The sequence below is a fragment of the Balaenoptera musculus genome, chromosome 15 (assembly GCF_009873245.2).
Source record: "Balaenoptera musculus isolate JJ_BM4_2016_0621 chromosome 15, mBalMus1.pri.v3, whole genome shotgun sequence".
NCBI lineage: Eukaryota > Metazoa > Chordata > Mammalia > Artiodactyla > Balaenopteridae > Balaenoptera > Balaenoptera musculus.
This window is the reverse complement of record NC_045799.1, coordinates 83,807,115-83,865,945: the sequence shown is the minus strand read 5'-3', so window position 1 is coordinate 83,865,945 and position 58,831 is coordinate 83,807,115. Positions and strand designations below refer to the sequence as shown.

Genomic DNA, 58,831 nt, shown 5'->3' with positions numbered 1-58,831 from the left:
ATCAGAGAATTGAAATCATGGGGCAAACCACTGCCCCCAAAATTGGAGAGACAGACAGCAGATACAGAGAATCACAGCTTACTAGAGCAGTAGCTCCTGCAGGAGCAGAAACTGCACTGGAGCCGGTGCTGGTGCAGCAAGACTTCAACTGTAACAGACAAACTGTTAGGACCTCGGTGCGGTAAGTCTGAGACTTAAAAATTCCAGAGGTTCCAGTCTTAGGAAGGCCTTGCACTTGTGTGAGTTTTACCTCCAGGAGGACCACATGGAGACGTGACATGAATGACTGGGGTGTTATAAGGGAGAAGAAGTAGGAATTGGGAATACCCTGTCATAAGATATATCTATCTCCCATGATATAGTATAGCGCACAGCCCCGCTGAGCTCACAGCTGAACGCCAGTATCAACGACAAGTCTCGCGATGAACCCTTTTGGGTGTCTCAGCCCCACTGAGTCCTCAGGTGATACAGCCCCAGCCAATATCCCATGAAGCAGAAGGACCACCCAGCTGAGCTGAAAGTAGTTGTAAATGTATACTGTAAACTCAGGACAATCACTAAAAAAAAAAAAAACAAAAAAAAAATTTAATTCTCTGACACCAGAGAATGCAGAAAAAGATTCAAAGAACAAAGGCAAAAAATAGAAAACAGTAACAAGTATGGTAGCTATTAATCCAACTATATCAATAATCGCCTTAAAATAAATTAACCTCAGCTGAAAAGTGACCGGATTTAAAGAACGTTGCCAAGTAAATGATAGTACAAGTGGTAGGTCCATATGGCAAAAATGAGTGAAGTCACAAACATTGGTCCAGGGAAAAGAGGGCCACAGAAGGAGTTTAGCCAGAGGAGGGAACATCGGCGGATTGGTGTTTTGGAATCACCATCGTGATAAATGCTGGGGAGGTTGGATTAAAAGGGGCCGGAAACTGAAGGCAGGTATTTCTGATTAAACATGGAGAGCTGACCTCATCCATTTACATTTCCCTCCCAAAACATCACTAAAAGTACAGTAAAGGAGGAAAAGGAGGTATAAGTGCACAAGGACAAAGAGAACAGGAAGGGATCATCAGTGGTTGAGAAATTCAACACATGTTTAAATTTAGGGCAGAGATGGGAAGGAGCGTGGCCTGACCTAAAGGAGTGACAGTGGGATGGGGGCCTGGGGTTATTGCTTTTAGCAGAACTACCAGAGTGATTTTTTTTTTTTTTACAATTTAATTTTACTTTAAATATTGTATTATTTTGGAAAATGTGGCCTGCACATTTTCAACCTTACGTATTTATTGAGATTTTCTTTAGTGCCTAATATCGATCAACGTCCCCAGAGTGATTCTTGAATATTGAAGAAATAACAGTACAGAAGGGAGTTGGGATGAAACTTTCGTGCTTAATTTCAAGGCAAAACTTGGTGCACGTGAATGGGGTATGTGGTAGATAAAAGATGCCTGAAAATTGTTTGCAACTCCTCCCATCAAGAAGTAGACTCTGTTTCCCTCCCCTTTTTCTGGGCTGGACCGGTGACTGACTTCGATAAGTAGTATGTGGCATCAGTGACACCGCACAGCTTCTAAGGCTGGATCCTAAGAAGTCTTGCAGATTCCAAGCCCAGGTCTCTTGAGACCCAGCCACCCTGCTGAGAGCTGGCCAGGCCACATGGAAAGGTTACGTGTAGGTGCCCCAGGGCACAGCCCCACTGGGCTTCCAGCTGAACGCCAGTATTAACTATGAGCCTCGTGATGAACCCTTTTGGATGTCTCAGCCCCACGGAGCCCTCAGATGATACAGCCCTGGCTAACATCACATGGAGCAGAAAGACCACCCAGCTGAGCCCAGGAAGCCTGCAGAACGGTGAGAAATAACACAGTATCTGTGGTTTTAAGCCACTGTTTTGGGGTGGATTATTGCACAGCAATTGTTAACTGAGACAGAGGGTGTTAGCAGAAGCAGGGGCCATCCCGAAGGACTCCTGGGTTTGTGTCTCAATGTCTCCATGTGGACGGTGCTGCCAGCCACTGAAGGGAGAAATCAGGAGGTACAGGCTTGGCCAGGGATTGAGAGCTCCGTGTGGCCTGATTGAGCTTTAGATCTTTGGAACATCCAAGTCTGGGAGACCAATGAGTCCTCAGGTCCAGGGCTTTGGGGAGATGCCTGGGTGGTGGCTGATGTCACAGGATGGATAAAGTTACCTGGGAGCCCTGCCAGGCCCTACCTGCAAGGGAGAATCCTAAGGGCATCACTCTGCCTTTCTACCATCTGGGGGCCTCACAAAGTCTTCATTTCTACAGTGTCTAAACTTTTCAATCTTGGAATAGTAGAAAGCCTTATCTCATAGAAAATCCAACCAGAGGAAAGAGTATGTGTTGGTCTCTTGCTTTCAATGTAACAAACGTATTCCAACTGTCTACTGTATGCCAGGTTCATTCGCACATATTATTTTACCTGTTTGACACACAATAACCCAGAACAATAGACCCTCTTGCTCACATTCTAAAGGCAAGGAAAGTTGTCACATAGTAACTGGTGACTAGAATTCCAATCCCCAAGTCCTCACTGGAGGACCGTTGCTAGTTTCTGAAAGACGGCAGGCTGACTCAAAGTCTGACTTTATCTTATTCCCTGGAGATTCTCTGTTCTACCAGAGACTTCTGGGCTCAGCCAGCCAGCCCCTTATATGGCACAAATACAGCCCAAGGGTCAGCCCAGAGAGATATTTACCTGATTGCTAAGAAGCAGAATGACACCCTGCCCTACTGCCATTATTGTGACTAACACATCCCAAAGAGACAGGAAGGACTTCGTACCTGGTCCCTCTGTCTCACACTAGTGCCTAAAATAAGTAAAACCTTGAGTCCTAGCCTGACCCCCTCATAGAAACAACCTTCTCCCTACCTTTTGCAAACCCTTGCAGATATGATCATTATATGAAAAATTGAGACTAATTATACTCAGTAATTTGGGGGGTTAAAAAATTTTTCCCACTGTATTTTTTTCACTTGATAAGCCAGCCTTGTAAGATCTGGACTCCTTTACAAAATTCCCCAAGGAAGACTCCTTTTCGTAATGTTCTTGTCTCTATGTTTTCCTTTGATTTCTCCCAACACATATGAATTAGTCAGGTCTAGCTGGCTGCCAGCACAGAACGGCCAAGATGTGATATAAACCCAGAAAAGCAGAGTTCCTCCGCGACTTAGGGTTAGGGTTAGGGTTAGGACTCAGGAAGGAAACTGGCAAGAGCAAGGTAGGGGAGGGTTAGGAGAGGGGAAGGCGGGGATCAGTATTGGGCAGGAACCCCAGTGGCAGGGCCTGGCTCATGGGCCTTCCAGGGTCCACACTTGGCTGGCTTCAGGACTCAGGAGTCATCCCGGGGACAGCAGGCACAGAGGGCAGGCCTAGGTAGTCTAAGATGCTATTGGAATGGAGAAGTCAAGTAGGGGTGGGAGAGATGCTGAGAAATTCTGGGGAGAAGTCAGAGCCGTATTGGGAGTCTGGGGCAAAGGGATGGTAATTAAGGCAGGGGGCTAGGCGAGGCCGCCTGGTATAAGGTTGTGGACAGGGAAGGAGCAGACTCCGACAGACCCTGGAACCTGCCCACATTTAGCCGTGGAGCAGAGAACCCAGCATGGGAGTCAGAAGGAGAGTGTCCCCCGAGATTGTTCATGGCTGGGCTTCCTGGTGGAGTTTTGTCCATACAAGTAAGGAGGCCTTCAATCTCAACCCTGCAGTCACCTTCAAGGATGCTGCTGGAAACCCATGGGTTCTGGGATAGAAGATGGGGAGAGGACAGCTGTGCAAACTCCCAGGACTCCAGGAAGAGCCTCTGCCAGTGGAGACTCAGGGGTCTCTGCAGGTGGCCTTCCAAGGGAGCCGGGATGCACGGCAGAACTTTTGTGAATTTCCCATCTCAGCATCACACATCTCCTCCCAGTGATAAATGGAAATGCCACGTCCTGAAGATGATTGCTTAGATGTGAGATATAGATATATACATATATATATGTATATATATGTATGTGTGTATATATATATATATGTTTTCTACTGTTGGGAATTATATTGTTGGGAATTAAAATCAGACGTGTGCTCTCTATTTTTAAGTGTGACTGGTTGTTTTTTTTCCTGTGAAGCCCATCAGAGATCCGTGGTTCAACAGGGAATTCTTACAGCGTAAGGGAGAGGATGTGATGAAAATGGATCACAGCGCCATCACTAACATGGCCTCAGATGTGTGTGAAACCACAACCACAAACCTTACCTAACCAGCAGACACACCAGTCCACCTACAATGGTGCAACCACTCCCGTGCAACCAAAGCACACCAACTCCTTCCCCCAGAGGACACAAAGTCCCTTTATCCATCTTTGGGTGCCGTCATTTCCCTTCTACCTTTAATTCTCTGTAACTTAAATACTGAGCTATAAAATTAACTACTATGACTGTATTTTATGTGAGACGGTAGAGAAATGGGAGAAGGAAAGGGAGACAATGGTTAATATGTAAATGAACAGATTCACATCAAAATAAGGGCGGAACGCTGAGAACTATTACAGCCCTGGTTTGTGCAGCGGGTCACGTGGTTGTAACTGTATTTAGAACTGCTTTCTTGCACACCCAGTGTGTGTTCTCTTTGCCCCCAGCAGGCCCCCGAGTGTGGCCTCCTTAACCAGAGACAGAAAAGGGGATTCTGGGAAACGTGGTTGGCTCAGCCCAGCTGACACACAGAGCTGCCCCACTGGCCTTCCATCTGTACTGGTGAAACCCAGTTCCCATTTTACATACATCTGTTTAAGAACAAAATCAGTCATTTAAGACAAATATTAAGACAATGGCAGTACAGGTGAATATACTAGATACAATATGCCAGTGTCCAAGGTATGGGAAACCTGATCCATAGGGTTAAATATAAGCTTCTTGGCTTGAAAATCATGTGATTCCACAAACTGTAGCCCTGCCCAGCCCACCCCCTCAGCCCAACAACTGTCTCCCATAGCACCTCCGTCTGGCCCTCGGGAAACCCTTGCAGTTCCTCATTCCTAACCACATCCAGAGCTTCTCCGGCTCTGATCCTACACACACAGCGTGACTTCCGTCTGGATGCTTCCCACCCCACAGCCAGCCCCGCTGTCCCTCCAGCCCTCACCTTGCAAACACCTTCTGGGACTTCCCTGGCGGTCCAGCAGTTAAGACTCCAAGCTTCCACTGCAGGGGGCGTGGAATTGGTTGGGGAACTAAGATCCCACATGCTGCGTGGCCAGAAAACAACAACAACAAAAACCAAAAAGACACCTTCTGACCCAGGAAGACTTCTCCCGTGAAGCCACTTGGGTCCCCGTGGCAGAGCTCGTGGCTCTGTCCCCGCGGCCCATCCCATTGTGTCTCCCTCTCCCCCTGGGTTCTGAGCTCTTCAGCGATGCCTGTTCACCCTGCCGCCAGAACAACCTTCGCCCGCCCACCAGCTTCGCCTCCCCTCCTGTCTTGGCACCTGTCTGAGGTTTCCCAGGACCAGACCACGGAAGACCATTTGCGCACCAGTGGTTACTCAAGGAAATGCAGCCAGGGGAAGCTGGTGAGAGAGGGGGACGCGGCACAGGGAAGGGGAGTGAGGGGGAGGGAGGGCTCAGGCACAGCCACACAGAGGGAAGGAAGCTTCCATGGCATCCCAGGGCTCCTCAGGGGGAGAAGTGGTGCTGCAGCCTTGTCCTGACCTGAGGAGGGAGCTGGGCTTTCACGCTCCCACACTCCTCAGAGTTAGGAGCTCCGTCCCCTTCCCCAACAGGTGCTGCTGTGGGAAGCTAGGTGGGGCGGGATGGGGGGACCGTATGTCTGTAAGGACCCGTCCAAGGAGAGGTGGGCAGAGAATCAACATCTGTCCCGGGCCCTCCTGAACCCACACAGATCCACTCGCGTCCCATGCGATTTCCACTCTGGGTGGAGAACGCTGACTGGAGAAGGGCTGGTGGGGTCACGTACAGCCCCTGAGGCCCCAGCTGATGCTTCTCATCTTCCCCATCCTTGCCTTTAGCATCTCTGCTGGCCTAGGTGGCTTGTCTGATGGGGTTACTCAGAACTTTACCCCCAAGGGGCCAGAGCCCTTGCTTGAAAGATCTGGATACCCTTGTCCTCTCAGTGAATGGTTGCTCAGGGAAATGGACCCAGGTCTATTTGGGGGAAGGACCAAGGAAACACTACTCTATACGAATACTGGGAACTGTTGCATCGTAAAGTCCTTCCCCAGGGGACCGGCTTCTCCGGTGATCAGTGGGCTCTGGCTCAGAACTGGCTCAGATCTAGGAACTGGGAAAGAGATTGTGACTTTCCACTGGGGAAGCTGACATTGGCCTTCAAGGTCACCACTTTTTTTTTTTTTTTAATATAAATCAAGCAATAGCCTAGTTGGCTGTTCACCCGTCTTGCCCCTGGGAACACCGTTGTCTGCTACCCATCACCATGGATCCCTTCAGGCCTGGGCCTTCTGGTCACCGTCCCAAGCTTACTGCCCGTTCCAGTAACTACGTCCGCCTTGTCCTGGTAGTTAAGCATTACAGCTGGTCGCTGCCACTCCAAGGATGCTGCCACCCTGTTGACACGAGAGAGAGTCCAGTTCCGTGAAGGCACTTCTTTTTTTTTTTTTTTTTTTAAATAAAGGGCTTTTAGAAACCCTCTCGCAGGGTTTCTTTTTTTTTAAAGAAATTCACGTTCTTTTATTTATTTATTTATGGCTGCATTGGGTCTTCGTCTCTGCGCGAGGGCCTTCTCCAGTTGTGGCAGGCGGGGGCCACTCTTCATCGCGGTGCGCGGGCCTCTCACCATCGCGGCCTCTCTTGTTGCGGAGCACAGGCTCCAGACGCGCAGGCTCAGTAGTTGTGGCTCACGGGCCCAGTTGCTCCGCGGCATGTGGGATCCCCCCAGACCAGGGCTCGAACCCGTGTCCCCTGCACCGGCAGGCAGACCCCCAACCACTGCGCCACCAGGGAAGCCCCGTGAAGGCACTTCTAATGCCAGCCCAGGTCTACAGACAGCAGCCTCTGCCCAGCTCCTGAATGAAGCCAGTGCCTTCTCACCTGCACATTGCTCATCTCCTCGGGGAGGGAAGGTCCTCTGGGCTCTCCCAGAGCATAGTCAACAATGGGTTCTTTGGAATAAAACATCTATTTTCTCCAGACTTCCGATACTTTAACTCAACACTCTGCCCAGGCAGTCCTGGCAACCCCAGCTCACTTATTGTGGACCATCGTCATGTCCAAGCTTCCAGTGGTCATTTGAGCAGAGCAGTAGGACCAGCTCCAGGTGCCCTTGCCAGGGCACTACCCAGGGGGACACAGAGGTGTGTCTCAATCTCCAGGCTAATATGCCACCCACTCCCAGCCCCTCAACCTCCAGATCCACTCCTAGGTGTGCTTCCATTGTTCCCGCCGGTAGGTATTAGCCAGGACTTGCAGGTCCTTTGGTGAATAATCCCTTCCCTTCCTTGGCGGAGCCAGCGCTGCCCCAGCCAGGCCGCGCCGGGCCTAGAACCTCATTATAGGAGGGCAAGTATTGTCTTGAAAGACATCTGCCTCAACCAGACCTCTGCATGGTCTCTGGACAAGGTAAGAGGCACAGCTGGTGTTTCTAGCAAGGGAAATCGGGTCACATCTGCTGCCCAGAGTTGAGGGGAATGTTGGGGCTTGGTGTTCTCAAGGTCGTTGCCCAGATACCCCAATGCAAGCCAGAAGCTTCACTACTCTTGCATTACGCCTTGTGCTTAGTCCTTGGTAGTCGACGCTTGGCAGAAAGAACTGAGTCCCTTTAAATACTGCATGGAGGCCTTCTGATGGTCTCTCTGTGCCTTCAGTTGATAACTGTGGTCCCGAGCCTCTCTTGTACCCTCATCATGGCTTTAATGGTGCTCAGCAAAACCAACCAATTCCACAGTACCTATAATAACCATTTCTCACATCTCTGAAGTGCTCGAGATACCGCATGAGCTGGGGCATCCCCTCTCACCTGGTATCCTGTCCTGTCCATCAGTATAGTGGCCAGGGGTCACCATCCACAAGGGGGCCCCTGTTGCTACAATGGGCGAGTGGTCCAAGCCCAGGGTCCCCACTTTAGACTCCACTTGCTAAGACCGCTGTCAACACCGTCAGTCTTAAGGTGGGCTCCCCAGGAGCAGACCTTGAAACAGGGTCTACGTGTGAGTGATTTATTAAGGCCATGGAGACGCCAAAACCGCCTTCCTCCAGCGTCCGCTCTCTGGTCCTCATTGCTCCCAGGAGGGTTTTACTGAATGAGCCCATCCCCCACCAAGGGTCTCAGGCTAGAAGGAAGGCTGTAGGGTGAGGAGCACTGGACACGGGCCTGAATACTGAGTCCCTTGCTTCTAGAGCGACCAGGAAAATGTGCCAGAGAAACGAAGCCCCATACAACCCAGAGGTGAAAACACAGGCAGGACAAGGTATTTCCTCATTTTTATTTATTTTTCATTGTTTGTTTCTCACTTACCAACACATCTGTAAAACGTAGCAGGCTCTGTTAGTAAAGGAGAAGCAGGAAGGACAGCAGGGCAGCATCTAAGGAGCTGCACGGGGGAGTCGAGAGCAGGAAGGGCTTGGGGGCCTGAGGTGGCAGGTGCCCCCCGCCCCTGGCATCATCCTGCCTTCCCACAAGGCATCATGATTGCTGCTGCTTTGACTGAGCCCCAGATGTTTACAAAATTGTCATAAAGAGCATTTCTGTTGCCTCCAATCCTTGTCCCTGACATTCTCCCTCTGACTCCCGGCGATGAGGCAGGGTCTACTCAGGCCAGCCCTCTGCCCTGGCCCGGGAGAACCTGCCCCTGCGTCTCAAGGCCCCGACCCCAGAGCCTCAGTCCCTGGACGGGCATCTGAGAAGGGAGGCTAGCGTGGGGCTACCCGGAGCTCTTTGGGAAGGATGGAGGGACCACCCCTTAGGACCTTGGACAGCACTCCCAGAATGCCCTCTGCTTCAGCCCCAGGCTTCTATTCGAGAGGCATTAGGGAGTGGCTGCGGGCATGGGAACACGGCAGCAAAGAGGCCTAGAGCCAGCCTGAGGCTTGCCTGGGTGGCCCTGGAGGGAAGGTTTCACCTTCGGCCAGAGTGGACTTCCTGGCGTTTGCACATTGACCCAGCGGACACTCGGACCCTGTGTTTATGAACACAAACATTTTAATCAGGATTTTATCCACCCTGATGAATTTTCATTCTAGGAAGTATTTTCAAGGCAAATGCCATTGAGGACAATTTAATGCCTTGATCAGTTTTCTACGTAGTGCAGATACATTTCCTTTTTTTCCCATGAAATAATTTTCACCAGGACCAAATCCTTTTCACGTGCGTTGTACCACGTATATCGGACTTCCTGGTCAGTGTTCGAGCTCTGTCGAACGTCACCCACTGTCTCGTCTTGTCATTGGAATTTTTCCCCTGCGGCTCTCATCTCCAGTAAGTCCAATTTTCCCAGGGAGGCTTCCCTGACCGACTTCTCACCCATCGGTACCCGATGCCGAATTTGAACCGTGTGCTGTTTGTACTGATGTGCAACATCCGTGCTGTTTTAGCCTCGTCGACTTTCTCCTGCGGAGTGTTTCTGAGGGTGAACCCGTCCGACCACTCAGTTGACCCGGGAGAAGGATGGCAGCCTTTTCCCGGCGATATTCCAGGACGTCCCGAGACCCCGGAACTGGGTCAAGACGTCCTAGCGGGCGCGGCGCTTCCCGGGTGGGGAGCAAGGGGAAGCGGCGCCCTCCCCGACCTCGGCCCCCGCCCGGGGTCACGGCGCCTTGTCCGCAGCCTGCTCGGCGCGCGGGGCCCCGCCGGCGGCCGCGCGCGCGCCGCGGAGCAGGCCCAGGCCCCGGGAGCGCCCGGCGCCGTGCAGCTGGCGCTCGTGGCGGCGGATCTGCACCTTGTGGCGGAAGCGCTCGCCGCAGTCCTCGCACACGTAAGGCCGCTCGCCCGAGTGCGTGCGGCGGTGGCGCAGCAGGTTGGACGAGACGCTGAAGCGCTTGCCGCAGTCGCCGCAGGCGTAGGGCCGCTCGCCCGTGTGCGTGCGTTGGTGCTGCACGAGCGCCGAGCTCTCGCTGAAGCGCTTGGCGCAGTACGGGCACGCGTAGGGCTTCTCGCCCGTGTGGATGCGCTGGTGCGTTACCAGATTCGAGTGCTGCGAGAAGCTCTTGCCGCACTCGCCGCAGCGGTGCGGCCGCTCGCCCGTGTGCGTGGCCTGGTGCCGCACCAGGTCCGTGCTGCGGCTGAAGCCCTTGCCGCACTCCCCGCAGATGGTCGGCCGGTCCCGGGCGCGCCGCCGCCGCCGCTGCCGGGCCGGCGTCAGGGCCGCGCTGCCCGCCGGGCCCGGGATGGCCACCACCGAGGGCGCCGACACGGCCGGCAGCACCATGAGCTCCTGCAGCACCACGTAGCCCGGGGGCGCCACCACGACCGCGGCGGGCGTCCCCGGGACGGCGGCAGCGCCGCCCCCCGCGGCGGGCACCAGCTCCAGCTGCAGCTCCGGCGGCACGGGGGTCAGCTCCAGCTGCAGCTCCGGCGGCGGGGCCCCCAGCTCCACCGGGCTCAGCTCCAGCTGCACCTCCTGCTGCTCCAGCTGCTTCTCCAGCTGCTGCAGTTGCTCCTGCAGTTTGAGCTGCAGCTGCCGCTGTTCCTGCTGCCGCTCCAGCTCCTGCTGCCGCGCCAGCTCCTGCTCCGACCCCAGGTCCACCGGCAGGAGCTCCAGCTCCACCTCTTCCTCCTCCTCCTCCGGCTCCAGTGGCCGGGGCTGCAGCTGCTGCTGCTGCAACTGTTCTTGCTGCTGCTGCAGCAGCTGCTGCTGCTGTAACTGCTGCTGCTGCAACAGCTGCTGCTGTAACTGTTCTTGCTGCTGCTGCAATAGCTGCAACTGCTCTTGCTGCTGCTGCAACAGCTGCTGCTGTAACTGTTCTTGCTGCTGCTGCAACAGCCGCTGCTGCTGCAACTGTTGCTGCTGCAGCTGCTGCAACTGTTCCTGCTGCTGCAGCTGTAACTGTTGCTGCTGCAGCTGCTGCTGCTGCTGTAACTGTTGCTGCTGCAGCTGTAACTGTTGCTGCTGCTGCAGCTGTAACTGTTCCTGCTGTGGTTGTAACTGTGTCTGCTGTTGCTGTAACTGTTCCTGCTGTGGTTGTAACCGTGTCTGCTGTTGCTGTAACTGTTCCTGCTGCTGCAGCTGTGACTGTTCCTGCTGTAACTGCTGTTGCAACTGCTGCTGTTGTGGTGGCAGCTGCTGAGATTGTAACTGTTCCCGCTGTTGCTGTGACAGCTGCTGTTCTTGCACTTGCCGCTCCTGTGATTGTTCCTGCTGTTGCAGCCGCTGCGGCTGTGGTTTCCGCTGCTCATATTGCACAGATTGGGGATTTTCCTGTAGTTCTGGCTGCTGTCGAGGCAGCTGCTGTTGCCCATCTTGCTGCTGCTGGAACTGTTCCTGCTGTTGCTGTGACAGCTGGTGCTCTTGCCTGTGCTGCTCTTGTAACTGTTTCTGCTGTTGCATCAGCTGCAGCTGTGGTTTCAGTGGCTCCTGTTGCACAGATTGGGGTTTTCCCGGCTGTGGTCGAGGCGGCTGCTCTTGCCCGTCTTGCTGCTGCTGTTGCTGCTGCAAGTTTGGCTGATGTCCTGACACTTGGTCTCGTGGCTGCAGCTGTTGCAGCTGCTCCTGCTGTGGCTGCTGCTGCAGCTCTGGCTGCTGTTCTAACTGTTGGGGTTGCAACTCCTGCTGTTCTGGCGGGGCTCCCTCAGCGGTTGCACCGGCCCCCGTCGGGGCTGAGACTGCTGGCCGCGGTGGGCTGCTGTTCCTCTCCTGAGCCTCTTCCTCCTCCTGACTCTCACTCCCACCGCTGCCACCTGTAGTGGAAATGGCAGGAAGCCAGGAGAGAAAGATCTACAGGCAGCTCTCCGATCCAGACTCCCAGGATCTCCCCCCTTACCCTGCCCCGTGTACAGTCACTCTACGATACACTCCCGAGGCCTCAGCAGGGACCCCAAAACACTGGACCAAGTGACAATGGCGGCATGGTAGAAACGGAAATGCCCAGAGGTGCAGAGTTGGCTTGGAAATGTGCCCCAGGGACAGCTGGTCACATCACTCTGGACCCCAGCCCCCTGACCTCTCCTCTGGGCCTTCTTCCACACAGGCTCCATGCCTTAGACCTTGGCAGTGACACCACCGTGGGTGCCTGCGGCTCCCCAACACCACTCCCTGAGAAGTCCTTCGGGCTTAACTGCCATCCAGTAGGAAACAGTGAAGCAGCCATTCCCACGGCTAAGCCACAAGCCCATGCTGAACTCAGACCTCAGTTAAGGTCACACCTCAAATAAATGGAACTCACCTTCTCTGTACATAATAAAGAATTTCTGTAAGGCTGCCTGGAAGTGTTTCTGCAGCAGTTTCTAAATGTCACCAAAGTGTCAGAGAGAACGCGAGGTTTCCAGGTCGGAAGTCCTCAGTTCAGAAAAACTCTACCAGTTAGCAGCTGTCTAACCTCCTGCAGGTTCAGGGCCCTCCTTGTCTGTAACATAGCTTAGGGACACCCACACCAACAGCTTAATGAGTGAAGCAGGAAGAGCCCTGACATTACCCCTAGCAGGTGCTTGAAAAATTCCTCTCCCTGTGGGTTTGGAATGGGTTTGAAAACTAACAAACAGTTTGGAAATACTGAGGCTATAACTAGCTCCATCTGAAACAGTCCTTAGGCTGGAAGTGTTTTAGATTGTTATTCTGGGATGGAAAGGACCAACTCACAGCCCCAAGTCAACATGGCAACTGGCCAATTACTTAACCTCTGGGAACCTGAATTTCCCCATCTGCTAAAGGAGACAAATCCCTTTCAGGGAAATCGTGAGAATTAGAGGGGATAAATGTACAGCCCCAGCACGGTACAGGACGTAGTGTAAGCTCAGCTAAACAGGACTCATTCCGTTGCTGTTTCACAAAACCCACACGCAGTTTCTCACTTTGAGCATTCCTGCTGTGTTATCAGAAAATCCGAAGAGTCTTTCTCCATTCCCAAGTCTGATTTCAACATCTGTTCTTCCTACAATATCATCTTTTCAATTTTGTAATGGAAAGTAGAGGTTTGATTTTGTAAATTTTGTTTTCTGGCTACTTTTCCAGGAGTATATTGAATTAATAAAGCCAAGGGATATCTACATGTAAATAATTCCCTTTTAGGAAACTATTCCCAATAACCTTTGCTTAGACTAATGGATCAATGAATGCATTTTTCCTATACACTCACACCAGGTGGGAGTATGCGGGAAGGGAGGGAAGACAGCCATGAAAACCTGTTTTCTCGGCAAATCGAAGGTCACATGGACACTCCCTTCTCCCACCACCTCTGGGGGCAGCAGGGACACATCACACCTCTGTGTGGGTCCTCTCATTTCTAGGACAGTGCTTGACCATACGGCCACTCCCGACTTCTTATGGCATTTTAAACATTGTTAACAACAATGTTGTAGTAAACGTATACTTAAGTGTCACCTGATGTGTCTGCTCTCGTGAGATTTTTGTCAGTTAAATATTTAAGCCAAAAGAGTCCTGGGAATTCCCTGGCGGCCCAGTGGTTAGGACTCGGAGCTTTCACTGCTGAGGGTGCGGGTTCAATACCTGGTCAGGGAACTAAGATCTTGCAAGCTGCGCAGCATGGGCAAAAAAAAAAAAAAAAAAGCCAAAAGAGTCCTAGTTAAGTCCACACATCCCCATCCAACCCCCTCCAGTTCCCTTGGTCCTTTTCATGCTCTGTTCAACCCTGCCCCAGCCCCTCACTCAGCACCCTCGAAGCCCAGAGTAGGGACTCGAGTCCCACGAGTGTGGCCACCATGGAAGATTCGCCCAGAGCAGGTCCCAGAGAGAGACAGGGTCTTGGAAGGTTCTGCAGGGCCACAGTTGCCTCTGGGCAAGAGGGGAGAAAGCTGGATGGAAGCAGAGGTCAAGGAAAAGTGGACGAGGTCAGAGGCCAAAGAAAAGCCACGCGGCCAATGACAAGAGGGCCCCTCTGCCGCTGAATTCAATCTGGGACCTTGAGTCTGGAGCCAGGGACAAGAGGGAGGAAAATGGAGGCTGTGTGAGCCCTGGGGAAACAGCAGAGGGTCCCAGCCAGCACTTATCCAGGTCCGGGGCAGGGGCTGAGAACATCTGCGCTGCCAAGCAGCCCTCACCAGCAAGACTGCAGCCTGAGAGAGCCACTGCTCTCTCGAGGTGAACCTGCTGATGTGAGTGGGTGCAGCCTGCCCTCCACACCCCGAAACTGCCAGGTGGGCGCCCCTCCGGACAGCAGGCTGCCCGCCACCATTCAGGGCTCCCTCCCAGCTGTGGCAGGCCTGGGCTCCGTCAAAGGATCCTCGCTGGGGACCTAAGGACCATCTCCTGGTTTAGGAGGTCAGAGGCCACCCCCCCAGCCCCTCACCTGAGAGGGTGTCAGGCCCTGAGCCCCCATCTTCAAGACACCGAAGCTCCAGCACGAAGGTCTTGGTTGCTGGCCCTACCTCCATCCTGGCAGTCAGACCGAGATCCCAGGGAGCCAGCTGTGCTGAGGAAGGAAGGAAGCTGTTCAGGTGCGTGGGAGTGCTGTGAGCCCCAGGCCCAGGGGCACCAACTCCCTCGACGCCCCCCAGAGCTGGCAGCTCACCCCTGCTGGAAAGGAGGACCGTGTGGTCCACAGCCAGGAAAGGGATGAGCAGGGGTGGCCTAGAGGCTTGGATCCCCAGCCCGTTCGCCTGCACAAGGAATCCCGCCTCTCCAGACTTTGTGCAGGGCCCGCATTCAGCCCCACACCCGGGGCAGCCTGTGCAGCTGCGCGTCACTGAGGGACGATACTAAGGTGGCTAGCTGCACTCCCAGAAGGGACATTTGGGGAAGTCTGCAGAAAAAAGAGAGACTTGTCCATCTCACACTCCCCTAGCCCCCTTCCAAGCACTGACAAGTCTGTTCAATTCCCTGGCCTCCTGCCTCCCAGGCTGCTCTGGGGGTTCACCCCACCTTCCCAGGCCGCCAGCAGACCAGCGGTGCCAGGCCATGTGGGTCAGTCCAGGTGCCACCTCAGCTCCCAGGAAGGCAGGTTTCCAGGGCACCACGACCCACGGAACTAGCGGGCTGCCTGCCTGGCCCGGTGCCCAGGCAGTCCTGAGGTCTGGAGGGGCCCCCGCCTCTCTCCTGCGTCCACCTTGGCCCCCGCAGAGGTGTGCCCATGTCCAGTCCTCCCTCCCCTCCTAACAGGGTGACTCCAGGTCTCCCTAGCCCTGCAGAATCCAGTCCAACGCCTCTTTAAGAGAAGCGTCCCTAGGTTCACCCAGTGTCCTACCCACTGGGCCTCACCTGGTACAGCATTTCCTGCTCCTCACGCAGCCTCTGCACTAGGGGAGGTGTGGTCAGCAGGGGCTGGAAGGTGAAGGCCAAAGCGTTCAGCCAGCACCTTCCCGAGGCGCCTCCATCCAGAAAGTGCCGGGGAGGCGCCAGGCCACCCCGGGGCCTTTCTGGGCACTCAGGAGGGTCTGCCGCGGTCTGGTTGCCGAGGTCGCCCTGGGCCAAAAGAAGGAGGCAGAGCGGAGTTCAAGAGCAGAAGTTGGTGTCGGCTCCCTGGGGTGGGGGCTGGAGGAGGCCGAGCCCCGAACCAGCGCGGGGCTCAGGGCCGGCCGTGCGGGACCATCGCGGGCGCCCAGGGCTGCGGGGCGGCCCCGAGGGCGGCCCCGGTGGACGGCCCGGCCCGAGGTCGGCGGGGCTGGGTGCCACCGGCGTCTTTTCAGCCCGGGGCAGCGCGGGCCCGGCCGGGGTCCGCCGGCGGCCACAGGTGCCGGGAGCCCGCGGGCGGGCAGCCTGCGCCGGGCCCCGCGGGCGGCGGGCGCCGCGGCCGGGCCGGGGTCCCCGTTCGCTCGCCCGCCCGCCCGAGCGTGCAACCCGCCGGCCGTGCGTCCGTGCGGGTAGCGGCCGGGCCGGGGGCGGGGGCGGCGGGGGCCGGCACAGGAAGTCCCCCCGGCATCCGCATCCTGTCCCCCGCCCGCCGCCCGCGCGGCCCCGCGCCCCGGCCCCCGCTGCCGCGGCCGCTGCTGCCGCCGCCGCCGCCGCTCTAGGCAGCCGCGAGCTCGGTGGGCTTAACCCTTCCCCACCCGGCCACTCGCCCCGCCGCATCCCTGGGTGCGCGCGTCCGCGCCGGGGTTGGCGACTGTCGCCGCAGGACTGTAACGGGAGGCTCCCAGCTGGGGCCCTGCCGCCCCGTGAAGGGCAGGCACGGCCTCAGGGCGCCCCAGGCCAGGGTACAAATTGGGCTTAATTAGCACTCAATTAGATGACACTCAGTTAGTGAAGCCCCATCCCGGGCCGCCTGAAGAGGCCTCCCCCTCCTCACCTTGGACCCCCGGTCCTGGACCCTGGAGTGGCGAGGACAGGCCTGAGGGGGCGGGGAGTGTTGCAGCGAGGATGGTGGGCGTGGGTCCCAAAGGACCAGATGGCGTCGTAGGGGCCACCCTCGGGCCACCCTGGTCAGCTCGTCCCTCTCTGCGCCCGCTGCTCGCTTCCTCTGTGCACAAGGCCCCTTGCCCCACCCCCACCCTCTGCCCTCCCCAGCCCCTCCCCAGCAGCACCTGGCAGCGGCCTCCCTGGACGTGCCTAGCCACTTCCCGGCTGGTCAGGGGTCCCTCCATCTCAATATCCCATCCCTTTACTGCACTGTCTCTCTGATCTGGAGACGAGTTCCCCCTGAAATCGGGATACTCCAGTTCTCTCAAAACCCAAAGAGCTGGCCGTAGGGAGCTGCTCCTGGGGTGGACTATGGGAATGCCCCACTGGAGGGGGACACGAGCCCTCATGTGGTCACAACCCCCTCCCCTCCTTACTGTCTCCATGCTCACATAGCTGCCACACATGTGGCCCCCTTGTTCCATTTCTGGATTCTTCCTGGCCCTTCAGGCAATGGAGTTTGGGGCTTCCCCTCTGGCCCTTGCCTGAACTGCCTGTACTCTGTCTGGCAGCTTCACCTCAGACTAGGAGCTCCAGAGGGCAGGGCCACATCTTCCTCCTCTGCGGAACAAGTGCAGTAAGAGCCTAGCTTTGGAGACAGAAAAATCTGGGTTCCCAGGGACTTCTTCCAGCCACGTAATGAGGCCAATTTTTGCCTTCCATCTGTGGGGTGGGGACTGCACCCCACTAGCCGTGTGTCTGAGGATAAGTGAGCATCTCCCTCCTGCACAGGGCAGGTGTGCACCTTCCGCTCCCCGGGGAGGGCCGAGGGCAGAGCTGTCTCTGCCTTCTCCTGCCTCTTGGGAGACCTCATACCCAGAGGATCCACTCACCCCGTGAATCTTTAACCTCCCCCTCGGCTGGCTGCTTTCCAACAGCATTTACTCACTCTCATGGCTCTCTCATCTTAAAAACATACAACCCCCTCTCTCTCCTGCCCTGGGTGCCCAAACTTCCCGGAAAGATGACCCATAATAGTTCCATCCATATCCCCATTAGCCTGTCCCTCCTTCCCCCTCTGCAGCCTCGCCTCTGCCCCACCACTCCACCCAGATAGCTCCCTAATGTCACCAGGGACCTCCATGTCACTGAATCTCTCATCTCATTCCACCTCTAGGCAGCTTGGGACATCTCTCTGGTGGCTGCTGGGAGAACACCCTTGGTTCCCCCTTCCTCCTGATCTGCTGCCTTTTCAGGCTCTGCTTCCTACCACAGGCTCCTTGCTCACCTTTACATCCTGCAAACCTGCAGTAAGGTGTCTTCCCAGGTCAGCAGTTCTCTCCCTAAGAGCATCATTTCTCTGGTCCATAGCTGAGCACCGGCTCAACCACAGCCACCCTTCTTCGTTTTCCCTTTAATTTTTTTTTTTTTTTTTTTTTTTTTTGCCGCGGCTTAGGGCATGCAGTATCTCCGATCAGGGATCGAACCTGTGCCCCCTGCAGTGGAAGCATGGAGTCCTAACCACTGGACTGCCAGGGAATTCCCTCCCTTTGATTTTTTTTTTTTTTAATCAAGGTAACACACATACCGAGCTGTGTAAGTCAAATAGTTCTACAAAATCTGTAGCAACAAGAAAAGTACCTCCTCACTTCTGAGTCCACTCCCATTTCTTCTAATATCTCTTGCCATATTTCTAAATAACATGCTTCTAATGCTATTACTTGAGTTTTCCAGTTTAGATGGTATCTATTGACATCCCACTTTGGAAGGTGCAGATTTAACTCCTTAAACCACACAGACACATGCATACTTTCCCTCTCATCCTCCTGTTGTCCAATCATTTGTCTGGTCTTTATCCCGTTTTCCGGGATACAGCTTCAAACCCTAGGCATTTCCTCAGTGATAGGAATGCCTTTGTTATTCCTGCTGGACCCCTGGATAGTTTCAGGGTGGGTGCTAGTCATACCCCGAAGACCAACTATGTGATTCTGTAACTGGGGCTTTGAGCCAGTGATATCAACCCAACCTCTGGGGAGAAGGTGGGGAGCTGGAGATTGAAGTCAGTCTCATGGCCAATGATTCAGTCAATCATGCCTAAGTAGTGAAACTCCAATAAAAACTCTGGACACCAAGCTCAGCTGAGCTTCCTGGTTGGTGATAATCAGAGGAGGGGGATGCGTTCTGATTCCACAGAGAGAGGATACAGAGTGCTCCATATTCAAGACTCTCCCAGACCTTGGGTCCCTTCATGGCCCATGGCTGGTCCTGATTTGTATCCTTTATAATAAAACTATAATCATAAGTATAGTGCTTTCCTGAATTCTGTGAGTTGACCTAGTGCATTATCGAACCTGAGGGGGTCATACGAACCCCTGAATTTGCAGCCAGTTGGTCAGAAGGTGTAGGTGGCCTGGGAAACTCCAAACTTGCAGTGGATATCTGAGGTCAGGGTAGTCTTGTTAGGGATCATGTCCTTAACTTGTGGAGTCTGTGCCAACTCTGGTGGTCAGTGTCAGAATTGCAGTGCAGTACCACACCTCTCAACACAATTTTATCAGTTTTGGTAAATCCATGTTTACTGTTTCCATAATTATATCTATACAAATGTTGTTCACTGCTCAGCCTAGTATTTTTCTTAGTTTCCTTCTTATACAACTCTTGGTTCTTCCTGGAATTAATCACTCCTTTTCTCTTTCTCTCCTAAATTTCTTTGATTCATTCTTAGAATCAACAGTTAGGTCTCCTCACATCTTCCTTCAGCTCTATACATGCCTCTCAACCCAACTTTCCACCTGGTGAGACTGGTCAGAAAATCTATTTGTTTCATTTTGTTTCCAGAGACATCCCTTCTGTAGCCTCCTTCCTTGGGATCCAAATTGTGCAGGTTGCCCTCAGGGCTGCTGCCATAAGCCTGAGATTCTCCACTGCCATCAATCTGGGACTTTCCTTTGCCTCTCTCTCTCTCTCTCTCTCTCTCTCTCTCGCATCATTCTGTTTCCTCATACCACGTCTTTCTCTTTCTCATTGTAGTAGAGACACTTCGTGCTCAACAAATATTCCAAGAGCTCCCCTATATTTCCAAGCCTTCCATGCAGTTAAATTGGGGTTAAATGAATAATTTGGCCAAGGGACTATGAAAGGAAGTGACATATGCTACTTCTAAGACAAAGCTCTTATGAGCTGGTGTGCTTCCTCCATCTCACTCCTCCGCTGCCGTGTGGCCTTGGAGGAGATGTGTTCCAGATGGTACAACTACAAGAGTGGAATCTCAGTCAGCCCGAGGCCCGGAAAATCCATTCAGGAAAACAGCAGAATTCTCAAGTAATTAAACATAACATTTAATACAAGAAAATGGTACAAACATGTTAAAAGGGTTTCAGTATTACAAAGAGGGAAGATGAGACCACCCAGAAATTAGTGCCCTTGGGGCTGGAGGAGCAAAGGGGAAAAACAATACTTCAGGGAGCTATGTCATCAAGCTTGTTGTACCCACTGTTGGAACTGTGAGTCCAAAGCAATCTCATGAGCCCAGACCCACCAGCCACCCATGAAGGCACCACCAGAAACAGGAAATGTCTTCTCTTCCATCTCTCATTAGTGCATCTCACTAGTATAATAGAATCTAGCCTGAGGCCAAGACAAGGGAGTCTGGGAAATGTAGTTTGAAGTCTTGCAGCAGAAAAAGTATATGGCAAGTAAATTTTGGGGAACCCTCGTGTACAAAAAGTCTTCATTCTCATGTGACTGAGTATGGATTACAGATTGGCAATTGTTTCTCAGAATTTGAAAGACACTGCTTCATTGCCTTTTGGCTTCCAGTATTGCTACTGGGGATGTCCAGGGCCATTTTGATACCTGATCCTTTGCATGACTGGTATTTTCTCTTTGGAACCTTATTTTTTTTTTTTTAACCTGTATCCTGAAATTCCATAATGGACACTCAAGCAGCTATTTCAATCTGGAAACTCATGTTTTTCTGTTCTGAGAAATGAATTTGAGTTATTTATTTGATAGTGTCCCCCTTCTGTTTTCTTTTCTCCTTTTCCAGAATTTTGATTATTCACATATTGGACCTTCTGGACTTCCCTGGTGGTGCAGTGGTTAAGAATCCACCTGCCAATGCAGGGGACATAGGTTCGAGCCCTGGTTGGGGAAGATCCCACATGCCGCGGAGCAACTAAGCCCGTGTGCCACAGCTACTGAGCCTGCACTCTAGAGCCCATGAGCCACAACTACTGAGCCCATGTGCCACAACTACTGAAGCCCGCACGCCTAGAGCCCGTGCTCCACAACAAGAGAAGCCACTGCAATGAGAAGCCCATGCACCGTAACGAAGAATAGCCCCCCCTGGCCGCAACTAGAGAAAGCCTGTATGCAGCAACAAAGACCCAACACAGCCAAATAAATAAATTAAATAAATAAATTTATATATAAAAAAAGATATTGGACCGTCTGTTCTAATCCTCTTAAGTCATTTTAACTTCTCTTCCATTTTTCATCACTTAAACTCTCAGTACACTTTCTAGAGCCCAGATCTAGAGGATGTTCTCTTCATTTTCTTCTAAGCTTTTTGTTGAATGTTTTTATTTCTGCTATCCTGTCTTCAATTTTCCAGCACTTTCTTATTCTCAAGCTGTTGCTTTTCTCATACTGCTGTTCTTGTTTCATGATTACAATACTTGCTCTCATCTCTCTGAGGACAGTTAACTTTGTTCCTGCTCCCTCTGTCATCTTTGTTTGCTCCAGTTCCTTTTGTTGTTTGTTTGTTTGTTTTTTAATGTGTTTGTTTTGTTTCTCCTGTTGGAGGATTTCCTAGCATGCCAGGTGACCCTGGGTTGTTCAGTCATATGCGTGGAGTGAGTCACTCTGCATACAAGAGAGGGAATTGAACAACTGGAGAACTTCACCAGGGGGAGGGGTGTCCTCAAACACCTGTTAGTACTTTCTCTTAGGCCACTCAGTTTTTCTAGAAAGGACTCATTTAAGCTCCAGCCTGGAGAAGTAACTTGATCATGAGCATTCTAGGAGCCTAACTAGGGAAAAGAGGATTCTAGGGAAAAGAGGATTCTCATATTACAGAAAGCAGATTTCATCAAATTCCCCTGCTTTCAAGATGAACTCTCCCTGCCTTTGGCTCTGCCCAGTGTTCCCAAAATCAGAGCCTATTTGGTCTCAGGCTTCTGCCAGGGTGGAGGAGGAGGGGTCTCTTAGCTGGATACAAAGTGGGAGGGGAGGTCTGGGGGCCCACTGGCTCCTTTTAATACTTTGTACCAATCTTCCTGTTTTTAGGAAGCCTTGGATCCTGCAGGCTTTCTGGGGGTCTGGGGAGCTCAGGTGGCTGCTTCTTGGCTTCTGCCTCTGACAGCTTAGCTTTCAGCTTTCTCTACTCTGCTAAGTCAGGTCCACTAGGTCATCTGTGTTCCAGTTTCTAAAATCTGGTGGATGGGTGCTTTTGGTTTTCTATTTCCTGAGAGAGGCAGAGACTGTGTGCAAAAGAAACAGAGAGAAGGAGAGACAGAAAGAGGAAATTACACAGGCCTGGAGGGGGAGTGGAATGTGACAGACTTGCACCCAGATGGCAACTCTGGGGCTGCAGGAAGTTGCATCTCCAGCTGGGGATGATGGAGAAGGTCCAGAATATGCTCTGGGGAAGAGTGACCGATGAGGGGGCAGCACTGACTGCCCAGGGTGTGTGTAAAGTGTGCATGGTGGTGACCAGTGGGCAAATGTCAGGCATCGCTTCCCCAGGTCCAACCCCCCACCCTCCCATCCCCCGATGTTCACTCTCAGAGAACTGGAACTGAGGTGCTTGCCTGGTTCTGAGTTTAAAATCTGATTGGGGCTGTAAGTCAGCTGTGCTCCCACAGCAGGAGACCTGGGAGGCACATGTTCTTGGCCACCATATCTAAACTCCTAGGAAAGACTCTGAGTGGGTCAGCTCAGTTTGGCTGTCCAATCTACATTGCCCGAGGTACAGGGATCACGTGCCAGGGAGGCAGGGGGTGGAAAAGGAATCTAGTGGTGTGTTCAGCTACCACCTCATTTCGGTGGAAGGAGAAAATGGATTTGGTGGACAGCCAGCAATCTCAGCTCCACAAAGTTAGGAGGGAAACTGCACCTTAGGGCTTGGTGGTAGCTCAAGCCCGGGGAACAAAGGGGCAGAAGTTCTCCTTTCAAGCGCCTTAGTCAAGCTACACCTATGGAGGAAAGCGTGTTTCGCCCCATTTTGTGGCTGAAAACACCAGGGCTCAGAAGATTAAATGAACTCCTCCAAGGCCACAAAGGGCGAGCTGGGGTCAAGTCCTGGTCTGTGGAATTCTAAAGCCCATGCTCTTGATCACTCCACCAACTAATTCCCAGTCCAGCAGGTGACGCAAAATCCCAGGGGCTGAGGTGCGATTGGGGTCACCACGCAAATATCAGCAACTGCGTTAAACATTTCTCAACTTTATTTTCTTGATCTGATCACAAAGTTAACACTGCATGTTGCAAACACTTTAAACGTGATATTCATTCAACGAAGATTTACAGGTTGGCTTTCATGTGCTCTCTTTACCAGCCGTAACAGAAGTGTGATGCCAGATGCAAGCCATAAAAGTCATTGAAAGAAAAATTTGTAGCTACATTGAGAGGAGTAAAAAGAAACAGGTGAAATTAATTTTAGTAATATGTCTTATTTAACCCAATCTATCCAAAATAGTATCATTTCAATGTGTAATTGATTTTTTAAATTATGAATGAGAACTTTTACATTCTTTTTATATATGTCTTCTGCACACACAGCACATCTCCATTTGGGCACATTTCAAGGGCTCCTCAACTGCCACATTGGCTACAGGTTTCCATGTTGGACAGCAAAGCCGTAATTTAGAAAGTTTAGGGAATTCCCTGGCAGTCCAGTGGTTAGGACTCGGTGCTGTCACTATCAGGGTCTGAGTTGGATACCTGGTCCGGGAACTGGGATCCCACATGCCGCGTGGCATGGCCAAAAAAAAAGGTTTAACTCTCCTAAAATCCCAACTTCCAGAGACAACCCCTCTTAACAGCTAAGAACACAGTTTTCCAGATCTTTCTTATAAAAATCCATAGGTATATGTATTTGTGAATTCATCAGGAATCTCTCGGTTGCTGGTAAAAGAAAATCACCCTGAACTGGTTTGAGGAAAAAAAAGTTGGGAAGCATATATTGACTCATAATTTAGAAGCCCAGGGTATAGAAACCATGTTTAGGCGTGTCAAGATCCAGGGCACAAGCGTCATCATAAGGACTTCGGGTCTCTTCATTTCTCAGCTCTGTGTTCCTCTGCGTGGTCACCCTACATCCACGTGATTGTCCCCCCGCCTCTCCCATCCCAACTGTGCACTTACACCCTCCCAGCTTCAAGTGAAAAGACAGATTCTCTTTCCAGTAGTTCTGGCTCAAGTCTTTCTTTTTTTTTTTTTAATAAATTTATTTATTTATTTATTTTTGGCTGTGTTGGGTCTTCGTTGCTGCACGTGGACTTTCTCTAGTTGCGGCGAGCAGGGGCTACTCTTCCTTGCAGTGCGCGGGCTTCTCATTGTGGTGGCTTCTCTGGTTGCGGAACACGGGCTCTAGGCCCACAGGCTTCAGTAGTTGTGGCACGCAGGCTCAGTGGTTGTGGCGCACGGGCTTAGTTGCTCTGCAGCATGTGAGATCTTCCCAGACCAGGGCTCGAACCTGTGTCCCCTGCATTGGCAGGCGGATTTTTAACCACTGCACCACCAGGGAAATCCCTGGCTTAAATCTTAGAATTGGGTTTCATTAGGGTTCATTGGGTTCATGGGTTCATCTTCAGGCAATCACCACGGGGGCTACAGAGCTCAGCTAGGCCAGGCCTGGGCCAGGGCCTCAGGGGTGAAGTCAGGATGCTATCACTAGCAGGAAAAAAGGGGCGGAATTTTGAATGGGCAGAAACAACAGAGATACATCATAACTAGAATATATTGTTATTTATTTATAACGTGTTTACACAGTGGAGATCATAATATACACATTGACTTGCAACAAGTTTTTTTTTTTTTGTGGCTTGCAGGATGTTAGTTCCCCGACCAGGTATTGAACCCCAGTCCACAACAGTGAAGGCGCCAAGTCCTAACCACTGGACCACCAGGGAACTCCCAACTTGCTCTTTAAACTAAATATATTTTGGACATCTTTCCATGTAGAACAAATACCTACCTAATTAGAAAAAATCCCTCTTAGAATCCAATTGCAAGGATATACCTTAATTTACTTAACTGGGCCCATACTGATGACTATCTAAGCTGTTTCTCATCTTTTGCTACTGCAAACATGCTTATACATGAAACTTAATTTAACTGTGAGAGTTCTTCTGTGAGATACAGCCCTACTTGTGGAATTGCTGGCCAAAGATATTTTATCTACTTTATTTTTTTGGCCACACTGCACAGCATGAGGGATCTTAGTTCCCCGACCAGGGATCGAACCTGCACCTCCTGCAGTTGGAAGGGAGGAGTCTTAACCACCGGACCGCCAGGGAATTCCCGCAAACAGATATTTTAAATTTTGATAGATATTGCCCTGACAAAGTTGTACCAATTTAAACCATTACCAGCCAAGAATAAAAGTGCCTGTTTCCTAACCACTCTGCCACATCAAGGATACTTTCAGTTCCAAATTTCAGAAAGAGTTAAAACTGGTTTAGAGAGGAAGACGCTATTATCTCATGTAACAAGAAGTGCAATGGAGGGGGTTCTAGGGTTGGTCAGTTTAGTGGCCCAAGGACACCTCAATGACCAAAAGGAGTCCCAAGAGGACTGCAAGATGCCTACTTCCTAAGAATAGAGGTGCCATATCCTCGACGACAGTGTCCAACCAACACCAAAATGGCTGTGTCCCCATTTCTGGTCCCTTTGGGCTAGAGAACTTTCCAGAAAGCCATTCTCTCAGACCTGCCCCCACCCTGGCCAGAAACACATCCCCTGCCCATGACTTAACCAAATTCTGAGCAGAGGTGTGGAAGGACATGCCGGTTTAGACCAACCACAATTCATTCCAAGGGAGGGGCCCAGCTTCCACGGAGCAGGTGCCTGCCAAGTACTTGCCCCAACTGAGGTCCTTTAGGAGACAGATGGCTGGTAGATGGCTAATAATTCTGCCACATACACTTGCTAACCACACTTTTTTTTTTTTAACAGCTGGCAACGTGATGGGCAAAAATGACCTCGCTTTAATTTGCATTTTAAAAAATTCTCAGTGATGTTGAACAGGATTTCGTAAGTTGAAGAAGGCATAGGTATAATTAAAATACTGTATTTTAAAGAAACTGGAAATTTTCTTTTCTGTGTGGTTATGCTACCGATTCGGATACCAAGTTAATTTCACCTGCTTCAGTTTGCTTTGTGTTTCTGTCTGATTTAATGAAGTTAAACATTTACGTGGTCCCAAAGTCAAAACTACAAAACAAGGTACATTCAGCAGCCTCGTTTCCATTCCTGTCACTTCACTCTGCTGCTCCCCCTTCCCCTAAGCCACTATTTTATTAGTTTTTCCTTTATCCTTCCTTCATTTCAATTTATATTTCCCCACCTCTTTCCTTTTGCAAAAGGTAGCACACTATACACACTTTTCTGGGCCTTGCTTTTTTCTTTTAACTTAATAAATCCTAGCAGTCACTCCCTGGCAGAATATCTTAAAAACAAAACCCAAAAAACAGTAGCATAATACTCTTCCATGTGGATAAAAAAACACATTGATACACTCACAGGAAGTTTTTGATCTTTTGCTATTACACGTAATGCTGCAATGAAACGACCTGTATATGTATTATTTCCTATTTTTGCCATTGGAACTAGAAGGAGGTTCCTGGGTCAAAGGGCAAACACATATATAATTTTGCTAAATATTGCCAGATTTCTTTCCAAAGGGGTTATACCATTTTGCATCCCCACCAGTTCCACTGAATTCAGTAGGTGATTCTACTTTTCATTTTTTGAAGTTCTAGCTGGCTTTTTTTTTTTTTTTAAATCTGCTAGGTAATTCACAATTTCTTTTTCCCTGGAGATAGTGTCACATTCGTCTTTTATTCCTTTAAACATGACTGCTTTAGTCCGACTCTGACAACTGTGACACTGGAAGACTTTCTGCTCGTTCCCACTCCTGGCACCGTGTTCACTTCTCATTGTTTATCAGTCGTTCTCCTTGAACAGTCATTTGCGGGCTGAGCCTAGGATGAATGACTTTCCTCCAAAGGATGTGTGTTTGCTCCTGCCGGGCACCTGGGAGGACTGCAAGTCTAGGACCCCCACGGACTGAGGTCACAGCGGGAGGTGCCCTGGGGTAACCAGTGCTGTCAACCAGGGTGAGGACCCACCCCTGTCCCTCACTTCTCAGGAACAATACTTTCCTTTGGTTTTTCTCAGGCTCTGCTCAGCACCAGGGAAACCTTCCATGCTGTCTTCTGTTCTTACTGAAGGTACAGCCCTGGGGGTTCCAGCAAAATGGACAGAGGGTCTCCCAGTAGACCGCCACTTGCGGCCCTCAGGGCAAAAGTGTCTTAATGCACCTTACCTGCTTTCCCTTGGCACCTGACCTGGGCGTTCTTTACAACCTGCTGGCTCGTCAATAGATTTTTTTATTTTATCCAGCATTTTTATTTAAAGTAAAAAGGGTTGGTCTGAAAATCTAGCCCATCACTACCAGAAATAGAAGTTCTAAAATTCCCTTAAAAAATTATCTTTTAATTAGACAAGTAGCATGTGAATACATCATCCTCATAAAAACGTAAAATATGTGCAGTACTGGCTAGCACATATGCCAGACACAGGTTTCTCTTACTTATAGTAGTCAGGGCTGATTCAAGTCTTGTCTTTCATTATGACTCAGAATATTCTGTTTGTTTATGGCTACGTTGGGTCTTCGTTGCTGCGCCTGGGCTTTCTCCAGTTGCGGCGAGCGGGGGCTAATATTCCTTGTGGTGCACAGACTTCTCATTGCAGTGGCTTCTCTTGTTGTGGAGCACGGGCTCGAGGCACATGGGCTCAGTAGTTGTGGCTCATGGGCTCTAGAGCACAGGCTCAGTAGTTGTGGCACACGGGCTTAGTTGCTCCGCGGCATGTGGGATCTTCCCGGATCAGGGCTCGAACCCGTGTCCCCTGCACTGGTAGGCAGATTCTTAACTACTGCGCCACCATGGAAGTCCCCAGACTATTTTTTAAAATTAAGAATTAAAAAATAAAATCGAAACTTTAAAACTGTACAGCGAAGGAAAGGTCTCCTTTGGCCGTCACCCCATTTCTAGTACCCCCCACCAGAGGTTTCCACTGTTTTCAGTTTGGTGTATACCATTTTTAAACACATTTACATACACACCCATGTATACCTGTGGGAAAGCTGTAGTATCATCTTGTCTTGAGTTTTTATTTTTTACATACATGGCTTTAGGCATTACACTCTTCATAACGCTATCCAAGCTTTCACTTGGCAAATATTTCTGAGGAACTTTCCATATCAGGAGCCCAAGGGGCAGAAACAGGAAACCTCTGGGTCAAATCTGGTTAAAGACTATGTCAAGGTCAGCCCACATGGCATTGTGGGGTTTTGGGGGGAGGCACTTGTTATTAAAGTATAATGACATATGGAAAAGTGCACAAAACTGTGTAACCAGCCTCTACTAGTCACGACCCATCCTCCACCACCATCTTGACTTCTAACAGCAAAGATTGGTTTCCAAATGTGGTTTTTAAATTAAGAAAACACAACATGAAAAATCATATTTCCATCTTCCATGAAAACTCAGAAGTCCTGGCAACATTCACTTGGCCCAAGCGATCAGGTCTGGCAACGACCAGCTCTAGGTGTTCTCTAGTTTAGCACAGAACCCAGTCCCCGCTGGGATCTAATTCTGGAAGCTTCATCCTTTGACATCACCTGCCTGGTCCCTAGAGACATCCAAGTTTACAGCACCTAGTCGGACAGTCCTCTATTGATGCCTATTTGAGGTGTGTCTGGATCTTCCTTATTAAAGAAATACTGCACCCAGCATTTCCATATATATGTGTATGTGTATATATACGTATATCTTTCTCTCCAAAGGAATCAAAAACATGTTCACAGAAAACCTTGTACACAAATGCTCATAGCAGCAATATTCATAAGAGCCAAAGGGTTCAAATGTCCATCAACTAATTAATGGATAAACAAAATGTGGTCCATCCATACAATGGAATATTATTTGGCCTTAAAAAGTAACCAAGAACTGACACTTTACAGAATGGATGAACCTTGAACACATTATGTTAATTGAAATATTCCAGTCACAAAAGAACATATACTGTATGATTCCATTTATATGAAGTGTCCAGAAAAGGCAAATCTACGAAGACAGAAAGTAGACTAGTTGTTGCCAAGGGCTGGGAGGAGGGGGTTAGAGACTGCTAATTGTTGCAGGGCTTCTTTTTGGGATGGTGAAATGTCCTAAGACAGACAGTGGTGATGGTTGCACAACTCTGTAAATAAACTGAAAACCGCTGAATTGTACCCTTTAAATTAGTGAACTGGGTATGTGAATTATCTGCCCATAAAACCGTTACTTAGAAAACAAACAATACAGCCCTGAACACCCTTGTACATCTCTTTCTAGTATTGCTGGACCACAGAATCATTTTATCTTCTAATTTCTCCAGAGCAGCTAAACTGATTTGCTCTACCACAAACCGCGATCCTTCTCTCCCCACACCTTTAGCGACACTTTCTATTTTGATCTGATGGGTAAGTAAAAAAATGGCATTTCACTTTAATTTATATTTCCCTGGTTACCAGTGTTAGAATCTTTTATTTATTGGCCATTTGTATTTTCTCTTCTATGAATTTTCTGTTCACGTCCTTCACTCAGTTTTAAAATTGGAATGTCTTTGGATTAATGTGTAGTTTTTATATACACTCTGGGTAGATACACTTTGTTTCATATGTTGCCTAATATTTTCTCACATGTCAGTTTTTAATGGATGTAAAACACTTAGCAAGTGCCTGCACATAACAACAGGAGGTCCATCGTTTTTAATATGCTGACTTAATTGCCCACATACTGCTAAAAATACCACAAAGGAAGTCTGTGGCTCTAGTGGCTTTATTTCCTACATTTTCCCTTTCTTTTTATTTTTATTTTGGCAAAAACCACCTTGGGTCTGAGAGGAGCTAAGACTATCTAGCCCTGGACACGGATGGTGACAACCACCTTCCGAGACAGAGCCAGGTTTAGAGACCCTCTCCAACCAGGAAGCAGTGTGAGAGCTCCTCTTCCACCCTTTTCAGAAACGCTTGGTACCAGAGTTGAACACGAACCAGCAAGTGCTAATCTCCTTAGTTCCGTGGATGAGTCCCACCAAGAGAGATGGAAGCAGAGACTTGACTTTGGTTCCTGCCCTGACATCAGCAGATTTATACGTAAACAGGAAACACTGGGATAATGAAATCAAACTCAAAGAAAAGGTAATTTCCTCTCTAGTTCACGGCTCTCAAAAGCAACTTAAAAGCAGGGTCCTGACAGGCTTCACTTGCAGGCTGGTTCCTACACACCGGCTGGGGCAGTGGGAGCCTGGCTGAGCACTCCCGGGGCCCACGAAAGACCACGAGCTCGTGTCCCTGAGAAAGCCCCCATGGTCACGGACCCCAGAGGCCAAGTACAGCCCTCACAGCAAAACTGCACTACCTTGAGAGATGCCTTAAACTCCAGACGAAAAAAAAGACAGACAGACAGAGAGAGACACACACACACACACACACAATCTGGTTTGGCCTGGTCTTCCAGGGCACGGACTTCAGCAACAGCAGGGTAAACAACGGCAAGGTTAAATTTTACCCCTTCGAGTTAATCTTGCTCCTCCATGCTCACTGTTTGCTGTCACCGCCTCTCATTCCTCATGTTCAGCCTAGGGGAGCCCAGCAGTGGGGTTACTGGTTATCTTTCCTTCCTCGCCAAACCAGTAAGTGAGAACTCCGAGCAGATACCTTCCAACCACGTGCTGGAGAAAACTCCTGAGGCCTGAGTTCTGTTCCTGAAGGAAGAAAGGAGCCGTAACTGAAGCAGACAGGCCCTGGGTGCCCCGCACAGGGTGGGGAGCGTCTGCAGCGTTTCTGCCAAAAGGAGCGCCTACAATTGTATCCAATCTTCTCACCAGGATTGCTGCGGACTGGGGAGGACATTTCCGAGGCTCACGGCTACTAAGTTTTTAAAATACAGTCCACAAAGTCTATGAAACTGTTTAGAAAAAGTTTATTTGAACATATGGAAGGAAAACTTAGAGACCCCAATAAAACAGAGACGTTCCTTTCCCCACTGATGGGGGCCACGCTCACAGGTTCCCCTGACCCGTGGGGACCAAGTGCTGGGTGAGAGCTCGCCATGCCAACGGTTCAGCCGCGCGCTCCTGGAGCCGTGGGAGTGCCTTGTGCTCCTGGCGGGACACAGCCCGTCCACAAGGAGGGAAGGCAGACACGTGGACTCGCAGGCGCCGCTCCTCCACCAGCGCTCCGACGGCACAGGCTCAGGCCGTGCGTCTGCAATGACACCCCAGACCACAGGCTCACAGCCCTGGCAGCTTTTACAGATGCCCGCATCGCTCCGCAGAGGGCTGGACGTTTCCTTTCATCGATCCCATCTGGACTTTTACGAATGAGACAGGTAGGAGGCGCCTGGACGGCGACGTCGCAGAACTTCCGCCAACGACCCGGTTCTGCGGCTCTGCGGCTCTGCGGCGAGGAGGGGCCGCCTGGCTGCCCCCTGAGCCCTCGCCTATGGATCGCTCATCCTTTCCGGGGAAGGCTTCCTCCAACCAGGCGTGGAAGGCACGGGGCCACTGAGCGGTTCGCGGGGGCCAGCCTAGCGGATGGGCCTGAACGGGAAGGTCATGCCTGAGATGAAGGTGTGCCCGGGGTGCGTGGGCAGGGCAGGGTGGGCGGCAGGGTGGGCCGGCACAGCCCCGTAGCCCAGCGGGGGGGTGTGGATGTGAGGGTAGAACCCGGGAGGGAGCGCCGCGTGCGGCGACTGCGGCACGGGGCCCGAGATCACCAGCTGGAGAAGGCTGCAAACACAAGGAGAAGGGTTAGGGTGCGCTGCTGCCAACGGGGATGTCCGCCCGACCCGTGGTGCTACGTGGTGGTCCTTGCTCCTGGGCCGGGACAGACACCAAGTTTCCAGGAAGGACAGAGGGTGGCTCGCAGCTGGGTAGCAGCAGGAGGGGGTGACCTGGAGGCGGCGGGATGTACTGACAGACTGGGGCCCGGAGAGGTGAGGGGCCGCGGTGGGAAAAGCCAGGATCCTGCCGGCAGCGATGGGGAGGGAGAGAGGGGGCCTGTAGTCCACAGAAGCTCTGGACACAGCCTTGGCATCTGTGGCTTGGGGACCATGCAGGTCAGCATTGGTGTCAGCCTCACCGGTCCACACCTTCAGGGGTTGTGACTGAGGAGCCAGAGCAAAAAGGACAGAGGGCCACACTTCTCCAAGTCATTCCTAATGACTGAGTCCTAACTGAATTCCAAGCAAAGCCACACAGAAGGTGGCTTTTCACATGACCCTGACGTCCGGAGTCCTCAGGAATGGCCCCGGACTGGACCCAGCCCTCACCCACTTTCAGGGCCCCCTCCTGCCCCACTCCCACCCCCACGAGCCTTAGTCCTCCCCTCCCCACCCCCCTCCCACCCTGGCCTACGCTCTGCTCTCTGTGGTTCAGCACATCAACAGCCTCTGCCTCCAGGAAGTCCTCCTCCCTCCTGAATTCAATGTCACCTCCTATGCTGGTCCCTTCTGAGACCCCTTGAAGAGCTTCCTCTCGTTAGTCTCATCCTATCTAACGCCACCCTCCCCTCTCAGCACGATCAGCAAAGCGTCCTAACTTTCTCACCACCTCTAGCTTGTCCGGACTCAGCCCGGAATAACCAACTCCCCCGGTTACGCCCCTTCAGGTCAGAGGGCTCCTCCCCAGCCCTGCCCTGCCCCCGGATCCCCGGGCCTCTGTGCTTTGCTCTCCCAGCCTCACCCAGGGCCGTGGCTCCGGCTGGGTCCTGTCTCTCAAGTGTCTACACTGTCCCTCCACGTCACCAAACCCCGCCTGCCAGGTCCCGTTCATGCCCACCACTTGCCCCTCAGCTTCCCGGTCCCACGAGGCCACACCTTCCCCGCATGCTGTCCTGCTTGGCCCAGCGAAAGCCCACCCCCCCGGGCCACTTCACCCTTGGGGGGACTGACTACGGTTGGCTGCTTCCTGGAGCTCTGAGACGAAGCAGGGGGCGGGCCTAGGTCTCTGGCAGAGTGACCCTCACGCTCTCCCACCCCCCAAGTACAAAGTCTGGTACCCTGGGCCCCCAGGAGGGGCTCAGGCAGTAAACCCAGGTGTGAAGAAAGCTGGTGCCTTTTAGTGGCTTGAAGCTCTTCTGACTCTTTTCACTATGTTTTAATAACTACTACGGTTTAATAACTCTGGGTAAGAAATTCAAGGAAAATAAGCAAACAAATAAGTAAGTCTAAGGAGGGAATACTGTGGAGGCAAAATGTAGGTCACATGCTCGTCTGAACCTGCACACCCTGCCACGGAGAGAAGGGGTTTCAGGAAGTTTCTGGTCTAGTCCAGAAGACAATAAACACAAAAGGAACAATCAGAAATCAAAGAGGTAGTCCAAGCGACTGTGGGCCACTCTTTCCCCACGTCAGTGTCAGGCTGCCCCCGGGGGACTGGGGCCCAGGGCTGTACGTAGGAGCAGCAGCTACAGGCCCCTGGGGGGGGGGGTCCCTCGGGGCTGTCAGAAGTTCCAGCGGATTCCCACGGGGACCCCTAGTTATAACACTAAGATGATAAACGATTCATACCCTATCACTATTTTAATGCCCTGAAAACATTAAACATTAAATAAAAGCTGTGCACAAAGAAGGAAAAGGTTACAAAGGGATTAGTGCAAGGAGGTGAAGAGGTGCCACTTGCACTGACGATGTCCTCAGACACAGGAGACTTTCTTGGAGGGAAGAAAGGAAAGAAGGAAGGGACGGAGGGAGGGAGACAAAGGAACAGTGTGGGCTCCCGAGGGCGAGGTGGCCTCTGCACAAGCTGTCCACCCCGCTGATGTCACATCTCAAGGTGGACCATTTTGTTGCTCCAGAAACCCCCGTTTAACCACCCCGATGCCTGCCTGGAGCTGCCTGCCCCTTAGAGCCCGACGCCAAGCTCCCGGCCCTCTGGCTGCAGCTCCTCTCCTGTCAGCCCGGGAAGTAGCATCTGGCCCATCTCCTGGCCTCAAATTAAGCCTTTGCTCAGCCTGCCACACCTGCCCCACTCCCGGGCCCCGGCAGGGCTGGTGGGTCAGGCAGTGGGCGGCACACACGGTGCCGTGGGGCCCGGTGGGCACCCACCAGGCGGTGGGTGCGGCCCAGTGCAGCCCCTCTGTCCGCACTGTCTGCCAACGCCAGCCCTGGAGCCCCACTATCCACCTTAAAAACCAGTGCGACCCTCTGAAGAAAGAACTCAGCTGTTTTCATTCCTGTAAACACTGCCCAGGTGCACACAGCAGGGAGCAGGGGAGTTCTGCCTTCAACTATAAACATCTCCTCACACGGTGGCCACAATTACTATTTTTAGTGGACACATAATATTCCATCCTTCTGATGTATCACTACTAACTTACTAAGTATCCCTATGCTATGGGATGGTTAGCTTGTTTCTGACTTTTTGCTACTGATAAGACTGCCTTTGCATGAAACATTTTTGTGCACATAGCTTTTTGCTTCTTAAGATTCAGTGAAATTAATTTGATTAAGAGAAACTCCTGTTACACAAATAACAGTAAAAGTGACAGTAGCTAACACTTAGGTTATTTACATATCAAGTACCATTCTAAGTGCTTTCTATGTTTTTACTCAATTAATCCTCACAAAAATCCTACCACAGGAGCAGGGCGGGGGAGGCAGGGGGACCTGAGGCAGGTAGTACTGTTTTCTTGATTTTATAGAGAAAACAGAGGTAGTGGGAACTCGCCCAAGGTCTTACAGATAGGAAGCAGTAGGGTTGGAATTCTCACCAGAAGCTGTTACGACCACACAGTTCCTGCTTCTCACCACTATTACCACTGCTTCCCCCCAAATTAGAACAACCACCACCACTTACGGAGAGACTCCCGTGTGCTGTGGACAAAGAACTCTGCAAACACCACCTCGTTTAAACCTCACTACAACCCTGTGAGGCAGGTGAATTACGGTCCCCATTTTACAAGGGGGGAAACCAAGGCAAGAGTCAGCCCCGGCGTCACAGCAAACCACAGACAGAACCACGCTCAGAACCCGGTCTGTGCCACCCGAGACCAAGGCTCTGGCCTAACCGACACAGTATTTCCCGAAGGGCTGTGCAATCAGTGTCGCCAACAGCGCGCGACGTCACCACAACACACACGCACGCTGACTTAGGGAGCAGTAAAGGACCCCCAAGTTCGCTCCGGCTTCTTCCTTGACGCCCAGAAGGACGGCCACTTTTCTTACCTCGTTGATGGACCCCCTGCTTGGGCCTCCTCTCCTGTGTTATGCTATCACATCCACTCCCCCACTTACTGTCAGGTTCTGGGGGGCCCCTTATTCACAGAAGCTCTAGACCCTACAGACCAGCTCTCCCCAAGAAGCCACGGCAAGGGGTCCGCCCTGCCTTGCACCCTCCCACTCCTGCACCCACCCCCGCCCCCGCCCCCGCCCAGCTAGAAGTCTTGGGAGGGCACTTACTTATTATGGGGCAGCCGGGAGCACAGGGTTCTCAGGTCATCTGGAATGAAGGAGACACAGAATTAAGGAAGGGCCTGGAGATGCCGAGGTGAGAGGTTTGCTGATGTTCAAGCGTGCCAGCGAGACAGTAACGGTAGCTCACGCTCAACTTCCTAACATCGTTTAGAAGCTGGGCTCTCTTTTTCTTCAATTCTTGCTTTAACACACGCCCTCAACAGAAGACAACACTTAGGAAAGGGGGCAGCTCTACTGGCAATTTGTCAGATGGCTGGGAAAAGACCCAGAGACAGGAGATCAGACGCCCAAGGCTAAGAGCGAGATAAGAGGGAAACCCATCTCCAGGGACGACTGCACGGGCCTCAGGCAACGTCTGTGAGCCAGCAGTCCAAAAGCAAACAAGTGTGTCGTTAGCATCAGATCATTCTTCTGGGCGAGTTCAAGCACTGAAATGCAGAATTAAGGAGCCCTCTGAACAGGTGATGGGAATGTTTCCTGCACTTAAACAGGTGCATTTCATTGTATGTAAATTATGCCGCAACAGAAAAGAACTGCAGAGAAAGAAAAGATGCCCTAAGAGGAAGGAGATTAAGCCATTATTATCTACGCTCTGGAGGCATCCCCAGGCCTGGGCAAAACAGCCAGGAGACACCCAGATGCCATGGCCACAGGATTCTAGCTGGGCGCATCCTGCGACTTCTGCCCACCTCCCCTGCGTTCACTGAGAGGAAAGACGTCCTAAAAGCGGAGAACAGTCCTTGTCCAGGAGCCCCTGTTTTCCTTCCGACGGGCGGTGGTGACCCGCCCCAGGGAGGCCTGGCCAGGCAATCACTCACCTCTCGTGCACAGCAGGGCGCCAGAGGCCATGGCCACCTGCAGAGCCTGGGCCAGCCGGTCCAGGGAGAGCTCGATCTCCTGCGAGGCGTTGAGGGGGTTCAGTTCATCCGCCAGTCTGTTGATCTCCTCCACCAGCGGGACCATGTGGTCAAAGAGGATGAGCCCCAGGCGGCCGTACAGGTTCTTCTCAGTCAAGTGCCCCTGGAGCATCATGAGGACCTGCAGGACGCTGAGGTGGAGCTTTGAGTACAAGAGGTGGGAGTCTCTGTCCAGCCCCGCCGAGTCCTTGGTGACTTTGGCAGTGACGTGGCCATTGGCTAAGGGGGGTTTCTTCTTCCTTTTGTAAGCCAGAGGGGCCTTCACACACCAGCGGATCAATCCAGTGAGCGGGGTGAGCTCTAAAAATCCTATTGGGAGATTGGCTGCGATTGGAGTATTTAAAAAAGTGATGAGAATCAACCTCGGGTCCTCACAAATCCAGTTGACAATCATCTCAAGCAAGTCCAGTGGTGGGATGAGATCGTCTGCAAAACAAAGTCAGAAGGGTCTTCAGCCCCACGGACAGGAGACGGGGAAAGGCGGACCTTCAAGCTCACAGTACTCACCACCCGACATCCAGACGACGCACCTCTGTCCTCACCTACCCTCTGTCTCCTTTCCTGGAACGTCCCCTCCGAGAGGGCTAGGCTCTCATCCGACTTAGGAATGCCTGGCCATGGTTGGGCTCAACACGTTAAACCAACAATGCCCTAGAACTCCATTATGCCTTGTGATCCTATGTGTCAATTTAAATAAAAGTCCACTATCTGTGTCCAGAACTACCACCCCCACACTTCCTCCCTTCCCTTGTGAGTAGGTTTCATCCCTGTGTTTGGTGTCCCCTCAGCGGTGCAGTGACAGCTACGGTGGCCTTCAGGGAGCAGCTCAGAGGCCAGACGACGATCTGTCAGCTGCCAGGAGCCATCCCAGCCCCAAACCTGGAACCTCTAAGCAAGGCCTGGCCTCCTGTGATCCCTGAGATCTAGTACATTCTATGGCAAGACAGAGAACAGTAATTATAAAATCAAAAGTTGACATTTATTCTGAGTTTATGACATGCCAGGCACTGGGCTAAGTCCTAACACAGATGAACTCACTTAATCCTCACACAAACCATCTATTATATAAAGGATGAGGAAACTGAGGCACAGAGATGTTAAATCATTTCCTCCAGACTCACTAAAACTACGTGGTGGGCCCAGACCTGACCCCAGGTGGCCCAGCTCTTACCACTAGGCTACACCGCCCATCCTGGGGTCAGCGGACACTGCCCTTAATCTGTCTGTGTGCGTGGGAGCGGGTCCCCAGCCTCCTGCCTCTGGGGCTGTGCACCCCTCAGCTCATGAAGAAGCTGGGGATGACGGAGCCCCTTCCAGGCTGCTGAAGTCCAGAGCCAAGTGTGAGAGAGAGTGAGGGGCAGAGTGAGCCCTGTGCTGGTGTGACGTCTCCAACTGCTCTTGCTCAGGAGACACCGGCCCTTCCCCTGGGATTGTCTACTGTCTGGGCACTAACCCACGCCCTTCCCTTCTGCTACGAAACGACGGTAGCAAGAGGGAGCAGTTGTCGTCTGTGACCTTTACTTGGCAAAATAAACAGTGGTGACCCTGTGTCCGGCCCCTTGACTCCCCGAGACGTTTCTGTCTGGGACACGCCAGTCTCAGGCCCACTCCTCCAGCAACCCAGCCCCTCCCCCGCCCCACACACATCTAGCTGGGGCATCTCCGGAGCCTGAAGGCGGCATATGCACACATGCTGTGTACACGTGTGCTCGGTGAGCTGATCTCCCTGTGCTATGCGGCTGCTTCCCACTAGCTATCTATTTCACATTTGGTAGTGCATATACGTCCATGCCACTCTCCCACTTCGTCCCAGCTTCCCCTTCCCCCTCCCTGTGTCCTCAAGTCCATTCTCTACGTCTGTGTGGGAACTATTTTAAAAGGACCAAAGTGACATAACAACTATGTATGAGCCTTGACTGGATCCCGAATTCTCCTGGTCCCTCAAAAGGGGGGAAAAAGGCTATAAAAGACATTATTGAGACGATCAAGGAAATCTGAACAACGGCTATATATGAGATAAAAGTATTCTGTCAGTATTTAATTTCTTACATGTGATAATGATATGATGTTTGTGTAAGGGAATGTTCTTGTTCTTAGATACACATTTAAGTACTTGGTACCTGACACTGGCAACAAACTCAAGGGTTCAGGAAAAAAAAACTTGTGAGTGTGTATGTGGAGAGAAGGGGAAAGAAAGAGAGAGCAAAAGGAAAAGAGAAAAAAAAGAATATATGGCAAATGTTAATAACTGCTGAACCTCGGTGAGAGATACACAAACCTTTGTTGTAATATTCTTGCAGCTTTCCTGAAGTTTTGCAATTTTTCAAAATAAAAAGTCAGGAATAAAAAAAGCAAGTCATGGGGACTTCCCCAGTGGCCCACTGGTTAGGATGCTGTGCTTCCAATGCAGGGACCACGGGTTCAGTCCCTGCTTGGGGAACTAAGATCACACATGCTGAGTGGTGTGTTCCACAAAAAAAAAAAAAAAAAAAAAAAAAAAAAGCAGGTCCTGTCTGGGGAGAAAGCCACATCTGTCCCAGACACCAGACCCTTGCTTATTAGCTGTCTGCCACCTGGACCATTCTGAGTCAGGCAAATGGGACTCACTAAGGAAAGTTCCCTGTTAGCAAATTCCAGAGGTGCAGGTGGCCCATCCCTTTAGCTTTCAGCCTGAAATAAAATACACATTTCAGAGAGAAAAGAAAAAAAAAAAGGCCATCCGCTGGCTGGGTGTTCAGTGCAAATATAACTAGCAATCGGCCGAAGCCTCTTTAAGGGTAACAACCTGTTTAAAGTTTACCTGACGACAGGTCATACAGCGCAGTGACTGAGGTTACAAACTGGCAGCAGAAGCGAGGGCTGGCACTGAATATCTGCTTCAGCGTCTGAACGGATCCCGGCACCAGACAGCAGTAGTCATCCACGAGGGCCCTGGCTAACCGCACACAGTAGACCACAGGCGTCCGCTGGAAAGAAGCCACAGTCCACGTAACTACAGGTGTCGTGAGCCAGGAGACTAGCAACGATGTACACATGGTGAACATCAGAACTGGCAGAACCCCTTCCGAGAGGGGAAGAAGACGTTAACAGCTTACTTTGAAGCAGGGGTTGGCAAACGAAAGCCCACAGACCAAATCCACGCTGCCACCTGTTTTCGTAAATAAAGTTTTATTGAAACACAGCCCTGCTCATGTGTTTGCCTATTGTCTCAGGCTGCTCCTGCACTACAAGGGCACAGCTGAGTAGGGGTGACAGAGATCATATGACCCGAGGGACTTCCCTGGTGGTCCAGTGGCTAAGACTCCACGCTCCCAATGCAGGGGGCCCAGGTTCGATCCCTGGTCAGGGAACTAGATCCTGCATGTCGCAACTAAAGATCCCGCACGTGGCAACGAAGATCCCGCGTGCAGCAACTAAGACCCGGAGCATCCAAATAAATAAATATTTTTTTAAAAAAAGAGAGAGATCATATGACCCGAAAAGCCTAAAATGTTTACTATCTTGCCCTTTACATGAAAGGCCTGCTGACCTTTGTAGTTTACTTGGGAAAAAATCATTCCTGACTTCAAGTAAGGAAACGACAATTTTTGTAACCCTACAGGTGAGACTCCAAAGGTAAAAATTAACAGTTGGTACCACTTTGATGTGACTTAGGAGAGTCTGTGAACTATCACATAATTTAGAGCAGTACTTTCTCAATTTCTCCTACAATCCTTTCCTATTACGGATTCCGTTAATACTTTTAAACCCTACATCACCACCCTCCCGTCTTTTTCCTTCCCACTCAGATGCCCATCTGTAGCCACATTTAACCATTGCTCAGGATGCTACAGTTCCAGGGCTACAACACGGCCTGCAGGGCAAACTGCAAGGAGGCATCAGGCCAGATTGTTCATTCACGCACCAAACCAGCCATCTCCACCCTTTTCTCTGGAGGAAGCTGCAGCCCTACACCCCAGTGTGGCAAACCCTGACCCAAGCCACAAGACCCTTTCCTGTTAACATCTGCTTTCACTTTGCCAAAATGCCAGCACAACAGCACCATGAGAGATAAATGGAAAATTATATGATGAATTTCAAGATGCTAAACTTGACTTCATCAGGTTGTCAGGGCATAGAAGTAATCTTGACATTAAATACAACACACAACATTTATTCAGGTGTCCCAGAAATCAGAATGGTGGCCATTAAGGTGCAGATTCCCTTGAGATTTACCTGTGTATTACAAAGAATTTACCTGCTTATTACAAAGAACAAAATATATTTTTACTAACCAAATTTTAAAGATAAATAAGATCACAGGAAAAACATTTAAATAAATTGAAAAAAACCCAAATGATTTCAAACCTGGGAATGAAGCAGGTTTGAAAAACTGAATGTAGTAAATTTTGTTAGCTTAGCTGAGGATCATGTTAATCAAAAATTTGAGTTAATAATTACTCTAAGTGGATTATGAATTTTTCAACAACTCTGAGTAACAAAAAAGCAAAACAGAACAGATCTTCCAAAAACCTATCTAACACGAAGTCTACTATGAAAAGACTTTTTTTTTTTTTTTTTTTTTTAGATATTTGAAAACACTATAGAAGGCTCCTATGCCCATATCCATTAGGAGAGCCATCACCTTTGAAATGGCACCCTGGAACAACTCCCATGTTTACTGATCTAACTGTACAAAAAACAAGCAAACATTGCCACAGTTTGACACATAATGACCTTTTAAAAAAAAAGAATCCAATCTTTGAGACTGCATGCATAGCTGTTTTCAAAATCCTACCTTATTGTTTTCAACTAAGAAAAATGATTTTTCACTTATTCTGAAGATGGAGCCTTCATTTACCGTTACAAACTACTGTTTTCTCAAGAATGGTGATCACCTGTATATACAGGTGTGGGGTATCAGCATACAGGGCAGGAACATCAAGGAGATAACATATGGAAAAGACCTCTCTAGAAATCCAATTAAATTAAACTTGCTGACACGAAACACCTCTTCAGAGACTCTCAGGAGAAGGCTATCTCTAGAGACGTACCTGGAGCCAGGAAGCTGCACACTCCAACACTGGGATTCGACACACAGCCACTGCCATGGAGACCAGCTTTCCCAACAGGCTCATTCGGCTGTCATCGGCTTTGTTCCCTTGGGGGCTGAAAAGCGATGAGAAAATAATCTGCCGGACAGAGTCCTTGGTTTGCTCCTGGAAATAACTGCACATGATTTCAAGAAGTTGGAGCTCCTGAAGTGAATTCAATCTCTGTAAAACAAATCCAGGAGAAGCGATGAGAAATTCAGCCTATTAATTTCACACAGTGAGAAAACAGAAAACACTGGTTTCCCCAGGGAACTTTTCACCTCCCTAAAGCCCGGGTCCCACGGAGTAGAACTCTCTACTGTTAATCTCGAGAAATACCATTCTACGTCATTATGCATCACCCTAGGGGGCTCAGGATGACCTACAGCGGTTTGAGATTCTCGGTAACAGGCCTTTAAAGTCTCTTCCTTTAACACCATTGAGACATGGTTGTCACAAGCCCCGCAAAACGGGCATTTTGGCTGCTGCTGAAGGAGCAAGGCCAAGGGCGAGGACGGAGACCCCGATCCGAAGAGCGTTTGCGGTCTGGCCGACGCTTGTCACCGAGAAGGAAAAAGGAGCCGGAGTTTACTTATCGGGGACGCGGCAGCCGGCCGCCTGGCGCACCTTGGGCTGCGCGCCGCGCTCCTTGGGCACCTGGAACACGAACTCCTCGAGCAGCTCCACAGGGCCCTTGTCCACGATGGGCAGCGGCGCGCTCTGCAGCTGGCTGCTGAAGTAGATGTCCAGGTGGTACAGCACCTCCTTGGCGGCGCTGAGCGCGTCGCGGCGCAGGAGCGAGTGGCGGATGTCGCTCATGGTGCCACCTCTGCGGCCGGGGCGCCGGGAGCGCGGCGGGACTTCCGCCCCGGGCCCCGCGGACGCGCCCGCCGCTGCCGAGACAAAGAGGCCGCGAGCCGGCCTCCGCCCGCCGACCCTGGGCCTGGGCCGCGGAGCCCGCCCGCTCCCCGCTCCCCGTTCGGGCCCGCTCAGGGGGCCACCGCCGCCGCCAGCGGCCAGCGGGCGCCCCGAGTGTGCGACTCCCGCACCACCAAGAGCCCTGGGAACCCGATGCGGCGGAGTCGAAAGGCTGCGGATGCCTAGCGCGGCGACGGCGGCCCGCAAGGGCCAAGCGGAGGCGGTGGCGAGGGCCCGCCCCCTGAGGGCGCCCCCTGGCGGCTCGGCCCGCGGGCGCGGAAGGGCCCCGCCCCTCCCCTGAACCCCGCCCCTGGGCCCCGCGACCGCCGAGCGGGTCCCGAGCGGCCGAGCTGGGGGCCACATCCACCAGCGAACGCGCTCTAGGTCTTGTGCGCTCCCCCCAGCCCCGCAAGGCCCGCCCGGAGCTCCCCTTGCTTTCTCTGCGCGGCGTTCAAAGCCTACACGTGTGATTTCATGGAGCTTTTCCAAGGATAGGGTGGTGGTGCAGGGCCGTGGCTCAGGCCTCAGCCGTTCATCTTTAACGTTATATCTAGTCTGAACTCGGGGCTGCGACGACAAATGATGCCTGCCTACCTGAGAGTCCCTATTCCCCAGCCCCCTCCAGATTGGCCCCGCCTAGCCTGGGAGGGCCGTAGGAATCAGGTCTCCTGCTCCTGACCACTAAGACCTGAAAACCTAAACCCTCAGCACTTTCTATGAATCTCTTTTCCTGCATTCATCTCTCTGCAATGAATGAACAGGGAGGTTAGCCTGGGATTTTCAAAACGGCAGAAATGAGTTGAATGTGGCCACAAGAGGCCAGTGGAGGGCAGGCCAGAGGCCACAGGAATGAGCCTTCTGTAAAACGTCCATTCTGGCCTGAGGGTGGGCCTAGGAGAGGATGCTGGGTGTGGTCAAGGAGATGAAAAAAGCCAAGGCCTTTCCCAGGGAAAGATGGAAAGGACGTTAAAGAGGGTGCAGCTGGGGCAACTTCAAGTCACGGAGACCCTCCTGCACATCAGGAGACACAGCCATAAGGCCCCTCCTGTCCAGGAGCCCAGTGGGAGACCAAGGTCAACTGGAACCTCTGGGAATTCACCTTTGAGCCCCTTGGCACCAGGACTTCAGAGATGCTCCACTCCAGCCGGCTGAATGAACAGAGGATGAGCAAGGGGTATTTCTGCCCCAGGGTTTATTAACATGGCACCTGGCAAGGCTTAGGCACTCAGTAAACACTAGTTTTCCCTTCCCTTCCTTAGCTACTGAGAGCCAATTCATAAACACAGTGGAAACCGGGAAAAAAGAAATAAACCAATGCTTAGAAAGTACGTATCCAGGACTTCCCTGGTGGCGCAGTGGTTAAGAATCTGCCTGCCAGTGCAGGGGACACGGGTTCGAGCCCTGGTCTGCGAAGATCCCACATGCCGCAGAACAACTAAGCCCGTGCGCCACAACTACTGAGCCTGCGCTCTAGAGCCCATGAGCCGCAACTACTGAGCTCGTGTGCCGCAACTACTGAAGCCCGCGCGCCTAGAGCCCGTGCTCCGCAAAAAGAGAAGCCACCGCTCGACACAAATAGAGAAAGCCCACGAGCAGCAACGAAGACCCAACACAACCAAATAAATAAATAAAAATTTTAAAAAAAGTATCCATATGTATAAATAAACATATACTATATTTAAAAGGCAGTAACACTCTTCCCATTCTTATTTCTTCTTTCTCTCATAATGTGCGACAGCAGGTAGAAAGATCTCGCGAAGGTTGCTCCAAAGCCCACGGGAGTGAATGTTCCGGTAAACCTGGGGCTCTGCTGATGGGGTCCAGGCCACGTGGGGGCAATGCTGGCACCAGGCTCGGGCATCTCTGTACCACTCGTTAGTGGTCTGGTTGGTAGCGGCCAGGTACAGACAGAAGCACAGGTAGCTCCCCAGGAGGAAGCTCAGCACCACAACAAAGCCCAACAGGAAGACAATCCTCGGGAAGGTCACGAACAGGTACTGGGGGCAAAGAAGAAGCAGCACGTTAGGCAGCTAGGCTGTGACACGCGTCGGGGTTAGGAACCACCGGCCATGGTCACGTCCATATACACTTCAGAACTGCCTTCCCATCTCCCCCACCTCCATACACATCTGACCCACTGAACACAAAATCAGAACCAAAAACAGCACTGACAAACATCCCAGGAAGAATTTCATATGGGATAAATGAAGTGTGTGCATTCAAGGAAAAGGGGAAGGACACTCAGGAGATGATGCCAGTTAGCTATTCAGAAAATCAACAGAGAAATGAATGCAGATCTTAGTTCATACATCAACATAAAGTCCAGACGGACAGAAGAGATCAATCTCTCTCTGAAAACAATACGACCCCAGAAATACATGTACAAGGGTATTCACTGTAGCACTGATTTTGACAGCCCCTCTTCCCAAAAGAAACAAGTTAAATGTCCATCCAGGAGGAAGAGTAAAACTCTGGGATAGTCATACTATGGAACAACAAGGAGCCTTTAAATTAGATCAGTGTCTATGTACTAATTTGGAAAAGATGTTGGTAGTATATTGCCCAACAAGAAAGACAAAATGCAAAAATCACAATGGAATCCTATTTGTGCAAAAACAAAACTAACTCGATGAAAGTGTATGGCCATATAAATAAACAGAAAAAAAGCCTGAAATGTACACCAAACTATAAAAGTGGTTGTCTCTGGAGAATGAAACTGTTGGGAGGGGAGGGGAATAATTCCCAGTTTATATTTTATTTTTGTCCAAGATGTTTTAAATTTTCTTCCCCCTCCCCCCCCCCCGGCTTTATAGAGATATAATTGAAATGTAACATTATGAAAGTTTAAGGTGCATGTAATATACAACATAATGATTATATATATTATATAATGAAATGATTACAATAACATTAGTTAACACATCTGTCACCTCACAGTTACAATTTGTGTGCGTGTGTTGAGAACCTTTATGAGCTACTCTCCTGGCAACTTTCAAATGTACAATACAGTATTGTTAATTACAATCACCATGCTGTACATTACATTCCCAGGACTTATTCATCTTTCAACTGGAATAACTACCTTCCCTTATTTCCCCCACCTCCCCCCACCCCTAAAAGTTCTGGACTACTTGAATTTTTATAAGTTCGTTTTTATGATAGACAAAGAATTCTAAAACAGTTCAATATTTTTGAAAGTTAGCAGAAAAGAAGTAGATACTTATCAAAACTCCATCAAAACTCCCGATGGGCGAGACTTGCTAACTGAAGTTACAAAGAAAAGAGACAGATTCGATGAGGAAGAATGTCTAAAGCTTTTTAAACAACAAAAAATGAGACACACAAACAGAAAACAAATACAACAAGAATGAACTACCATTATTATCCAAAGACCTCAAATCAAAAGTTATTCTCATATCAAATAGGTAAACAATTAAAGGGCAGAATTCACCAAAAAAGATATACAAATGACTGACAGACAAGGAAAGTAATCAAAAGTAATGAAAGAAATGTAATTTGTAAAAAAGGGTAAACCATATTCTGTCAAACTAGAAGCACTTCCCATCCCAGGCATCATCAATGCCTGCTCTGATGCAGTGAAAGGAACACTTACACACTGCTCTAACCACAGGTTTTAAAAAGCAATTTGACAACATATATCGAAAGACTTATAATTGTTGTCAATCTTTGACCCAGTATTTATGTTCTTGGGAATCTATCCTAAAGAAAGTTCTAAATACAAAAGCAAAACCACATACACAAGATTACCCATTGCAAAGGGGAAAATGCACTTCACGAGTGGAGGGAACTGGTGGTCACCTCCTTAAACCAATGAATCAACCCGGGCTTCACTGCTCCTATGTCACCTGATGGGATGCACTATGAAATACACATCCCTACCTAGGAAGCATTTTTGCCAAAAATATTTAACTTGAATCTAATCAAGGCTCTAGAACTAACTTCCAGTTTACACTAATATAAAGAAAGAGAGAAAAATTAGATGACAATTAGGAAAAGAAAAATCTAGAACATGGGACATTTTAAAAGATAACTAGACTGCTAAATGTCAATTTAATGAAAAAAAAGCAGGGGCATTACTTTAGAATAAAAGGACATAATATTCAAATGTAATGCATAACTATAAAATGGAATCTGGTTCAAGGAGGTAAAAGAGCTATAAAAGATATATTTGAAACAATGGGGAGATCTGAATATGGGCTAGAGAGTATATAGATTTATTATTACTTTTCTTACATGGGATAATAGAATTGTAGATACGTATGAGAACGTTGACATTCTGAAAAAATGCATGCTCAGGTATTTAGGGGTGAAGCAACATCGTCTCCAACTTATTTCTAATAATACAGAAAAATATATACACACGTATAGAAAGGAAACAGATTAAAATGTTAACAATTTTAAAATCTAGGTGGAAGGTATATGGGTAGTCACTCTGTTATTCTTTTAACTTTTCAGTATGATTACAAATTTACATAATTGGAAAAAACTTGAGAATAAAAACTATTCAAGGTTAAAACAACAAGGAGGTATCATGACATACCTATCAGAACAGCTGAAGTGAAAATCAGTGATAATGATAAACCTGGCAAAGATGCAGAGAAACCACTTACTCCCACATCCCTGGTGGGGAGAATGTAGAAAGGTACAAGCACTCTGCAAAACAGTGTGGTACTCCTTTTCAAAACCTAAAATGGACTTACCATACAACCCAACAATCACACTGAAGACTTCTTTTCACACAGCAGCTTCTAAACCAATGTTCATAGCAGCCTCATTAGTGATAGCCAAACACTGGAAATCACCCAAACGTCATTCATTCAAAGGGTAACTGATTAAACAAACTGTGATCCATTCTCACCATGGAAAACTATACGGCAGTAAGAAGGAATGAATTACTGATATATGCAACCACTAGGATGAATCTCAAGGAAACTGTGCTGAGTGAAAAAAACCAAACACAAAATGCTACTGTAGGATTCCATGTATGTAACAATAAATAACATAATAACAGAGATAGAAAACAGATGAGTGGTGGCTGGGCATTAGGGATGTGGGGAGGAGGATGTGGGTATCAGGGATAACACAGGGAGTCTGTGGTGATGGACAGAAGAGCACCTTGGTTGTGGTGGCAATTATTCAAAGCTACACATGTGACAAACTACACAGAGCTACACACATAACACAAACGAACACATATATAACTGGCACTGTGGACTGTGCCCATGTCAATTTCTTGCTTTTGTGCTGTGATTGCATAGGGATTCTGGCATGGGGAGAAGAGCTTAGGGGTGCACAGGATTTCTGTAACCTCCTGTAAATCAATCATTATTTTAAAATAAGAGTTAAAAAAGATGCAGGCTTTAGGACTATGTGCATATTTTCTCATATTAAGACAATATCCTTCAATTCCTATTTTCTAAGTGCTTTTATTATAATGGGTATTGAATTTTTTGACAGGCTTTTCAGCATCTAGAGAAATAATCATATCATTGTTCCTAATACTTAATAATGCTGTATAAGATACTAATCAATTTCCCAACATTGAACCAACCTTGCATTCACTTAATACATCCCACTTGCTCATTTTATTTTCTTTGAAACAAAAGGAAAAAAAACACTCAAGGAGAATTAGGCAGTTACCTAAAAAAAGACTGCTCATAAGCCATTTCCCATAAATGAAATAGAAATCTTTTAGCAATCAAATGAGTTTTTAAAGAATGGCTTTGACTTTTACATTACGGTAAATTAATGGGCAAAGAATAATAGTCTTTTCAATAAATGATGCTGGAACAACTGGATATCCACAAACTAAAGAATAAAGTTGGAACCTTACCAAACACAATGTACAAAAATTAACTCAAAATGCTCAAAGACCTAAATGTAAGACCTAAAATTATAAAATACTTTAAAGAATATTTAAGTGTAAATCTTCATGATCTTGGATTAAGCAATGATTTCTTAGCTACGACACTACAGCAAAAGCAACGAAAGAAAAAAATAAATTGAACATCAAAATTTAAAACTTCTGTGCTTCAAAGAAAACTATCAAAAAAGTGAAAAGACAACCAACAGAATGGGAGAAAATATTTGCACATCATGTATCTGATAAGGGTCAAGTGTCCAGAATATAAAAAAGAACTCTTGCAACATAAGAATAAAAGACAATCCAAATAAAAACGAGCTGCTTCTTCCTTAAACTTTCTTCTCCAAAGAAGATATACTAATGGCCAATAAGCACATGAAAAGATGCTCAATATCATTAGTCATTAGGGTAAATGCAAATCAAACCACAGTAAGGTATCACTTCATACCCACTACATGGCTATAATAAAAAAAAAAAAAGATAATAACAAGTATTGTTAAGAATGTGGAGAAATTAGAACCTTCATAGATTGCTGGTGGGAATGTAAATGATGCAAATGTTTTGGAAATCAGTCTGGTGGTTCCTCAAATGATTACAACGGAATGTTATTTAGCCATAAAAAGGAATGAAGCACTGATTCATGCTACAACATGAATGAGCTTTGAACATACTATGCTAAGTGAAAGAAACCAGCTCAAAAGGCTGCATATTGTATGATTCCATTTATGTGAAATGACCAGAAAAGGCAAACCCATAAAGACAGAAAGTAAACTTGTGGCTGCCTGGGTCTGGGGAAAAGGGAATGGGGAGTGACTGCTAATAGATAAGAGTTTCTTTTGTGGATGGTGAGATGTTCTGAAATTAGACTGTGGTGATGGTTACGTGGTTCTGTGAATATATTAAAACCACTGAACTGTATGCTTTAAAAGGGTGAATTTTATGGTGTGTGAATTATGTATCGATTTTTTAAAATTATATATCAATTTTTTAAAAAGGAATGCCTTCACGTTTTGACTCAGAAAACAAATGCCCTTTTTCCAATTTTGAAACCTGAAGTCAGAAACATACAGCCCACAACATAATTACCTGAATATTAATTACCTGAATAACAAAGACAGTGTCAACCACCTGCAAGTGTCCAAAGTCATCGACGTAAGTCTCCAGGTACAAGTCCGACACCATCACCAGCTGGACCAGAAACACGGTGCTCACCACAGCCATGGTGGCAGCCGAGGCCGTCAACGTCAAGAGGTAGAAGAGGAAGTACCTGATGTTCCAGGCCCCGATGCAGTTGTTCACCCACACACAGTGATGGTCAAAGCGGTGCACACACCGGTTACACACACCTGCACAGAAATGGGGGAGCCACAACCCTGCGTTGATCCTTGATAATAACACCATGCACACCTACTGAGAGTTTCACACGCTGACACTAGCAGTGTGAGCTGGCCGTGTCAATGGCAGCTGCTGTCACCAAGCTTTCAGAACCGAAGGGGACAATACAGTAGCCACATGTGAGTACTGAGCACTTGAAACGTGGCTACAAGAGAAACTTGAAAGAATACTTTGTTGGTATTGATAAATGCACAGTTGTTTTTCAATTATGCATTGCTCCTTTGAGATAAATGTGAATAATGCTGAGATGACAAAATAATTAGTGAACTTACTTACTTGGACATAATTTTAAAACTGACGCTTTTGCTTTAAAGCCAAATCAATTCTTCTGATAAAGATGAACCATTATGTCAATATAGATATGGATATTAAAGAAAAATGCTGGTTTATTTATTTATTTGTTTATTTATTTATTTATTTTGGTTGCGTTGGGTCTTCATTGCTGCGCACGGGCTTTCTCTAACAGCGGTAAGTGGGGGCTACTCTTCACTGTGGTGCGCGGGCTCCTCATGGCTATGGCTTCTCTTGTTGCAGAGCACGGGCTCTAGGCGTGTGGGCTTCAGTAGTTGTGGCACGTGGGCTCAGTAGCTGTGGCTCACAGGCTCTAGAGCGCAGGCTCAGTAGTTGTGGCGCATGGTTTTAGCTGGTCTATGGCGTGTGGGATCTTTCTGGACCAGGGCTCGAACCCGTATCCCCTGCATTGGCAGGTGGATTCTTAACCACTGTGCCACCAGGGAAGTCCCAAGAAAAATGATGTTTTGGTACTGATTCAGTCATTGAAAAACTTTTAAGAATGTCTAGAATAGCTTCGGTATGTGAATCAGCTCTTGCAACTATAAATTTTATGAAATCTAAATACAGATCAAGAATTTCCAATAAAAATTTAGTGTCTATTGATTGAGATGTACTGTAAATGTAAAAAACACGGAATTGCAAGGAATTAGTATGAAAAGAGAATATAAAAAAATCCACGAGGGGGCTTCCCTGGTGGCGCAGTGGTTGAGAATCCGCCTGCCAATGCAGGGGACACGGGTTCGAGCCCTGGTCTGGGAAGACCCCACATACCGCGGAGCAACTGGGCCCGTGAGCCACAATTACTGAGCCTGCACATCTGGAGCCTGTGCTCCGCAACAAGAGAGGCCGCGACAGTGAGAGGCCCACGCACCGCGATGAAGAGTGGCCCCCACTTGCCGCAACTAGAGAAAGCCCTCGCACAGAGACGAAGACCAACACAGCCATAAATAAAAATAAATAAATAAATAATAAACCCAAAAGTTTAAAAAAAAAGAAAAATCCACGAATGATATTTTTATACTGATTACATGTTAAAATGGTATTTTAGATATCTTAAGGGACATATAATTAAAATAAATTTTTCCCATTTCTTTTTACTTTTGCAACATGGCTACTAGAAAATTTTAAATCACATGGGTGGCTCACATTATATTTTTGTTGGACAGCACTAATCTAGAATCTTGGCCACTGCCCAGAAGAGTAGCCTCTGCCAGGACTGAAGTCTGCAAACACAACATCTTACAGAAACATCTCTTGAGCAGCAAGCACTGCCACGTGGCAAAGGAAGGGCTGTTTTGCCCAGAGCTGAAGGTTACCCACTACAGGAGAACATAAGACCTCACCTCTAGGCATCTCAAAGAAACCACTATCTAACTATCCCCTACCAGCAGAGGCCGCCTCATGTCTGGAGGTCAAATGGCCCTGCTTCTAGATTTATGTAACATTCCCTTACAGACGAAGCCCACTTGTCCGTTGTGCGAGGGCAGAGCTGGAGGGGCCAGAACCAGACTCACTGCAGTGCTTGGATCGTGCTGGTTTCCTTAAATCACAAGTAGAACACCTCATGTTCTTTGGGAACATCCCTTCATCAAATTCATAAACTTGAAGAAACAGTAATTCATTTGCTTTTGTTATGGTACCTGAAAAAAGGAAGGACAAGTGTCAGTTTCGAGCAATACAGTGGACCGGATGTTCACACAATCTGTCCTGGCAAAGCACAACTAAAACTGCTGTATTTAATATTCCAAATAATTTATTTTTTAAATTAACAGCTTTGAGATATAGTTCATAAACCCAATTCACCCATTTAAAGTGTACCATCCAATGGTTTTTATTTTTAATTAATTAAGTTATTTATTATTTATTTTTGGCTGCATTGGGTCTTCATTGCTGCTCGCGGGCTTTCTCCAGTTGTGGCGAGCGGGGTCTACTCTTCGTTGAGGTGCGCGGGTTTCTCATTGTGGTGGCTTCTCTTATTGTGGAGCACAGGCTCTAGGTGCGCGGGCTTCAGTAGTTGTGGTGCATAGGCTCAGTAGTTGTGGCACGCGGGCTCAGTAGTTGTGGCATGCGGGCTCAGTTGTTGTGGCGCAGGGCTCAGTAGTTGTGGTGTGCGGGCTCAGTAGTTGTGGCGTGTGGGCTCAGTAGTTGTGGCATGCGGTCTCAGTAGTTGTGGCACGTGGGCTCGGTAGTTGTGGCACGCGGGCTCGGTAGTTGTGGCACGCGGGCTCGGTAGTTGTGGCACGCGGGCTCAGTAGTTGTGGCACGCGGGCTCAGTAGTTGTGGCATGCGGGCTCAGTAGTTGTGGCATGCAGTCTCAGTAGTTGTGGCACGTGGGCTCAGTAGTTGTGGCACGCGGGCTCAGTAGTTGTGGCGCACAGGCTTAGTTGCTCCGCGGCATGTGGAGTCTTCCCGGACCACGGCTCAAACCCGTGTCCCCTGCACTGGCAGGTGGGCTCTTAACCACTGCGCCCACAGGGAAGCCCCCATTCAGTGGTTTTTATAGTCACAGAGTTGTACCACCACCACCACAATCAACTTGAGAACACTTTCATCACCCCAAAACGAAATCCTTTCAGCAGTCATTCTCCACTTCTCTCTAATCTCACAACCCCTGGCAACTGCTAATCGATTCTCTGTCTCTATGGATTTGCCTTTTTTGGATACTTCATATAAATGGAATCATACAGTATGTGGTCTTTTGTATCTGGCTTCTTTCATTGAGCATAATGTTTCCAAGGCTCACCCACGTTATAGGATGTATAAGTACTTCATTCCTCCTTATGGTTGAATAACATTCCATCGAATAGGTATATCGCATTTTATTTATCTGTTCATTAATTCATGGACATTTGGTCCTTCAAGGATAGAAAAGATTAAAATAAGTGGATGGGGACTTCCCTGGTGGTGCAGTGGTTAAGAATCCACCTGCTAATGCAGGAGACACAGGTTCGAGCCCTGGTGGGGGAAGATCCCACATGCTGCGGAGTAACTAAGCCCGTGCATCACAACTACTGAGCCTGCGCAGCTAGAGCCCGTGCTCTGCAACAAGAGAAGCCACTGCAATGAGAAGCCCGTGCACCACAATGAAGAGTAGCCCCCGCTCACCGCACCTAGAGAAAGCCCGCGCGCAGCAACGAAGACCCAACGCAGCCAAAAATTTAAAATAAATAAATAAATAAATGTAATTTATTAAAATAAGTGGATGGGAAAAAAAATACCAAGCAAGTATATATCTAAAAACAATGTAATAATAAATATTAGTATCAGACAAAGGAGACTTGAGAGCAAAGAGTATTACTAGTAACAAAGAGGCTCATTGTATTTTGAAAAAAGATTCAAGAGATAATACTAATTCTAAACTTGAATACATCTAATATGAGTATATATAACTATTGTACACACACACACACATATAATAGCTTCAAAATATGTTAAGGAAAAATCTGTCAAATCTACCATCAGAATGAGATCACATACCTCTCTCAGTAATCAAACAAAAATATTAGTATGAATATAAAAAATCTGAACATAACATCTTGATCTAATGGACTTACATGGTTGCCTGTGCCCAAGAACTAGAAAATATAATACTCTTTTCAAGAACACATGGATCATTTACAGAAACTGACCACATGCCTGGGCATAATGCAAATATCAGTAACAACTTTAAAAGAAACAGTATCATATAGACTGCAAGCTCTGTATATAACACAATTAAGTGATAATGTTTAAATAGTTCTAAATAATCTGTGGGACAAAGAAGAAAAAATAAAACTAGAAAACATTTGAAACTGAAAGATCATGCAAACCCTACATATCAAATTTTTTCCAAAGCCCTTGGAGGGATCACTACTCGTTTGTAGCACTGTCAGTGAGACAGACAGTTGATCTGTCACCATTTTCTATACTAAGAGCCTCAACTTACCAGGGTTTGTTTCACAACTTAGGGCAAAAAAAACCAGATTTACAATCAGCAGCAGATAAGGCAGAAAAAGGTAATTCAAGGAGAACTCCAGCTCTTGACAGAGGCCAAATATTTCCCAGGTGTATTCAGTATAAACCATCCCTTGCAAGATGAGATGCAGGATAACAAAGGTGTGGTTTCTGAAAGGACACAGGTACATGACTTGTTCACAGGGGCTTCTCTGTGAAAAAATCACACCACACTACAGAAGGTGAACCAACGGACAACCACTTCCTTTGGGTTTGAGACAACAGTAAGAATTACATTAGAAATCATGTGAAACATTTCACCTAGTGCCTACCACATAGTAAGTACTCAATAAATGTTATCTATTATAATCATCATCTTTGTTGGGAATTGAGGTCTCAGTATCAGTATATATTTTTTACAGAAATGCATGCCAATACTTTCCCATTCTTTAAGTATTGATACTTAAAATTAGATATGTCAAATCCCCAGAGATAAAAGGCAGATTATCTGTCAGTAAAGGTTCTGAACCCAGGACTCTTGATCCCTCCAGCATCCCTCCCTGTATTACGCTGGAAACAAACAAGGAACCTCCTAGAGCTAGAGGACAGCAACAGTTAACAATCGAAACAGAAAAGAAGATAATACTTAAACTCTGAAATATAAATACCGTGTATGGAAGAGGTAATGAAGAAATCTTAGCATGGCTCTCCGAAGGCATTCTGGAATTATATATGAAAATATCTGAAACAAAAGAAAAGAGAAAGGTTCAGTTTCATTTCTCTTTCTCCCCACTCCTAAACAAATTAGATGCTTCACTTTTAGCCAGCAATAATGGTGATATAAAGGCATGTTTCTGCATGTGAGCAGAGAAGAGATTTAAGTGAGAATAAAGAGGTGGGCTTCCCTCAGCTGGCCTTCCTTTGATGTCAACTCCTCCATTTCCATCCTGACCCCAAACAAGGCACTAAGTCTTGGTCTTCAGGCAAAGGGAGGTGAGCAGAGGGGCTGGATCAGGTAATGCTGATGTGAACTGTTAATATAGCCTTTCCCTGCCTTGGGTTCAATCCTAGGTTCCAGAGTCTACCTCCAGATCACAGAGCATTAGCCCAGGTCCCCCCACCAGGCCAACACCTTCCCAAGGCTGCTCACCCCAATTCTGCTCACTTTGATCCCTGGAGGAGTGTGGGTAGCCCGATGTTCAGCTTTCTACCCACACTACCCCCAGTTTCACCCATCAGGCCCCTCCAGGCAGACACCGCTCACATCCATGCCCAATTACAGGCATCAACTCTAGAGAAAAACAGCCAACCTTGAGAATGCTATCTTCTCTTAAAGCATCATCAAAAGATTACTTTTGGGACTTCCCTGGTGGTCCAGTGGTAAAGAATCCACCTTCATGCAGGGGATGAGGGTTCAATCCCTGGTCGGGGAACTAATATCCCACATGCCCCAGGGCAAGGAAGCCCACGTGCCACAACTATTGAGCACACGAGCCTCAACGAGAGAGCCCGCATGCTGCAAACTACAGAGCCCACGTGCTCTGGAGCCCGTGTGCCACGACTAGAGAGAGAAAACCCACGCACCACAACTAGAGAGAAGTCTGAGCGCTGCAATTAGAGAGAAGCCCAAGCACCGGAACGAAGAGATCCCGCATACCTCAACAAAGATCCTGTGTGCCGCAACTAAGACCCGACACAGCCCAAAAAAAAGGAAAATAAATAAATTAAATAAATTTTTTAAAAAAAGATTACTTTCAACAGCAACAAAAACAAAAACAGAAAGATACAGACTTTCGAATACACTGCAAGTGCCATAAATGAAAGAACAAGTGAACGAACGAATAAAAAATGGCATCTCTTTTTTGTTCTGACAGAAAACTGGTGAGCCTTTTAGACCGGTGGTATTCAAAATCCCGTGGTCTCCAACCATCACTGTTACCTGTGCTCCTCTTCTGACCAGGCCTTTCAAGCAATGGGTTTTCGAGCAGATGCAGATCGTAACAACACCAATCAGCATAAAAGCCAAGTAGAACAAGAAGAGAACCAGAAAGTCCATCCTGGGGCTACAAAGGAACAGAAAGAGTGTGATTATTACTGAGGGATATAGTCCAATGCATATTCTCAGACATCAATTCCCTAAGTGACTCCAAACAGAATTCTTCATCCTTCAAGCACAAATTGCCTCTCAGTGGGGCTTCCCACCTGGTCACCCTTCAAAAGTTTCCTAATCAAACCACTGTGGTCTGCCTTGTGGCATCTCCTGCCTGCAAATCCCAAAATAAGTGGGGAAGAATATGCAAAATGCATCCCCCTTCTCTCCCACAGCGATAAATCAGTCTTTTACTCCCCTGAATATAAATATTCACAATGACATTGATATGAATGTACCCAAAAGAATCTACTGACATTGCTCTTGGAACAAGCATCCACCAGAGGCACTCAGGGGCCCCCAGCCAGGATCAGGCGTGCTGTCCTATGAAGATCCCTCCAGGGCAGTGACCACAACACTCAGGGATCACCCAGGGGGACCAGAGTCAACACACAAGCCTGTATTAAGAAACTGGAAATGGTTACTTTTGGCCTTGGCAGATATGGTTCTGGGCAGAACTTCCAATTAAGATAACCAAACTAGAAACTCCTCACGAGATAAGACAGAGGAAAGAAAGAGCAGCAATTCTCACGAGGTGATTCAGGGTCCCCAGCCTACATATTTCTTTTGTTTAGATAGTTTTCAGCCGGCAGCTCGGGCATTCCTCCTCCGAACATTCACGGAGAATCCAAACGGCATCTCCTCTTGTTCAGCGGCGTGCGCCTGGCACAACAGGTGGCACCCAAAGCTGCAGGAGACATGGCTCCTCTAGGAAGCTGGATCTGGCTGCAGAGACATCAATTCAACCCTCACATAATATGATAGGCTAGGAGTCAGGGGCGGAATACATTGTGTAAAAGAATTTGGAAGTCAAGGGATGTTGAGACCCCGCAGGGTGAACGGGGCTGTAAGATTTCTAGACAAAAAGCTCATTGGGAAGAAATAACCCGGGAGCCTTGGATCTCGGTGTTTATCCCTATACCTGAGGAGCCCACGCTGGGGACCTGACAGAAGAGCATTTCCGAGGCTACTCTCCGTCCGAAGATCCCAGCGGGTGGGCCTGGCCGGAGCCTTCCCCGGGAGCCGAAACCGGGGTTGGTCGGATGGGGGGGTGCAGAAAGATCGGAGGGGACACTGGGGGTGTCTGTGCGCCGGGAGGGGTGGAGGTGGGGCTGCAGCTCCATACACAAGGGGGAAGGGCGGGTCAGACAGGGAGACGAAGGGCCCCGTGCCAGCCCGGGTGTCTAAGAGCCCAGCGGAGGCGGACTTACCGCCGATACCTGTCTACCGCCAGCTGCACCTGATCCGCGCGTCTAGGGCGCGTCCCCAGACTTCCGGCGGAGCCGTGACGTCATCACGCGCCGCCGTCGGCCAGGCCGACTTCCGGCGGAAGTGCGCGCGGACAGCTGCGGGGGGCGTGGGGCTGCCGCTCGTGTTCTGCACCCTCGGAGTAGTCTCTCGCTTCCCGCCTTGGCTCCTCCAGAATGTGGTTAAGTCTGACGGCCGGGAGGTCCAGCTTTATAGAGCCGTTGCCAGAAATCTTACAAAGAGACTGTCCCAGGCCTGGTGCGGGCGAGGACGCCGGTGTTGTGAAGCGGACGAGCCGCCCACCGGCCTGGGTAGAGCCGTCATGGCTCGGCTCCCAGCCGAGCAGCGACCCCGGGCGGCCCAGGGCAGGCACACCTAGGGGCTCATACCCTGTGTCTTAGTGGTGGACAGAGTTCGCTTTGCTTTCTGCCAGTCACACCGTTGGGACCTGTCTGAACCGTTCCAGTGTCTTTGCTCCTGCTGTCTCAGAACACCTCTGAACATCCTGCCTCTGGGAACATGACGATTGTTTGACTCCAAACCTAGAGGATAAGAAGGAAGGCTGTTTAATGATAGTTGAACCTGGAGTGAGAAAAGCTGCTTCCAAACATAGCATTGACAGGTCCCCTGTGGGGTGTCCCTTTTACCCTGAACGCCTCTGAATCCGCTGAGACCAGTCTATTCTCGATGCCTCTGAAAACCTGTCTGTAACTTGAGCCAGGCCTATCCTCCTTTTGAGGGGAAATGTCTGTGATCTCCAAACACTGGCATTAAAGCGCTTCTCTTTTCCGGTCTTTGCTACCTACCCAGCTTACAGCTTCATAATTTTTTTTTTTTTTCCTTTCTAAAAAACTTATCAAGCTGGGCACTTTCTGATACATTGTGTGAAAGGCCTTCACGAACTTGTGGACACAGAGTTGAAAAACAAAACCCCAAAGTCAGAAAATGTGATACCACCAGGGAGGAGTGTGGTTATGGATGGAGCCTCATCACGTATGCAGAGCGGCTGGACCTCATCAGTGTCTCCCGCTGACTCCTCACCCTGCTGGTTAATTCTGAGCTGGTTGGTGGTTAAGTATTTTGATTAGCTTTCCTCACTCATAAATGCCGAATTTTAGTTTTAACCCCATTCATTTTTTTCTCTGGATGGTTTCAGTTGAGCCTAACTTTAAATCTTCGTTTGATTACCTGTGGTGTTCTGCGCTGGACTGCTTTTCTTTCATTTCTTAAAATTTATGCAAGTAATACAATATTGTGCTCTCCTTGTAAAAGAGTCAAACTATACAAAACAAAACCAGAAACCTCCCTTGACCATCACCCCTCCCAAATCTCAGTCCCTTGGCAGGATTAATCACTTATTTAGTGTGTATCTTCCATAACTCTTTTATACAGTTATACATATTTACTTATTAAACAAATATGTATTGAGTACACAGTATATGCCAGGCACTGTTTTAGGCACTGGGAACATAGCAATAAAACAGAAAAATCCCTGAACGTCATAGTTTACATTCTAGAGTGTACATACACATTTATAATTTTTTGTTTACCGGAATAGCATTATCTTATACATAATGGTTCTACATCTTGCTTTCTTTTTGTTTTCCCCAAAATATGTCTTGGTGATCCTTCCACACCAATACGTATATATTTGCTATATCGTATTTACCTCATTATGTGCAATTCATTGTTTAGCTGAGCCATAACTCATCTGCCAGGGTCCCAAACTCTAGTGCCTACAGGGGATATGCAGGTAACAAATCAGTAAAGTGACAAAGTGGAGCAAGTGTGTTTTGTTCTAAGCAGAAGTAGCTATTTACACAGACCAAAGGATTGCTGACTTGAATTCCAGTGTTTTAAG

General features: G+C 49.1%; 3 protein-coding genes across 13 annotated transcripts; all 3 read right to left on the bottom strand.

The window, feature by feature from the left end:
• Positions 1-9,650: 9,650 nt before the first annotated feature.
• ZNF853 (zinc finger protein 853) lies at positions 9,651-15,802 on the bottom strand. Of its 2 annotated transcripts, none has more exons than XM_036827282.1 (3): positions 15,335-15,802; positions 14,427-14,549; positions 9,651-11,862 (listed from the first exon to the last, which is right to left on the bottom strand). In XM_036827282.1, the coding sequence occupies exons 2-3, from the start codon at positions 14,509-14,511 to the stop codon at positions 9,773-9,775; spliced, it is 2,175 nt and encodes a 724-aa protein (XP_036683177.1). In that variant the 5' UTR covers positions 14,512-14,549; positions 15,335-15,802; the 3' UTR covers positions 9,651-9,772. The 2 variants fall into 2 exon arrangements, with proteins under 2 accessions (XP_036683177.1, XP_036683176.1); XM_036827281.1 differs by having other exon boundaries at positions 14,427-14,544.
• A 14,847-nt stretch (positions 15,803-30,649) lies between these two features.
• Positions 30,650-42,259, bottom strand: C15H7orf26 (chromosome 15 C7orf26 homolog). 3 transcript variants are annotated; one of them, XM_036826697.1, is made up of 6 exons: positions 41,777-42,259; positions 41,111-41,332; positions 38,878-39,043; positions 35,979-36,503; positions 35,146-35,185; positions 30,650-31,474 (listed from the first exon to the last, which is right to left on the bottom strand). In XM_036826697.1, exons 1-6 carry the CDS (start codon positions 41,966-41,968, stop codon positions 31,273-31,275), a joined length of 1,347 nt encoding a protein of 448 aa, XP_036682592.1. In that variant the 5' UTR covers positions 41,969-42,259; the 3' UTR covers positions 30,650-31,272. The 3 variants fall into 3 exon arrangements, with proteins under 3 accessions (XP_036682592.1, XP_036682594.1, XP_036682593.1); XM_036826699.1 differs by having other exon boundaries at positions 30,650-30,950; XM_036826698.1 differs by lacking the exon at positions 41,777-42,259 and adding an exon at positions 41,536-41,734.
• A 1,460-nt stretch (positions 42,260-43,719) lies between these two features.
• On the bottom strand, positions 43,720-57,012 carry ZDHHC4 (zinc finger DHHC-type palmitoyltransferase 4). 8 transcript variants are annotated; one of them, XM_036827337.1, is made up of 8 exons: positions 56,934-57,012; positions 56,281-56,448; positions 55,513-55,636; positions 54,242-54,315; positions 53,566-53,744; positions 51,155-51,280; positions 49,053-49,297; positions 43,720-44,064 (listed from the first exon to the last, which is right to left on the bottom strand). In XM_036827337.1, exons 2-8 carry the CDS (start codon positions 56,337-56,339, stop codon positions 43,774-43,776), a joined length of 1,098 nt encoding a protein of 365 aa, XP_036683232.1. In that variant the 5' UTR covers positions 56,340-56,448; positions 56,934-57,012; the 3' UTR covers positions 43,720-43,773. The 8 variants fall into 8 exon arrangements, with proteins under 8 accessions (XP_036683232.1, XP_036683233.1, XP_036683239.1 ...); XM_036827338.1 differs by lacking the exon at positions 56,934-57,012 and adding an exon at positions 56,645-56,889; XM_036827344.1 differs by lacking the exons at positions 56,281-56,448; positions 56,934-57,012 and adding exons at positions 54,724-54,864; positions 55,231-55,256 and having other exon boundaries at positions 55,513-55,600.
• Positions 57,013-58,831: the final 1,819 nt, after the last annotated feature.

What these genes read in the sequence shown, in the direction of transcription:
- ZNF853 (XM_036827281.1), bottom strand. An exon ending in AGGGCCTGACACCCTCTCAG is followed by an intron (nt 11,863 to 14,426) that starts GTGAGGGGCTGG and finishes TTTCCACTACAG; the next exon opens with GTGGCAGCGGTGGGAGTGAG.
- C15H7orf26 (XM_036826697.1), bottom strand. Translation starts at nt 41,968, where the DNA reads ATGAGCGACATCCGCCACTCGCTCCTGCGCCGCGACGCGCTCAGCGCC. An exon ending in AGCGCGGCGCGCAGCCCAAG is followed by an intron (nt 41,333 to 41,776) that starts GTGCGCCAGGCG and finishes TTTGTTTTACAG; the next exon opens with AGATTGAATTCACTTCAGGA. An exon ending in CGCCCTGCTGTGCACGAGAG is followed by an intron (nt 35,186 to 35,978) that starts GTGAGTGATTGC and finishes CCTTCATTCCAG; the next exon opens with ATGACCTGAGAACCCTGTGC.
- ZDHHC4 (XM_036827337.1), bottom strand. Translation starts at nt 56,339, where the DNA reads ATGTTCGGAGGAGGAATGCCCGAGCTGCCGGCTGAAAACTATCTAAAC. An exon ending in TGGTCAGAAGAGGAGCACAG is followed by an intron (nt 54,316 to 55,512) that starts GTAACAGTGATG and finishes CTTTTGTTTCAG; the next exon opens with ATATTTTCATATATAATTCC. An exon ending in AGCACGATCCAAGCACTGCA is followed by an intron (nt 49,298 to 51,154) that starts GTGAGTCTGGTT and finishes ATTTCTGTGCAG; the next exon opens with GTGTGTGTAACCGGTGTGTG.